This window comes from Falco punctatus (genome assembly GCF_963210335.1).
Source record: "Falco punctatus genome assembly, chromosome: 3".
NCBI lineage: Eukaryota > Metazoa > Chordata > Aves > Falconiformes > Falconidae > Falco > Falco punctatus.
The window spans coordinates 18,958,708-19,030,796 of NC_137582.1; positions in this window are offsets into that span (position 1 = coordinate 18,958,708).

Below are 72,089 nucleotides of genomic sequence, written 5' to 3' on the forward strand. Positions count from 1 at the left end.
TTAGCCAGCTCCCACCAGCTTCTGCATGGAGGACTTGAGGAGCTCTTTAGCTTGAACATTGCTTCCAGCTCTTCTCCTTTCCTCCTGGCTTGCACACCCCAACACATGTTCTCTTTCTTCTTCTCCTTCCAGCCACTGGATTTTCCTCTTATTTCCTTCTTTTACTGCATCCAACACCCAGAAAAATTCTTGCCTTCCACTCAGCCTCCTCAGGCTCCTGCCAGTCTATTGCCATGGCCCCACAGCCTTTTCTGCAGGCAGAAGCTCTACCCATGGCAGCAGGAGCTGGTGGGGCATGATGGTGCCTGAAATGATGCCTTGCTTAATCTTGCTGTTGCCACAACAGACATTTTGGACAAAATTGGCAGAGTTTAAAGTAATGGCACCAAGTTTCTGGTGCCTGCTCAGAACCTGGGAAGGGAAGTTTGTAAGGCAGAAAACCTCTGGCTGGCAACGGGCTGATTGTGGGTGAGCAGAAAAGTGATCGGCAAGGTTAGGGTGCATTTACATGCAATCCCAGGAATGAAGCTGGTGTGCATAATATTTTAAATATTTTCCCTTGCTCATATGGCTAACCTGGAACAGCAGTTTGTTTATTTAAGTGGCACTGAAGAAATCTACTTAGGACAGAGTATAGACTAGGGGTTCATCCACTGGCACAGATTCTTCTGATGCTACCACTAATCACAGTGCTGCTTGTGGTGAGCAAATCTTCTTGTTTCCCACGGATTAGTATCTGTCTCAGCTTTGTACTGCTCTGTGGTGTGTGGCAGGATGGTTTATGTGTGTGGGATGATGGCAAGTGCTGGCTGCTCATTAGCTTCCCTCACTTTCTTTGATCATAAAGGATGATGCAATGTGCTGAACTCCTCTAAGGCTGATTCAGCACTGCTTACATTGATTCAGCACCAGTTCTTCACTTCCTCAGCATTCTGTGTCACTGGGACATAAATATCTTGTTTTATGATCAATGAGTTGATGTATTGGGACACATTTGTCTGTCTAACTTCAAATGTTAATGTGCTGTCATTTAATGTCCTGTCGTTTAATGCACCTGACACAAGCATGATTTCAAGAAAAATTATTTGAGTCTTACATTTGGGGAATGGTGTACCTCAGCAACTTGCATAGGCGCTGTGCAACATTGCTTGAAAACGATGTTCAAGTCTCTTATCTGCAGCCTACAACTGTTGTTAAGAAATCAGAAGAGGTTCAGAAAACATTTCATAAGCCTCTGAGATTGGAAAAACCTGACCAGCAGTGCACTTTGAAGCAGCATCTCCTATTGCCACTGGGTTAGGTGGCCTGTTGGTGTCACTTAACATGTCTTAAGTTCTTACTTAAAGAAACTTGCTGAAGAAGATTGGGAAGGGAAGGTTAAGAAGATCACTTGAGACAGTGACTGAGGGGGTCTTATATGGCCCAGTGTTGGCACATGTCCTGGATAACAGTGCTTGTTAAGCCTGGGAGTGTATACTCTGTGTTTGTAGATCAAGTACACAAATCTGTGAGGGTGGTTGCCCAAATACGCTAACACTAAAGAAGATGAATGTCAGATGGATTAAACAGTAGTTGGGAAATTACAACTTTGGGTTTGTTTTTTTTTTAACAAAGAAGGAGTCACCTTGAAAAGAAATGAAGAGCAAACATTTATGATGTGGGGAGAGACCTTGCAGAGGAAACCACTGCAGCAGCAGTCATACCCTGGTTTGACACCACCGTGGGCCACTCAGCTGGTGTTGCCTTGCTGCCCCAGCCAGACAGCACTTTGCTTTGTTCTTTATTTGGTACTGAGGCAGAAGATGGGCTCCCTGACATCTCCTTTAACAGCAGCAGCTGAAAGAATAGGCATCTAGTTGATGCCAAATCATTCTGCAGGAAAAATCCCCAAATGGATTTCTCTGGGAATGTGAGGTGGGAACGATCCATTTCCCACTTAGGTCAATTTTAGCGTGGGACGAACAGCCTTCTGAAAGTGTCAAAATCTTCCTGCTGGGAAACATCGCTCTTTTTTAAATTAATGGCAATGGTCTTGCAAAGCCTCAGGTTATCCTCTTACCTCTCTCCCCACTACAGTCTGCTTTCTCTTCATTTGAGGGCTTACCCAGTGCATCCAGATAGCTACAGACCCATCGACTTTGCTTTCTGAAAGATCCCTGCAAACAGCCTCTGTCTGAGTGTTGTCTTTAAAAATACCTCCCTCTGTTATACAGAGAGGCATGATTGCAGATGGAACCTCCCAGCTTAAAATTGTTTTTTCTTTCTTTTCTTTACCTGTACTAGAGCACTTGAGATAGCTTAATTTATCTGAAAGTATAAGGGGGTTATATATGCATATACATTTTCACTTTTACCATATTATACATTTAAATGAACTGCGGAAATCTTGTTCAGTATTTATTTTCCACATCTATGTCAGACACAATGGTGCTTAGTAATAGAAAGCAATTACACACGATTTTAGGGGACAGAAAAATATGCATGTTATGGTATATTTTTGTATGTGTGCAGGGAAGTACAATGGAAGAGTAAACTCCAGAAACCTTAAATCATAGAGTATATGGAGACCATATGGAACTGATTTCTGGCATATTACACAGTAAAACAAACCCCCCTCCACAAGTAATGTTTTTCGGACAAATTATTTAGCTATAAAATGATTGTTGCAAGAAACCATGTTTGAAGCACAACAGCGTATACCAGGGACTTATTCAGATCTTGCTCTGACCATAGATTTGTAGCTAGGAGATCTTGTTTAGAAAGGGATTCTTTTTCCAGCTGATAAACCACTGCTGTGTTAGTGCAGTGAGTTCCTCAGCAAAGAAGGAGGTTAAAATGCCACGTTAATAGACCCATAACTCCTTTCCAAACTCTAATGTAGCTGCTCTAGAGTGCTTTGATTTCTGAGTATTAATATAAACCATCTTTAACCTAAGTATGTGTCCTGAACACAGATATACATGTGTATTGTTTCTTTATATTTGTTATTTAAAAAAATATATTTGATATATTTAATTTAACAAACAACAGAAAACTTCAGCCTCCCTGTAATAATTCCTTTGACAAGAAATTCAGAATTGGCTCTATGCAATTCTCTCAGGACTAAATGCAAGCTAGAAAAGGTGTGAGGAGCACTGTCACATCTCTGCTGCATGGGAAGGAAAGATGAGCACTAAAGCTGTGGAGCCCCCTCTTAACATTGCATCATGGGGTCATAGGGGGCATTACTACATGGGGGCACCATTTCTATGATTGAAGAGAATGAGATGCTCAAGGAAAACCACCTGAGAAGCAGCAGGAAGTGGGGGAAGGGAAGGGTAAACATAGTTTATAACCTCCTGATCTGGTCCATGTACTTACTCTCTCCTTGGATATACTAAATATATCAGAATTACCACTGTCATATTCCCAGCAGTGTTCACTTAGGGCATTGTTTTTGCTGATATGTGGGTAGTCCAGGAAAGATCAGGTCCAGTTAGTGAGTATGGTCAAGGGGCAGAAGTGGTCAGAAAGGCAAAGAACTTATTTCTGCTGGCTAAACTCCTATACATGAGAGAATGGGCAAAAAGAAAGAGCAACCAAAGAAAGCCAGATCATCTCTTCCTTATACCTTCTTCTCTGTGTTCTGGCAAAGCCTCAAGAGTGATAAATGAATACCATCACCTGCGAGCTCTGCTGTATACCAGGATAATACAGTTGTGATGGTAAGACATGGGGAACTAGTGAATCCCTACGCATTGTGTGCTGAGCTGTCTCATTGGAGCTACATGCTGTGTCACGCTGAACCTCTGTTTCATGTGGGATGAAAGACAGTTAGTCATAGGTGTCATCTCTTGCTTTGATCCTGATATGCAATAACACTCTCATTATCAGTTGGTTTTATTGGATGTAAGTTATTAGGTAACATTGCTCATGTTATGGTTATATTAATAGCACAGGCACGCAGTACCTCTGTAGTAGTGGATGTTTGTTGTCTTGTTTAGCTTAATCCTGGTGGATGAAAACAACAATCAGGATTTTATGATTACATGTTTTAATATGATGCCTAGAAAATGAATCAGATATTTGCACACATCATGTGAGTAGATTTGACTCAATGACAGAAGTTACTGCAAGTATTCATATGACAACATAACCTTTATTTCTGTGCTCAGTTGCTGTTATGCGGCTGAGATGGGCCCCAAATATTGACTCTACACAGAAATCTTCCTGAAGTTTTGGTACTTAGTATTCCTTGACACTGAGTCAAGGAGAAGCTAAGAAATTTTAATTCTCTTTTCAAAGTTTTCCAAAGGTGACTGTGCTGCCACCTAAGATTTTGGTGTATACGTGCCTCTATAATTTTCTTTTCTGAGGCTTAAAAAGAATAGGTGCTAAGATGCTGAAAACTTAAGCTGTTATTGAAACACATTGCTAAATATAGCAGATGGCCCTTTTCATGCATATCTTGTTTTCTCTAAAGCCTGCTCACAACTGGTGCTCACACATGGCTTTAGACAAAAACTACAGGGAGAAGTGAACTGCTGTTCCATGAAAACTTGGCTGGACGACAAAGATAATATGCTTACTGCCCTAGAGGTCCTTGTCAGACTGAGCCTTTGCCACCACAGTCTACAGGCATTTTTCTCCACACATGTTATTTGATAGGGAAATCACTGCAATACCTCCTGTTACACATACTGGTCTTCTGTCAAAGGGAGCCCAAGACAGTCAACAACAAGAGCTCCTACAATGACTGGAGCTGACTGGCTAGTGTTTGGACATACCAACTTTTACTTATTTTTGGCTTGGAAAAAATTTACCACTAAGCTTGGTTATGTGCAAGTTGCTTCAATGTCTGTATTGTATGAGTATTTTTGCTTGCAGAATAGTCACGCTGCAAGCTGGGTTGTCAGCTATTTTGACTGTTCTTCCTGGTGCAATATGCAATCTGGCAGATTATTCTATTTCTGATCCACAAGGGGTTTGTCAAATAGTTATTTTTGTGCAGCTAGGAGGAACTGGAGGAACTTCAGGGATTCATTAACAATATTGTTTATTTCAATATCCGGACCTCAAATTATGGACAAGATTTGCTGTAGTTTGCATTAATAAATCAAGCTGGTTATAGTTCCTCAGCCAGGAAATCCCTTGCTGCACAAAGGAGTGATGGGGAGGGGGTAGAAATCTCTCCAGTCATTTTGAGAACCTAGATGTGGAAAGCCTGTGTAACCTCTACACAATCTCCATGCAACCAGGGTACCCGTGGTTCTCCCTGGCTTGTACGTGGGCTGAAAGGAGGGCACGGCCTTGCAGCTCCCAGTGTATGAATGGAAAGGTCCAGCTGATATTCAACCTTTAATAGCAAATTCAGACCCTGTCAAAGGGCAATTTTGTGCCTCTTGTAAATACCACAGAATTTCCAGCACTTTGTGGCTCTTGAGTCTTTAAAATAATACCCAAATCACCTTAAATAGCAAGGCCACCTCCACAGGTACTCCTGCTCCTAAGAGGCACCACTGACCTCCTCTGTTTTATGCTCAGATATAAGGGTCTCTCCTGAACTAGTCATCTTTTCTAGTGCTGACTGGAAAACATTTCGCTTTTAACTGCAGAAAATTTTAACTTTTCACATATGCAAAAAAGGAAGAACCCAAACCAGAACCTTTTTTTTCCTCAAAAAAGGTTATTGCTTTATTATGGAAAACCTGAAATTCTCCATGGCAGATAGATATTTTCAGAGAAAAATGTTCATATAACTCATTTCTCTGTTGAAAAAAATTTGTGTTGACTTAGCTGCACATTGTTGACCATCTGTAATCCTCGAGTCTGTCTCTATCCTACCTCTGCAGTGGAGCAGCGCTTCCCAGGGTATATTTACTACTTTGTGTACTCAAAGAGATTACAGGATTTACAAAGCTAGCAATAAGCATCTTAAATTGATTGTTAACAGATTTACTGTTATAGCCGTTGGAAGCTGGGTCCACACATTTACCCATCCTGGTGTACAGTATGGCAGCAAAACATGGTAGCAAAAGACTGCACCTTAGGAATAGTTACAGCTCAAGACTGATTTAAACATAGCTGTCATTAAAGTGTTTTCCTGCAGTGGAAACCTCTACCTAATTGCGTATGAAACATAGCCCATCTTTCGGCCCTCTGAACTGCAAAGAACATTTTGAACGTTTGTGTCAAACCTCCCATAAAATCAAGGTCACTGTGTAGCAGATAGGACCCAGGAATCAGGTTGTGTATTTGACAAGGCACCGGGCTTCTGGGAGGTGTTCACGGTGGCCTTGGAGAAGCTAACATTACCCAAGGGGTCTACTTTTCTGGAAAGTAACGGCACGATGGCAAGAGCCTTGATTCAAAGTCTCACTCTGGGTTAATAAAACAACAACAACAAAAGAAACCAAGTCTTGCCTCATCACCATTGTCAGAGGACTGTTCTTAAATAAAAGGGCTCAATGAAAGGGCAGGGGATATAGAGTAAGTAGCACGTTATAGGAAAATCTTCAAAGCAAAGACTGACACAGTCTTGCAAGTAAGAAAGGCCCCAGAACAGCTCTTGTCTTTGGTGGTCTGGGATGAGGGTCCTTCCACTGATCTCTTTCCAGGGCTCGCCCTGCTAGTGCAGCTCTGCTCTGTGTTTTCTCTCCAAAGACACTGCTCAGGTTCAGCACAATATCACACCAGCTCAGGAGCTGCCGTGGGCTTCGCTGTGGAGAACATGACAGTCTGGGTGGAGAGGCAGGGTCCATTTCTTTTCCACTGACTCACAAGTAAAGACAGAGCCTCCTTCCACCTTGTTTACTTCCACAAAGGGCTGCTCAGCTGTCTCAGTTTTTAGTACAGGTGTGTGTGTGCATACATGTATACATTTATTCAGCACAGCTCTTGCACTACACATATACTGAAAACAGTCACTGTAACCACATTGTAATATTTTCACTTATAATGTGGTAAGAATGACTGTTTTAGCTGCCTCTCAAATCTTGTGCCTTCAAGAACCAGTTTCATGGTGGAACTGTAGGTGCCAAAAATGCCAATGAAGCCAGCTCTTTCTTTTTTCCTGTGACACCACAGAGTTTTGTTTCTCCAAGTGTCATTATGTGCTTAAAACCGCTGCATTCTTTACATACCACTAGTTGGCAAATTCATATTTAGAACACAGTGGGGCCAAGGATTCATTCTTCAGATGTATAAGTAGTGTTAGGGCTGTGCAATACCTATATACATACCTAAAGAGCACAAGTCTGATGGGGAGCGGCTGAGGGAGCTGGGGGTGTTCAGCCTGGAGAAAGGGAGGCTGAGGGGGGACCTTGTCGCTCTCTGCAGCTCCCTGACAGGGGGCTGTAGGCAGGGGGGGGTCGGTCTGTTCTCCCAGGGAACAAGTGACAGGACAAGAGGAAATGGCCTCAAGTTGCGCCAGGGGAGGTTTAGATTGGATATTAGGAAAAATCTTTTCACTGAAAGGGTGGTCAAGCATTGGAACAGGCTGTGCAGGGAAGTGGTGGAGTCACCGTCCCTGGAGGTATTTAACAGATGTGTAGATGTGGCACTTAGGGACATGGTTTAGTGCTGGACTTGGCAGTGCTGGGTTAATGGTTGGACTCATTAATCTTAAAGGTCTTTTCCAGCCTAAATGATTCTATGATTCTAAATAAGAATGTCATCAAAGAAAGACATGGCAAGGTAGGGTCTGGTTTGTTGTAGTTGGAACTCTTTTTCTGGTGCAGAAATCTATATTTAAAAGCTTTACTTCACATGTCCATTTTACAAAATTTGGCCTGTGCAGCTCTATAATGCCTTTTTATGTATTTGTATGACTGCCTTCAGGGATCTGCCTGTTTCATAGTACATTCTTTTCACATCTACAGCGTTCATTTAAAAACACAACAGATGATGTGTAACTCAAGATTGTTTCAAATGATGTGCGTTTCAGCATTAGGAATGAATGAAAGGCTGAATCAGCAGGCCTTAAAGAGTCAGCGGAATTTATTTGTTCAACAATATTTATTCTGCTATGTATGAAAGAGGGTAGGAGTGACCAAAGTCCTTCCTGGTCTCTGGTCCTGCCCCAAAGACTTTGTCAGGTATTCATTACTTCACAGACTGAAACCCCAGTGAGAACACATTTTTTTGGGGCTGTAAAGATTTGTTCTAGCTTCTTTTCCTCTCTCATGCATTTAAGTGTTTATTATACCTTGCAAAGTAGAACAACTAGAACTGAGAATAAATGTAGCATGTGGGAGCCATCCTGGGATCCAAGAGTGCAGATCCCTTTAGGCAGCACAAAGAAGCAAACTGATTTCTCCTGTTCCGTGTTTTGCCACTGATCCATACCAGTACTGGTACCCATAGGGTACTGAGGCTACAGCCCATCTCTTTTTATGGCTTGTTTTGGATGTTTGATGTCCTAGATGTTTGGTGCCCTAAGCATACTGTGAGAAAACCTACTACGTTGGGTGCTTGATGCACAGCTGGGAAGGGAATGACTAGTAGTCTAAGGACATTGAAATAACTCAGGATTAAGAGGCAAGCCAAAATGCTCCATGCTGCCAAGACAGAAGTGCTTTCAGTGTTGGAAACCTCAGTGCCAAGAAACTAAGATGTACCTAGGAAGAGTGGGCTGCTGAGTGAGTTTTTTTTATTTGTCTAACAGGACCAAATGTCTAAGCTCGTGTCAGAGCCAGTGGAGAGAAATAGGTGCTTGTAGTCTAAACACAAGTGCTGCTTCCAGAAGTGCATTTTCTTCCCATGGGCTACAGAGGGAATCTGGGCGTTGGGTCAGATGTAACACCTGCACTATCAGTAATTACACATGATGATGGACCTTATACCTTCTTTCCTTCTTTCCTTCTTTGCTCTGCAAGACTGATATCAAGGTTCTGGACCTCACTTTGAGGGATCTCACCCAGTTTATCCTTCCTACATTGCTTGATTTATTTCTTGGCTTCTTCAATTTCTCCACTTTTTCATCCTTGGAAGCTGTTTCTTTGCTGGAAGGAAATCTCAGTGGTTATGCACGTGGTAGCAGGTTCTCTAGAAATACCCACAAAGGAGCAGATCAAGCATTTGTGCCAGCCCTTCAGAAAAGTGCCAGCACAAAAGACAGCCACAAGTCACCTTGGTATTAACTTTCATAGGTCACTGCTGTTGTGAATTCTTGAGGTTTTTAGTCTTTTTCACTCTCATTTACAAGGAAGTGTTAACTTGCAGTCTCAGAGGAACACCGACAGTTGCCTTAATGTGCTGACTACAGTAATACATGGGAAGTTTAACAACAGATCCTTCTGCTTAGTGAAAACTGTCTCACAGCAAAATACATATAGGGATCACGTGCAGAAACTGCCAAAATTAAGAAGAGCAGGGAAAATGTAGTGGCATAGAAGTACTTCAGGGTGATAATAAAAAAATCCCAAAGCTTATTTAACCACTTTTGTCTAGCTTGTCTTATAATACTGCTTCTACTGATTCAGATTATGCAAATGTTCTTTTGGAAGCCAGTGCTGTTACTCCCAGCTACTTTGGTAGAAAGCACTGACCTCACAGAGTCAAGGAACTGGATGCCTAAACCAATGTTAAGTTCCTCAAAGCTCCAAGTCACTCATGAATCACACTGGTAATATTTCATAAACCACACAGGACAAGCTTTCCCAGTTTCCTTTAACCTTCAATTCAATGATATTGATACTGAAAGAGCTAGAATCTGGCTATTTCCCTGATCTGTGTGAAGATCCTGGCAAATTACAGGGACTCAAGGTAAGTTTCAGGGTTTATTCAATTGAAACAGGAGCCCATATCAGGAGCCCTCATGAATATTTGAAAGCTATTTGTGCAGACAACATGGGTTTTTTTACCTGCTTGCTGGCCCATTCCTTACTTAGTGAGACTGACTACAGCTCCCTAAAGTGGTACTGATTTATGTCCAGAAGAAATCTGGTTCAACACACTTCACTTGTTCAATGGACCAGGCAGGTGGGTTAATGGCACTTTTTAAGGCTGTTGAAAGCTCAGTTAAAAGCACATGGTGTGTGTAGGCATCAGATCTCACCAGCTGAGCTGGCTTTGCCTGGGGCAGTAATTGGAAGGGAGACATACAGGAAACTTTACGTGCTTCAAGACATGATATGGCTGTGAAACAGTAATTGACCCAAGGTGCATTCAGTGTTGCCCAGAAGGCGCTGCTCAGGGTAATTAAAAGGCGTGATCAAAGTAGCTGCAGCTCAAGTTGAATAACAAGGAAATAACTGTTGAGAACCTTTCGGACAATGCAGCAGTTGTGTGCTTGCACAGGAGTTGAATGGAGAAATAGTGTGCAAGAAGGAATTGCACTCTAGTGCTTACACAATGCGTCACTTAAAGCAAACTCCAGTGTCTTGGTAAGGATGATATAAAGTCAGCTCCATATTTGCAATGGGAGTTCATCTGCAACCTTGCTGAGGTTTTAATTTCCTTTTATTTTGGCAAAAGAAATTGATGAGGTTCTGCTCTGCTGCATAGGGCTGGACTGCAAAATTGAGGGAGTAATTTAGGAGGCCTGCATTATTGTGTTTAGCTTCAGCAATATTTATGGGGGTGAAAAAAATTGCAAAAGAAGTTACAGGAATTAAATGGCTGCCTTTTAATGAACTCGAGTGGTACCTGGTGCCAGTGGTCCTTAGACTCTTCATAACCTCAGTGTCAGCATTTCATGGAGGATGAAATCCAGGATTCTTTGCCTTGCTGCTTGGGCAGCACTTAAAAATCAGTGTAGGAACAGTTAGTTGTTCTTATAAGAGAAACTGAAATAATGACATTACATGGGTAACTATTATAATATGGAAAGAATGACAAGAAAAGCACAGAATGACATAGCTTAATGTTGTGAAGTACGAGCTTAACATGTTAAATGAAGAGGAAAAAATTTAAAAGCGAACTACTTCAAAAAATAAGAAAAAAGGCTTGCCTTACAAAGAAAAGCTATCAAAGAAAATGAGTCATCTAGGGACCAGGAAGGAGTTTGGGAAACAGATGTTCTTACATTTAGGACAGATGTTTTATGATAACAGTGCTTTGATAGCAGTTGCAACAAGAACCTACTCTAATTGAAAAATGTTGTGGTATTTCACAAGAGGAAAGAAGATAAAAAAAAGCACCAAGTTTCAGGCAGACATACGAAGATAGATTTTCACACTATTGTATTATAGTGACTACGAATCTGAAAGGGCACAAAACGGTGAAAGTCTTGTTCGGTGGAAATATAAACTAAGTGCTTGTAAAGTAATGAGTCAGACCCTCAGAAAAGGCTTTCAAAGGGTTATATGAGAGGTGAAAAACTAGGCTGTGGGTAAATAGGGTAGTGATAGTAATCATCGCCTGTGCTGTGGAAAGATTAAATGATAGGTGCTTGTTACCTATAAAATCACTTTAATGGGAACAAGAACAAGGAAACAGCGTTGCTCTGAGTGAGGCTGGCAGCATCCCTTCTGTCTCAGCCATTTGAAGTCAGTGGAAAGACTTTGAATCTGGCCCAGCTGCTTAGGAGATTGCATAGATGTTTGTGAATGTCAGAGAATAGAGGGAAATGTCATCATCTTTGATTATTCTTTTCTTGTTCTTGCTACCTGTTTACAAAGCAGATTTAACACCCATTAACATTGAAGTGTGTGTGTAGTGAGTGGTTCTCATCTCCCCTTTTAGCTCCTAGAAAGCTAATGCAGCAAAAAGGGGGAGAACTTTAACTAGCCCCAGTTTAATCAGGAAAGCATATACAGCCTTTGGAGAAAATCCCCTTGAGAGCTTCACTTGGCCCCAGGATAACTTCTCATCACAAACCTCTGAACTTTCAGCAGGACAAACTCTTAACTCACCTACAAAGTCAAACAGGAGATCAGTTTCTTCTCAGAGAGTGTATCTCGAAGAGTTTTTCTTTTAAGAAAGGAGGACAAATAGGTTGCCAGATTCTGTTACTAGGTCAACATCTCTGCTGTCTTCAAAGAGCCAGAGAGATTTCATAGTTTGGGTGGAACTGAAAATAAAGGCTCACAAGATTTTAAAGTAATTTTATACAAGTTTTCGTTTTATGGTTGCGTATGATAGAATATATAATCCATTTTATTTCAGACTACCACATTAGAACTAGTGGAATAAAGACAGTTTGCTTTATATTTCTGGAAGCAAAAACAACAGCCAAGAAAACAGCAGTGCACGTGACTTTTAAAGCTTCCTTTCCAGATGCTTATTTTTTCAGTGTCCATTCTTGTAACCAGAGACCCTGTAAATACAGTCTGGGGGCACTTTAAACTTGAGTGGCAAGGCTCATTTATGGATTATCTCTTACCTTTTTTTGAGGTCAGGAGAGCTATTTCTTTTGTGCTTGTCTGTCAACTACCAAGCAAAATGCTTGCGACCATCAATTCCAGTCAGTTAATTTTTTCTGAGGGTAATAGGGTATTTAGCAATACCTTTTGGCAATGGACACCAACATTCCTCCCAAAATGGGAACCCCCTGCTACTCTTCTTCCTCAAAGCCTGGCATGTCAAAGTGACATCTGACCTGGACTGAACCTCAGCCATAGGGTGTAGCTGAGTAGAAGTTATCCATGAGTTATCCTGCACAGTTGGTACTCAGGTCTGAATAATCCCTTCTTTCTCACGTGACATTTTTCCTATTGTGTTTTTTAGTTTTGTCCTCTGTGACTTTGATTTTTTTTTCCAACCTGGGGGCTAGTGGAGGCTTGTCACTAAAAGCTTTCTTCTTCATGTTTGGGTAGGTATGAGCACAGAGGAACTGAATGGATAGAGATCAGCTTTGCTCCCCAGACACGATGATCAAGACCAACAGACCCAAAATAGCCAAAAGTTTTAAAGCAGTTATAGCAATTTCCTGCTAATCCAGCAGCAGATCACATCTCCCATGGGGTTATCATAAACTTTCTAATGAACTTTACAGAGTATTCAAACATTTATCTTGTTCAGCTTTGACAATTAGGTCTGTTTTCCAGGAAGCAGCCCTCCAGATTTACATCTAACTAAAAGGCAGAATGTGGCATCTTAATTTTACAATATAACTTCCATTGGATGTCCTGTAAAAATATTGAGGAAAACCAAATGTATTATTCCGCAAGATCTGAAGAAATGTCCTATTAAATGAAATACCCTTTCCCATTGAAGCATTAGATTAAATGTACATATCTGAAGAGTTTTATACCCCTTGGCTGTTACAATGTGATGGCTCATTAAACAGAGTAAAGAAACAGGAGGCTATTGTAGAACAGAGAAATTAGACACTTATTAAAACCTGGAGTCTGAAGACATAATCTTTTTTTCCCTAGAAAATTTGTACCCTCTGTAAACAGTTTAAAGATTTTAGTTTTTTTTTAATAAAAAAATGTAGCTTTTCCTAATCATTTCCAGGAGCTCTCTGGGTTTTTTGGAACTGACTGATCTTATACAATTCCTGTTGGTGACTAATTTTTGTATGCTCATAAACCAAAATGTAGTGAGACCAGAGGTAGAAAGCTACTCATTCAAACTTGTCAGCACATGTCTCTAAATGAATTACTCCCCCTAACTTACCACGATTTTCTGTTGGTAGAATAGAAAACTTTGCGGAAGATGAAGGCCACTTCAGAGTTTGCTACCACAAGCATACATCTAGCTGATTCATATTTGGTGTAAAATGTAGCAGTTAGCAAACAGTAACTGAAAACAAAAGAAAGAGTTGAAGTATCCTATGTTTTGCGTCATGTCCAGGTCTTCAGAATATGGCTTACATTAGTCTAACAATCAAGAACATATTTTTTGAGTCTGGCAACTGTTTTTGCATTTTATTTCTTATTAAAAAAAAAAAAAAAAACAACGAAAAAAGAAAAAGGAAAGAAAGCCAGTCCTGTTGTCTGGGCTAAGAAACAGTTTGCCCAAGAAAGAATTCTCTTAACCAAAGAAACAAAGATGTGGAGATGTATGCTAGCCTCCAAAGCAAGTACCAGTCTCATTTATACTGATGAGAACCCACAATCATCTCTTGGGTCATCCAGAAATAAGAGGAAATCTTGGCAGAAATAAGAAAAGGTTGTTACACCCCTGAGCTACTAACTCACATGGGCTCTGATCTGGGTCCATGTGAATAGGAGGGGTGGAATCCTGCACCACTGAAGTCAGTGACAAAATTCCCACTGAATTAATTGGGTCAGGATTTTTCCTCCAGGGTCTTGCACAGAGCCCATTAAGTAGGTGGAAAACTACCCGGAGGAAAGACCCTACATTTTTTTCTATTTGTTTCTCTGATCTTGTTTCTTCGGCTTTCCCAGCAATAGGGTTATTCCCATATTAATAAGAAATACTCATGGACTTCTTTGTAGGACAGGAACTTCAGTAAGATTGCCAGCATGGATGCTAGATACTGTTGAATGTATTGATGACTTGTGAGAAGGCACAGGCTTGGAAACTGAAATAGCCCAGTGCATTTGCAAGCTACTATCCAGCATTGTTGGGGTTCATTATTTTGCCTCCATTGATCCACAGCTGGATTTGAAAACTAAAATGATTTAATGCAGTTTGGATTATCCTGTTATTGTTAAGCTCTACTAATGACCCCATCATTTAAACATAATATTAATGCTTTTTATTTGAAAGATTCTTTGGACTGTGAAAACGTTTCCCTCAATACAACACGGATGAAAACCAAAGCCATTTCAAGAATCAGAAACAAACTGGGGGAGCTTTGTGTGTTTAATTGAGGAAGAAGAGTATTTATGATAAAATAAACTAAGTTTTCCTCTGCCTATTGAGAAGAACGGGGCAGATTTTAAAGTAATAAATCCAAGGTATGTATCCACAAAGGGGACTGCATAACAAGGTGGTGTAATAAACAATTTTTGACAGAGGTCAGAAAGGTTACCAGGAGTTTGTGTGACTTGAGAATTTGGATAACAGGATTTAATTTTTACAGGATAAACTAGATACTGGCTGAGAAGAGGTAAGCATGTGCACAGAATTGTAAGGTAATGGAAAATCAATAAGATCTGAAAAGGGGTTACTTTGGAAAAGAAGTAGGGATCCTACAGTGTAGAAAGACAAGCTGTGGAGGTGCAACAGACCATGAAGTAAAGACAGGGTATTCCAAACCAGCAGGTTGTAGAGAAAAGAAGTAAATCTAAGGTTATGTCAATGACTGAATTAAAAATAAATATTATATTAGTGTTAATGGTCAGTGGCGTAAAGCTTGTATCATATTATTCTGGTTGAAAAACCTTTGGAAGCTAGAAGGTATAACAGCTGTCCTTAATTCAGGATAAATGTAAGAAACAAGTACACTCTATGGAATTAGATAGCTGCAATGATGGGAAACATCATCCAAAACTAAGGTATATGCAAAGCTAATCAGTAATCTAAGATGTCTGGAGGCTTTTCATTCTGAATTGAATTTAAACAAAGAACGCAGACTGTTGCTTCTATGGATTGATGAAGATGTGAGTAGACAAGCCAAAAATACAAAGATGTTAACAAAAAATTATCTGAAAACCAAGGGCATAACAAGGCTGAGCATTGGGATTGTAACTATGAGAAGAAGCCTAGCAAAAATTTTCCATGTGGTAGCTGGAAAATGCTTGGATCCAGGAATAAAGAAACATAATATCTTCTTCACAGATTGCTGGCCTGCCAAAAGAGATGCTGGACCCCACAGTTCATCCCCTCTTACATCAGAAACAACCTGGAGTCCCACAAACTGTCTAATGCTGGGGTCCCAAGCGGTAACAGCAGGTCAGCTGGACAAACTGAAGGCAATGTGGCAAAATAGCTCCATAGATCTGTCAGGGATTTCCACTTTCCTCTGCTGTCGGCATGCATAGGAGCTACGTGCCGTGAGAAAGACCCACTGGCCCCTGACCCAAGGACATGTGTCAAGCAGCTCTGGATATGGGCTGTGCATACATGATCAGGACCACAGTCTGCTTCCTGGTCTCATAAAGATGGAGAATCATTTGGAGCAGAACAATTTTCTGACAAGTTATATCTGGCCTCTGAGTACTCCCTGGACTGGAGCAGCTCAGAGTCAGAGGAGCTGTCCCTGCATCACTGTTGTCATGTTTACGGAAACCACTGCCAGCTTGAGCTTTCTGCTTTCCCTGTCAAAAATTAAGCTGCATGAGGCTTAGGCTTGGACCCAGACACTTGTGCATCTTGATTTTGTTCTTCTCTGTGGATTTTACATACAAGAAGTAAATCAAAATCAAAACCCCAAAATAGAAAGCTTTTTTGCTGAAACTGCAGACATTCCAGCACAGCAGGATATTCATTAGTCCACTTCTCTATTTAGATGCTCTGCAAACAAGGCTAACTAGACACTTGAATAATGTATTCATCTTAAATAAAAGGACATGGCTGTTTTCTACTTCAGGTTTTCTACTTTCAGGGCTTCTACACTGGCAGATGGCTTAGCTTCCTCTGTCTCTCCATAAACGTGCTAGCTCTTCTCTCTTTTGGAGCGAGCCAGCTGATTTCCTCTGGGATAAAACCCAGATTTGTTTTTTGGAGTAGGTCTTTTCAAAATACCTCCCTACAGAATATATGGACGAGATGGCTTAGTTTTGCTCCGGTAGCCCTAGGACCTTGTGTAGTCCTTCAGTGCTATCTCAGCAGGTCCTGCACTCCATACTCCCATGCTTTCTTCCAAAACATGTTTTCTTGGAATCATACTAAAATGTACTTCTCAGGTAGGCTCTTATATCAAGCACTAGGAACTGGATCCCCACAGTGCTGCATTAGTAGCATTATCTCAGAGCCCCATGTGTACACCTTGGCTGCAGGTGGATACAGCCCACTGTCCTGGAGGCACCAATGTGGGGCAGCCTGCATGCCAACCAGCTTCACCTGGTTTGGCCTGGAGATCCTCTGTGGGCTGTGGGCACTGCTGGGCTGCTTTGTTCTGTCTCCGGTCTTTTCTCTCCCTCCGGTGCTCTCTCAGTCCATTCTGAGCTTTCAGCTCTCACACCATTTCCATTTTCTTCATCCTCTGTCACCTGCCATTAGCACTTTTTCTCTGTATTTTTTTCCTTCTAGGTTTTCACCCATCCCAGACTGACAGTTTGGCTAGGACTTGGCTAGTGCCTGGTCCTTAAGGAGGATGTCAGAAGACCTGCATCACGTGGCTTGTAGATGAGCATTGCTTCCTTTGGCAGATGTCCTATGCCATATAGAGATAAACTTATTAACCTTCTTGCCTTTGTTTCATTGTTTTGTTAAGTTGTAGCATGCTACTTGTGTTTTTCTGATATATTTCGGACAATCTTTGAATCATTTGCCATGAAAATTTCCTGCTGGAAGATCCCAGTTCTTGACATTGACACCATATTCCTCCTTGGGTAGGAGGAACTGACTCCTCTGGAATTGCACTAGGTTTGTGACAAAATAGACAAGACCCAGCATCTTCTGGGAAACTGCTGGTCTGCGAAATGAACAGGGAAAGTGTCTTCCCCTAAATTAGCAGAGAAATATGACCTAAAGAACACACTGTTTTCTTAGACCCTGAACAACCCTGGCCCTCTGGGTGATTAGGTCAGTGAACTTTTACAAATCAAGCTTATTCAAAATCCTAGGCTAGTTTGTGAAACTGGAGATTTGCAAACACTCTAGTGCACTCAGGGTTGTACTAGCCACACTGTTGTTTTTAGCCCCCTGTTCAAAGGTTTATGGTTCCATAATGAACAGCTGAACAGCCTGTACAGCCCTTAGTTTAAGACTGGTTATGGCTTGGCATACTTAAAAAATCAGGAGTCACCAGGTACAGAGAATGGCCACAGAAAACCACTCTTCAATTTGTGTATCATTTCTTTGTACATCTTACTAAAAAGCATGGAAATTTGCTACGCAGAGTGTTAATTCATGTCTGTGTATTCACTAGGAATCCTAAGTTTTATGTACACATACTCAAATATCCATGATTTCAGTTCAGCCTCTAGGCATAAACTTTTTCACCAGGGCTGGGGGTGCAATGCCAGTTAACATGAAGTGGCATTGCTTTCCTGATCCTGAGAGGCTGTGCTGGTATAAATTGGTTAAGAATTTAGCATATTAAGCACTAGACTTTGTGGATTGTTTGTGCAACTTCAAAACTACCATAAACATACTAGGCACCAGTACCATGGGAATGCTGATAGCCGCATGCTTGAGGTTTTGGTGAGTACTTCTGGAAAACAGTGATAGAGGAGGGGCCAGAAAGCTAGCAATTAAGACAGTATTACAGAAAAGCCCATGAAGAATTGAATACAGTCAAAGGGATACAACAGTAAAACTGGGAGTATGTGCCTGCAATTGAATAAATAGGAAGAGAATCATGTTTAAAACTTTTTGTTTATAATCATGAAGTCTTTGTGTAATTCTACAATGTCAAGAGTAAACGCTTGCTATCTGTCTAAGAGAATAGCCTAAGTTCAGTTTGTAGGATAAACACTAAACAGTAGCATAAGTGAGCCAACAAGACCTTTTACATGTTGGAGACATCCAGTAGAAGACCACCCACAAAATCTACAAGTGCAGTCCATCCAAAAGAGGCTCCAGTGCTTCTTCTGTGGCTGTTACTTCTGAAATAATTAAAATTTGGAAGAGATGAAGATGATCAGTATCACCAAATGTGTTATTTCAGTGAGGAGCATCTTATGATGATTTAATTTCCTAGTCTTTTTCAGCAGTCTTCGCTGAAGTCTTCTCCCACTGAAAATTTTTTTCCCTACCATCTTGCCTCCATGAGTGTGGCCCTTCAAATCTGGCAAAGTCAGACTTGCAGCTCTACCATGGTAATATCAGAATCAGTAGCAACACTCTTTTCCAACTGGTAGAACTGCGTTATGCATTACCTAAGGCTGAGAAAATGGCATCATCTCACACTATATCCTTTTTCTTTCATCCATGGTAAATCCATTTTCACCTTCCCAGGAGGGTTTCTTCCTGGCTTTCAGTGCAGGAGGATGTGGTATTCCCTCTGACTTCCTTCAATGTTTATTATTACTGAGACATGCCATTTTTATTTCTGTTGAATATTATATTTAATATTGTTTAGTAAAATCTGTTTAAAGAACCTAGCTATTTGTAGATTCTACACACAGTTTCTCTAAAGCTTTCACCTGGAATGAATTAACCACAGGAAGCATATGGTTTGCAATGTAAAAGTAGCAAAAGGCATTTTGTCGTCATTGCTAACAAAGACAAATCTGTCTGGACAACCACTGGAATTTGAAATATGGGTCATCCCAGCTTCCTTTCCATACTAAATCCTATGAAACTCTTGCACTTCAAATGTAATATCATCAATAGAATACGTCAGCAATGCTGCTTTAAAATATCTCCTTTACTCTTTCATTAAGATGAGATCTGGCTGAGGAAATGTCTGTAGCCTTTCATGAACTGGTAAACTATTAAAGCTTCGTCTAAAGAGTGGAGAATGAAATGCAAACAACTGTAAATAGAGGTGAACAGGAAATTCTTTTTCCAGCTATTAAGAATGCATCTACCTCTTGCTAACATTAGGTTCTGCCAAAATAAAATTAATAGAAGTATTTGAATTTGGGCCTGGCAGTAAAATGTTGCTAATCTTAGACCAGTGGCTCTAAATGACCCTAGCTGAAGGAGTCAGGAACTGCTTAGGAAAGCACAATGCAGTTAGTAAAGCTCCATGCACTTTGTTTTCTCCTTTATTATTGCTGACTTTTTGAATGAGGTTGTCACATTGCATAGCATTTCTGCATCTGTTCCTTCATCTCTAGTGTTTTCCCCAACATGATCCTCAGGGACAGTGCACTAACTGCTACAGTTAGTGGCATCCATCCATCCATTTTCTGAATAACAATTTGAATAAGATCAACACCTGTGTAAGCAAGTAGAGGAAAAGAAAAGGCCAATTTGTTGTGTAGAAATCAAAATTAAATTAAAATACAATGTAAATTTATTATTTTTTTAGTAAAGCCAGGAATTTTTTCCTATGTGCTGCATAAACTGACCTTCTATTGAATTCAACTGCCTTTTACATACAAAAGGATACTGTGGAGTCCTGGAAGCTAATTTTGGAGCCATTCTGTGGCACCATCATAATTTTCAGCCAGTGATTACTAAATAGTAGTAGTTTTCCCTGCTTCTAGCAGATGACTGCTAATGCTCAGGATCAAGAAATGCTTGACAGTATTCCATTAAGAAACCGTAAGGAGCATTAGTTTCATTTCACCTTATATTAGTGCAAATCACACCTTTAGGGGCATCGCAGATATGGCTCTATGTTTTTAATGCATTTCACATGTTCACAGTCACAAATATATGAAAAAAAATGTCACAAATGAAAATATATAAACTTCTAGCAATGAAGGTACATGCATTTACATCCATGTACCAGCCAGACTTGCACTTTTGGTATTAATATGTAAATCATGTCACATGTATGTGAAAAATCAATGCCTTATTTATCTGGGTCTCTCTGCTGCTAGCTGCGTAGTCTGCACTCAGAATGCAGTGCATTTCCTCAGATCCTTTTATTCTGTGAATAGCTTTAGCTTGCCTATTTATAAAGGCAGCTGGATATTTACTGCTCCCCTGGTCTGAGGCCACAATAAGAACTGACTCCTCACATTCGAAGGTCCTACTCAGCCTGAAGCATCATCTAATTATGTGACTGGTGTAGTATTTCATGTGATTTCAGGTGAATGATGTGGACAAAGGCAAATCTCAAGTCCTATGACCAATAATGGGGTCTACTACCCTTGACCAAGTAGATTTGTACTGACAGTCCCAAGCAGTTATGAACACAGCAGAGATGTTCAAGACAGCTGCTCTGCCTAAACCAAAGAAGCCAGAGCCATCGTATTTGTGAAAGGACAGCAAGGAATGCAAAGGCTGCAAGGAGATAAATCCTTTTTTTTCTTTTTTTTTAGTTCAACTGGAGCATTTTTATGACATTTGACTTAAAGGTGGCAGATGGCAAGCTGTGGCTGTAGTAGCTAGATGGAGACACTTTTGGAGCCTGGGGGATAAAGCTGACAGTCAGCCAAGCTGGCGGGCGGTGCAGATAGCAGTGCTAGTCATCTCCCTCCCTCTCCCTGAGATGTTTGGCTTCGAGCCTGTCTTGCTGCAAGGGAGGTTTTCCACTGGGACTGGTCTACTGGTGCAACAGTTTTTCCTGTTTCCCAAGGGGGGGCCAGTTACATATAAAAGAAACTGGAGACCTGTCTTGTGTTTCATAGTTCCCCTAGCTCCAGATGAGTAGAAAACCCATTGCTAGTCCCTGCTAACTGACAACAGGATTGTGGATCAGCCTGCTGCTTGGTGACAAAGAAAATGACTGAAAACACCTCAAAAATTACATGTGGCCTGAGACCTGAAATTATATTAATTAGCTAATACCTTAGAATAAATAATCTCATGGCTTTTGTTCTTTTTTATTGAATGAGATTTTCCCACTATCCTAACATGTTTTAATTTTATTTTGCTTGGCAGTAAGTAGGCGGTCTTTAATATGTTAATGTTATTAATAATACTTGGCACACAGCTAACTCCTTCCATCAGACTCTCATGGCCCTTGGTGAATGAAAGCCTGAAATATTTCCCTGGAACGGCAGGCATTAGCTCAGTGCTGCACAGAGACATTGTGTGGGATCTGGGAACATAACCCTCATCACTGATTCCCATAACTTAAAGCAGGATTGCCAATTGGATTATATGTTCATGCAAAAGAGAAGTAGGGATGCCCTTTATACCCCTGTCTGCAGAGTGGTCACTGTGTGGTGGGTAATGATTTACTGCTTATTTGAGACTGTGGTAAATTTGTATCCTTCATCTGGCATGAGAGGGGAGGAGGAAAAAGAAGAGAAGCAGATAGAACACCTGGTAAACCAGCATTTTCTTGCTTGGAAATCATGCTCTGACCTTGAAACCAAGTCATTCCCAATTCCTTGAGAACATACCTCTGTCATGTACTAATAACTGCTTACATCCTTCTAACTAGGTCAGGAGAACACATGGGCACATGGACAGGTTACCTCATGCCACTTGATCATGCATGTGTCTCTTAGTCATGGTGACTGAGATCCTGTAGCTCGCTTCTGGAAGTAAAGCAGACCTGAGTCACTGCATCTTTGGGGTTTCAAAAGCTGCACCCAAGTCACTGAGGAAAGTGACTTCATGAGCTGAACAAGGAGCATAAGACTGATGTTTCTGCAGGTAGTCTGAGTTAAATACAATGCAATTTTTTACTATAAGACCACTTTTTTAATGAGACCTGTAATCATGCTTGGCCATTTTCCCCAAATAAACTTATTCCAAAGAAGAGTTAGAAAGCTCTTTTATCTGTATGGTGGACTACCCATTCACTGCATTAAACTTTTCCCAGGTCTGATGCTATCAAAAACTGGAACAAAACTACAATCCATCTATGTCCGTAGTTTGTTTAACCTCGTGGCTAAAACCACGTCTCTTCCATGACTTGTTTAAAATCAGCCAGTTGTCTCAATCTGTTTCTAAAAGTACAAGTGTCTACACCGAGCAAATAAATAGCAATGTAATTACGACTGACACATGCGTTTTGCATCACTGTCGCCACAGCATTTCCCCTCTTGGGCTTTGATGCAGGAGTTATTGAGCCAGACAAACACTTGCTCACACCCTCTGCATGTAGGTCAACACATGCACAGAACGGCTGTGTGTGGATGTGGTTGAGGAATTAAATTTAGCCTCTGGATTTACCTAGTGATTCGACAGCAGCTTAATTTTTCTGGGAATTAAATCTGGCTAATTAATGTATGATTTAGAAAGAAGGCTAGAGAGATTCATACCACAAGGTGGCTTCAAGACAGATATTGTACATACTTAGAGTCTAAATAAAATTGTATGTTTTTTAATGGAAATATAAAAAGACATAGCTATTTTAAATACCTGTTCTAGGAACTGGCAGATGTTTAAGTCCTTTCCATATAAACACCTTTATTTTTTGTTGCACCTGCAGAACAGCATCTTTAACCAGAACATGTGAGAGATCCTCAGATAGCCAGGCCTGTAAACGTGGCAAATGGCTGCTCTGAAATGACATTTTAGATATGTTTGATGCATTATCTCACTTATATCTTGTCAGCTGAGAAGGAAAACAATATCACCGACCTTTTGAATTCATCTTAAGTCAGCAAAAAGCTAGAGATACTTTTAGGTGTCCCCAATATGGGTATTACAGCTCTGTGGGTCTAGGGCTGCAACCAGTGTGTATCTAGTCAGCTAGGCTGACAGTTCAGACTGTGATTCATGTCCACCAAATATTGGCAACTAATTTAGGGTACGATGAATTGCACCAAGAACTCCATTGACTTCATTAGCTAGCTCTGCACTGACAGCAAAGGGAGGGTAGGATGACTTGCACATAAGCAGATACCTGGATATGGTCAGAAGAATCCCACCACTACAGTATGACTGCTAGTCTTGGCCTTCAGGTCATTTTTTCTTGAATTATTGTTGTTGGACACCAGTATTACTGCTTTAAATTACTCATTGTGAAAATATACAAATAAGGCTCCTAAGGTTTTGGAGACTTAAATACATGCTTAACTTTATTTAGACTGATTGAAGTCAAGGCTTTTCAGTCCTAAGTTTTACTGGAAATCAAAAATTATTTGGTGTTACAAATATTCCCACCCCCAAAACCCCCAGAACTGGCAGTTTTTATATGATTCTGTCCTATCCTTTTAGGGTTTGGTCCATGACGTTCAAAGGCACTGCATTACGCTAATCACCAACGAAACATCACTGAGTGAGATTTACAGTTCCTTCTTTTAAAAAGTTTTTTTTGAGATTTCATCCAAGGTTTCTCTGTGTGGTCTATTTATTCATAAAACTTAAGGGGAGTTTGTGGGAAAACATCTCTAAGTGGAAAAAGGATAGCTAAAAAAACAAGAGTTCATGATGGTGTCTGAAAATATCTCTTTTCCCTTATGGTCAGTATTTTCTTGTTCATCTCAGAGGCCAATCTCTCAAAGAACCCTCTGTGCTTGTGTCACTGGAGTATGTGGGGATCAGGACAGTCATCTGGCTTTGTTCCAGCAAGACCCTGCCTTGATGGAAACTACAAAAACAGTGCTGGCCTTGTTTTTTCTTTTTAATTATTAATTCATAGATAGGGATCTCTTTCATTCCTCACATAAATGCAAAGTGATGTAACTGAAGAGACTTAAAGACAATGAAGAGAATGCGAAGTTAAACAGAAAGGTTACATCATTCATTTGCTTAGAGAAAAGACACAGTTATGGGCTTGCCTTTGTTTCTATGAGATGGTTATAAAATGCAGCTGATGCCTAGTACTTCTTAAGTTTTCTTATTAATTTCCATTGATCCCAGTTAAAAAGCCAGTTAGTTTTCATAGTCATTTCACACAAATACTTATAAACATGTAATTTTAATGTGAAATGTTTACTTTTTATTTGAAATGAAAAGTGCAATGTTTTGGCATAGATAATCTTTCTAACCACTTCATTAAAGTGACAGTAACATCTCTGTGATTGGGTATATTGTTGTTCAAAGAAGGACTTTATGGGCCATATCGGTGTTACTGTCCAGAAGAATCATGAATATAAATCTTCAACAATCAAACATGTGTAAGACAAAAAACCCAAGTGCACAATGGTCTTTATTAGTAACGGCCATGCCTTACACAGATGTAATGAGACATGCAGCCTTTCCCCATTATTAGACAAGAAAATAATACCATTATTCACTAGAAAAAATGTGAAAATAAAGGCTTTATTTTACTAATTTTTGTCTGTAAAATTGCTGCAATGAGTATAACAAGGTGGCCAGCTGTTGTTAATAAGGCTGCAATGTTTAATGTAAAGCTAGCAGTGATATGTTAATGTGTGTTGTCATTCTTGCTCACCTTATCTGATGATTTTGACATTGTCTGGAAAAACAGGCAGAGGTAATTTACTTTCCAGTCCTGCCAAGAATTATGTATATGCAGTACAGAGGCTGAATGTCACCATCATTTCTCCACAGGCTTATCTTGGGCCTGACCCAATGTGTATTAAGCCTTGCTGATCTTTTAAAATTATTTTATTTTAATGGGATCTGAATAAAGCTTCTTGTTTAGGGAAAAATCATATAACATTTTAAAGTGTTTTAGAACTACTTTTTTAACTCAGGTGGTATTAAAACCCCAGAAACAGGTATTTAGTGTCTATGCTGGTGCTTACATAAAGGAAGCCAGAAAATTCTGTTATATATGAGGATAAGGCAGTGGTCAGGCAAGGATCAGGAAAATTCTCATTTCATAACATAGCCCCACAACAAAATTTTTATGGAATAGCAGGTGAAAAGCTTGCTTGACCAAAGCATTTTAAACATATTCTTGCATTTTAAGTATACTAAGTTTTACTGACATCAGTGAAGCATTTCTTCAATTTCAGTAGAAGGAAAGAAAGAGAAATATACAGTCTTTGGGCTAGATATAGCAACTATTTCATTTCTTGTGGGTGGTGGCCACTGATTGTCTTAACACCATCACTGGGCAATTGTATCGCATGTGCTGGCGCATAGCCTGTCACAGGTGGAAGAATGGTTTTGCTGGTCCTCTGCAGAGAGACAGTCTCCATAGATGATGTGCCAGATAGGATTTCTTTGAAGACACATATGGCAAGTGGATTTCTGTTCTAGGGGTGCTCTTTCTCCATTGCAAGACTGACCTAGTCATTATGTACAGACTGAGAGGCTAAAAACAGTTATGAAAATGATGATATGTAAAAGGGAAAAACAATAACTCTATGCCTTCTCTGACATTCAGGTCACATTAAATGCTGTGGAATGGCCAGGAAAACACATGTTGATAGCTGTATATTATTGCCTGTGTTTAAATGAATAAAATAAATGACCTGGATAGAAGGTCTATTGCTAAGCTGCAGTTTTTGTCACTAGATGGCAGAAAAAGATGAGTTATCTTGTATAATTAAACGTTTTTTCAACATATGAACAAAATGAACTAAATCTGTGTATTGTAGCTGACCAGAAACAATGCAAAACCCTCTTACTAAACTCTGCCTTGGTATTGCCATATTTACAAAACACATTCTAACACTCTGTTGGTAACATGGGATTATGGTGCCCTCTTTTAAACATGATTCCCAGCTACGATCGCTGAAACTAAAACAAAACAATGTAGAACCTTTAATGTATAAAGCAGAAGAGAATAGAGGAAGCATCCTTAATTACTATGTGTGGGAAAGCCCATTGCTTGTATTTACTTTACTGGTTAATATTGACATTGGGTAACTGAACGACCAGTGATTCCTTCCTTGCACATCCAGACACCCCACTGAGTTCAATGGGAACGTAAGTGTGGAAGACTGGGGCTCTATCCAAAGCATCCTCAAGTCAAGGGGAAGATTCCCATTGACTTCTCCAGGGCTGGGATTAGTCCTAGCGAGGAGCGGTCCTTTGAACAATAAGCATTCAGCACTGAGTAGCCAGCACAGGGTGCTGGGGGTTTGCAAAGCACTAAACAAATAAATGGCACACATTCCATTTCTCATTTGTCCCAGGGTTACACACACGTGCCATACTTGGAAAAGATCAGAGCTTTTCCCTGGGAGACCAGCCACACAGATTGAGAAAGCCACATTAGATAATCTCTGCTTATCCTTTCTATCAAGAGTTCAGCTGTGAAAGCTTCTTCACATGTGCAATGGATGCAAGTGCATTTTGGGGACAGGCTTTATTTTGTGCCCATCACTGGACTTCTGCTGCATGTTTGATGTTTCACATCACCCTGCCATGGTCAGTTCCCATTAGAGTGCACAGTATGGTAATGCCTGTCCTGACTGGCACACACACAAACCACCACTGAGCATCACAATGTTATGTGCCTGCTTCAGTAGTTCAAAGAGATGCATTTTCCACATATCCCTGGGAGATCTGTGTAGCACCAAGAGTTCATGGAAGCACTCTTGCTCCATGGACTGGTCTGTCTCATCTGGCTTCAGTTACAAGTGCCATCTAGATATTTTGTTAGTTTAGCTCGTAACAGACTTTTGTGCATACTCAAAGTTCCTGCTGGGACACTCAAATCTGGTGGATGGCTGCTTGTGTAGGTCAGGGAACTCTAGAGAAAAAGGAAGGAGACACTCGATGAAACTCGAGGTGCAACCAAAATATAGATAGTTTGTGCCGCACTGGCTGGCCAATGGCTGACCAGAATTAGGTTCACAGACAGGCCAAGGATCTAATGCACCTGGCTATTTTTTCATTTTGTATGGAATAAATGAGCCTTATTAGAGCCCCGAATAAATGAGGAGCTTTACAGCATCAGTCAGCATGTGCTATGACTATTTTTTTCTCTTATAATGGTACTTGTGACATTTGGGTTCAGGCTAATGCAAACAAAAAAAACTCACTTATGGTCTTTGACTAAGATAAGGGTGCAACTAGTACTTCAGTGAATGTGATGAGTGTCAGGCTATGGAACCCTGTAGAAGGTTGGTGTTTGCTATAGCAAGCAATCCCAATGCATGAACACAAGTCCAATTTTTTATAGTGCAGTGCTCTGGAGAGGACTTTAAAAAATACTGAATACATTCTTCTGAAAGAAAGCACCAGAAAAAAGCCATGAAGGGAAGAGAATCAACTTTTTAACTAGAATTTAGCAGTTTTTTTGGCCACAGCTAGGGTAAATAAAATTTTCTAGTTTCATACTGAAACATTATGGCTTAATACCTCTTACTACATTTTTGCCATCTGGCTTAACAGTTGCAATAATCAAGCAAATGAAATGTAACAGCAGACAATTGTCTTAGGTGTGAGAAGGGCACAACAGAAGCTCATAGCTGGTGGTGAAGACCTGGTTGTTCCTGGGAACCTGCACTGTCGTTAGGTAGGGATGTTGTGGGTATCTTTGAACTGGTATTACAGCATCTCTGTGGAAAGTGACAATTATTTCAGGGGTTATAATTCCTGTGATGCTTAAACCAAGCGGATACTAGCACAGAGAAAAATCAAGGTCTTACTCTTGCTTGCACCTGCTGTGTCCTAAAATACCAAAGCAGTTCCAAATTGACTCAGTTCCATCCCATACGCTTCTCTGTAGAGGTGTTTTTGCAGTGGGGTTAGTAGTAATGCTATGGCTCAGACAACCTGATATGCTGTCCGTAAATTAATCCTGATGTAGTTTTACAAAAGCGAAGAAAGATTTGGTAGAGAGGCTTTTGCCTGCTGTGGGGAAGAAAAAAAATAATTAATTTAACAGGAATGGCTACACTGTTCTTCAGAAACTGAGGAGGATTGAGCTGGAAGATCTGGATGCTGACATGATACTATGAACCAAATACAAGCTGAAAAACCTGTAGTGCATCTGCAGCGTGGCACTGCCTGTTGTCTCTGTATATGAGTTTCTTTGCTCTCTCTCAGTGTGGACTCATTTTGGAAATGACAGTCACAAACCATATCACGACTTTCTCCTAATTTCAAGAATACCTCTTGGCGCTCACCTTTTCCAAGCAGAATGGGACATACCTTACAAAGAATAGATCTAACAAAAACCTCCAGTCCTCCTCCAAACCAGAGCCTCATTGCTTGTTCTATTTTCTGCCATTCTCCTAAGCAGACAGCGGTCATGGTGCATGCTAGCTGGCAGCCACTGTGCTGCTTGAAGGTGGCCAGCACCAGCCCTAGAGCAAAATTTAGATTGTCCAGGTGACATTGCTTAGGTGGTTTCATCAATGAACATCATGCTTATGAAATTTGCCATTGTGGAAAATGTGCAATGGATCACTGCAGACCATATTAGTGAGTCTTGATAACTACCCGACCTGCCTGGCAGCGACCTGAAACCACTAATCCCTGGTTCACTGATAAAGAAATTTTTTTTCTATTTTTTTTTTCTCTGACCTACCATTTCAGGGAGACAGAAGTATGTAAAATGAAGATTTAAAGCCTCTTTTTTTATATTTGCAAAAGGTCTGTTAAAATGGAGTCATAATAAAAGGCACAAGTGAAAAGTCTTGTTTTATTTCCTGATCCCAGTGTTCTCCTGGTCTGTTCTTCCAGGGTGTTTGAAGCTGAAGTACAGCTTTATCCTCTGAAAACTTCAGGATAACAAACACAGCTTTACTGCTCTCTTAACACAGATGTTAACAATTAGTTTATACTTATTGGCATAATTGCTGTAGTGGCTGCAAGGAGTGGGTACATTATATGCTTTGTGGGACACTGTTTAAAAGATTTTGCAACCTTTTTAGTCATATTCAAGCTGCTCTGTCCAAAGGCCTGGAATCCCTGGTGGAAAGAATGTTTTCCTCTGCCAGTTCTCAGAAGCGTGTTACAGGGCAATACACTTTGCCTCTCCAGCTAGTTAAAGAAAGGATGACTTTTGTTCAGACTATTCAGAAATGGTGTGATTTTACTCTTGCCTGTTAGAAAGCCATGCAGGTAAAGGAGTATTCTGCTTCTCTGTGGGCTGTCTGTTACACTTCTGATTGATAGTCAAATGCTGGCAATTCAAAGTGATATCTTGTCTAAATAATTTATTGATTTATAAAGCAGGAGGAAATTTCACCACTAACTATTCCAGAGGGTGTAGAAATAATGGGAGGATCAGGCTATAGTCACAACAGTCATTTAGATAAATTGCTTTTGTTTTAAAACAAACTCCAATAACTGAGAGACAAAGTAACTAAGAGCTAGAAAAAGGGATACGTTTTGCAGACATTTCATGGCAGGACTGACTTGTGTCAGGCTTCATAAGCTAAGCAGGGTTGAGCCTAGCCTGTGTCTACAGTGAGATCTCCTTGAAAACATACACACATAAGAAACATATACACAACCAAAAGCACTGCTATTGATGCAGTGAATTATGTTTTTCTCGCTGAATCCTAGTGGATCCCCAGCTCAGGCCTAGTAAGCTGTGAGGGGCACATCTGATGAAGCCATATGGTACTTCTGAACTTTTAAAGCTCTGCAGTCCCTTTCACACACTCCCACCTTCTTTGGCCTCATATTATCATAGGCACTTGCAGTCTGCTCCCACCTAATCCTTCTTCTCTCCTCTAGACTTTTACTTTGAAGCTCCTACATCACCTCTCATTGTGTACAATCTAATTTTCCTGAGAAATCAGCTTTTGTGTCCAGCAAACCCAGGGTATACACTCTGCCAACAGGTCCAGATAATTTTATTTTCAAATACAGATATACTCTGCTGTTTCATGCGTTTTTGCTCCTGGCTGAGATGTTTCCAAATACTCACATAGCTGATTTTTTTCCCTGTTTCAAACTCTTGCTCAGATCAGATTGTTACCAAAATGCAGCCACGAGCAGGCTGTTAGTGGCCATCACGCTGCCTGATGCTCACCGTGGTTTCTTTACCCTCTCCCAACTGTCCATGTCCGTTGTCTGCCTTTAGGTTAAATCTGTTAACACTTTAGGGCAGGATCTATCTTTTAGTTCTTTATTTGTGCTGGCAATAGGGTGGGAAGAATCCCCATTCTGGAACTGGGTATTGGCAGGAACTCAGAAACTGAATCAACTGAATCCAAACCCACAAGAATTAAAATGGCCTGTAAGAGCAATAGGATGTAAGTGGCCCACGCATCCATTTAACTTGGGAATGAAACGAAATTCTTACAATCTGGACAGAGAGACTCTGGAAGAGCTTCCAGCCCAAGAAACGAGGAAAAAAGGAGGAAGATGTGTATTTTTATAAAGGTGATTCTGATGCTTGCAATAAAAGTGTCTGACCTCAACAGTCTCCACCAGATATATGTTCCTGCTCCTTGATTTGTACAGGTCATAGGCATCTAAAAAAAAAATAAAATAAAAAAATCACATATAGTAGTTTCCCAAAATCACATTTCTTATTTTCCTTCTCTTGCTTGCAGACAGTGGCTGTGTCTGAAGGCAGACCTGAGCTGCTGCACTGGAGCTCGGGGTGCTAAGGGCTCTGATGTGAGAGCTGTGTGTGAGGTAATAAGCCTTGCTGAGAGGCAGGATATATTATCCAGGGCACAGACTCCGCATGAAGTTAGCTGTAAAGCTTCCAGACTGGGTTTGGTTTACATCTGACCAACTTCGATCACAGACAGGGTAGTTCATGTCTGTCTTCACCCATTCCCCTATCCAGATTGGCAATGCACACACAGCATCCCTTTCTGCTGTGCTGCCAATGGAGCATTTGTTTTTACGAATAATGGTATACATCAGGTCCAATCTCTCCATCAGTTCATATTACAGAGCTTGGAAACCAACCAGATCCTGCTCTATTGTCTGACTGAGGGCCTGTATATAAAAGGGCTGCCTTAGGAGAGGGACTTGCTGCAGGACCATGTTTTCTGGCTAATGGAAACCATCAAAGTGAAAACGCTCATAAGCTTATTTCTGTTGAAAAGAACAAATTGCTCTTAATGTTTTTCAGCTTTTGATCAACTTATGAGGCATTTTTCAAATTAACCCCGTATGGTAGGGATTCGGTGTGCAGAGCTCTTGCTCTCTGGTGTGTCGTCTGAACGCAGCAGGCATGGGACAATCAGGAGTCACAGGTGAACAGCACTGAGACTTTCCAGATGTTTTTGTATATATTGCCTCCTCAGAAATGAAGAAGCAACATAAATTCACAGCTTAGCAGAGGATCGTTAGAATGGCACTTACATATATTGGATACATTATGAACATTGAGTATGGCAGAGCAGTTGAAAATACAGCGCAGAGTTATTTCTGGTCCTTTGGTGGCTCTGAGAAAGAACATTAATCCTTATTAATAGTTTTGTTTAATTAGGACATTTCTTTTGCCTGGCAGGTAAAGAACTACAAATAGAAAATCATCTTAGGGAAAAATTTAATTATTGTCTTCTTTCTGGAGAAGAAAGAGATTACTAAACTTATAAAGTAGAGAAAGTCTACACCACAGAGGCATTGTAATGTGAAATACGTATCGCAGTCAAAAGTATTTGCTCCTGATTTACTCTGGCCAGTAAGGAAATACTTAATTTTCATTATCTCATGAAAGATGAATGAATTCTATGCCTGAAAGAAAAGGAAAAATGTGCGTACTTGGAATGAATGCAGCAGAGGAAAACCACTCATTCCCTGTCTTAATAGTCTCACCAGTGTCTGCCTTTGCTGTACAGCATCTGTTACTCCTACATGTGTTGTTCTGGAGACACCGATTTTCCTACAAAAAGCCTGCTGAACAATGAATGCCATATCTTCCCTGGATTAACCTGTTTGCCAATTTGCTAGTGATCAGTGGGAGCTTAGTCACAACTGAGTGTTATGTACCTTGGCTGAAAGGAAAATCACAGCTATGTAAGGACCAATTCAGGAAGAAGTCCTCCACACTACCATTCAGGAATGGTTTCATGCCTGTCAATACCCCCTGTGTAGAAGTCCTGGGGGTATGTCCTAATTGCCTTTGCAGGAATTGCTGCACTACAAACAGGAGACAATATTGTGTCATAGCTTTAATAGATCACACATGGTGGACTCCTTCACTTGTACGGAGCCTTTTTTGGATCTTTGTGCAGGGAAACATGAGAAGCCAAGAGTGGACAAAACCCCTAGATCTAGGGACATAACTAGCTGCATTTGTACTTCCTCTGTAACTTATCTTAATTCATTTAAAAGAGGCTTCAGAGGGATCTCACTTAAGAATATACGATTAGCCTAGTTTATTTCTGATTCTATTTTTAATACCACATCAATACCTTATTATAACTTTTCCTAGCTGTGTAATATTTTCATTCAGAAATATCCAGAATACTGGCCTCAGCTATTGCTATTTTCTTTGGACTATTTTGTATTAATTACTGATTTATAAACTTCTCATTCTTTCTGTGCATGTATCTAGAAAAGAGAATTACTCTGCATTATTATGTACACAACCCATGGCAAAATACCCACCAGTGTTTTAAGGAATATCTGATCATTTAGTAGGAATGATTCTGTTGCACAGTTTTAGGGAGAGAATATAAAGGACTGAGATGCTCTCCCTGGAACTGCGAAGATTCAAAACAGTCAATGAGGAGGAAAATTAATTTCTCCTCATTAAACAGAGCCATATGAGCATCACATTTTCCAAGACACAGAGCCTGTAACTGAGGAAGCTAAAATGCTCAGATTGTGTTGGATGGAACAGGAATTTATACCATGTTACTCCAGGAAATTACGAGTGGTTTTTGTTTTTGTAAGGGGAAAACAAAGGCTTAGCCATTGTACTTCAAACAAGAACATGGCAGCCTGGTAGTCATTAACATCAGTGCTTATGGGTTAAACTTAATCATCCAGTTATGGATCATTACATTTTTTTCCATATGATGTCTAAGCTAATATAATGCTTGAGTGTCAACAATGACATGATAGGAAGAGTTAGATGAAGAATTGGATATTATCCAGCTCTGAAGGGATATGATCAGTAAGCTAACTGATGAATGAAGCCTATGAAGCCTTCAAAGGGTAATGAAAATTCACACTCATTGCTGCATAAATGCTATGAGATCGAACGAACTCTGCAGAGGAGCTCTCATAATTCCTATGTTGGATGATCTTATTACATAGTGTCAGTGCAGTAAAAATTTCTTTCAGGTGCTGCCACCTTTACCTGTTAGCATGCATTGACCATTACTGATGTTGGAGCACAGGCAGTTCCAGAATACTCATTTTGAACAACAGTTTCTGGAAGAGAGAATGTGAACGGTGGTACTGCCACAGGAACCTAATGATGAAGAGTGTCACATACTCACCGTACTGCAAATGAAACAGATAATTAGAAGAAAAGATGAAAGAAAAAGGGAGATCATCTCTCTAGGAGTGAGAGGGAGAACGGTGTGGTTCTTAGTGAACTACATCGTATCCAGAAAAATTACTTGCTTTGTTTTCCTTAACCACTCTGTTTCCAGCGGGGCCAGAACCCCAGCCCCCTCAGCAAATAGTATCATTTTTCTCTTGGGTTGACATATTAACCCCCTGCATGATGTACAGTGGAGTACACAGGCAGACAGCACAGCCGGAGTATAGATCAGCTAAAAGAACAAAAGCAGCAGGAGCAACAACTACAGTTACAGCTGAAGCAGCTTCTCCAAGAGAGCAGAAAAACCCTCAGCTGTTTCTGCTCCCTGTGCTAGGTCTGAGCAGCCCAGGCTTCCAGCGTGTGACTTCCCCATTACCATAGGAGGGAAGGGAGGAGCTTTATTTTTAAGAAAGGGTTAGGTAATGGCAGACTTGAAAACTTTCTGAAGGCCATTCAGATGCATTCCTTTCCTAGTCATGTTCACTGGCACAGACCATCAAGACAAAGCCCTGCTTTCCGAAGGGCTCTCAGCTTCACATCGTGAGGCTTTTTGCATTGTTCTGAAAATACCCATTTTGGACCAGCACAACCTTGTAAAAAAGGCTATCATGATTTACTCTTGGCAGCTGTGGAATGTCTGCACTTTCAGACACATGCCTTAGGATGAGAGGGATAGAAGGCAAGGAAGCGATTGCAGTGTTAACAGTTTTCTCACATTGCCTGGTACACACGACATCCCAGCCACAGGCAGTAATTACCATGAGGAACTTCTTGGGGATAGAAGAGAATGCAAGACTCAAGAGAGACCCCTGGGAAAGGTCTTCTTGAGAGTGGGGTCAGGAACAGCCCATGCTTACGAGTTCATGATAAATATTAATTTACTCAAAGCCAGAGAGGTGATCACATATCTAGCCAGAAATATAGACCACTGTCATGGCACATGTGATGCTGCCTGAAGCTGGAAGTGCTCTCATTAGCCAGAGAGACACCCTTTGCTCTGCTTTTCAATAATGGCCATAACGTGTAAAAACAGCCCCAGTCCAAGCCTGGCTTTAGAGGCCTTGTGCGCTCCACCTGTGTGTCCAAGCCTGGCCTTGTGCACTCCACCTGCATGCAGACTTTTTCTCTTCTCCCTGGGTTAGGGGATGTCTTTTAGCATGAACATGGATACAAGACACATCCAAATCCCTGATCAAATCCATGTGAGTTTTCACTTGCTTATCAGTGTGCAATGTTCTTGGGTTCTGCAGATCTCACCCTGCAACATTCACTTTTCCCTTTGCGATCCAGTGATACACTTGAAATGTCCTAAAAAGAAACAGAAAGCATGCACTTGTTCAGAGCTTTAATGCATCCAAGTTGCATCACAGCACTCTCCAAACTATCAAGCTGCAACAAGGTCTTTTACCACCACATACCATCATACTCTTCATGCCAGTCCCTCTGCCGCCTTCTCCTAGTCTCACCTCATCCAGGGCCTGCTCTCTCCTCTCATGCTTCTTCTGTTCTCCCTTCCTTGGCTGCTCTCTCTTCATCAGCTGCCCAACCCCTTAACAGAACAGCCACAGCTGCACCTTATCTACATTGGCCAACCCACCACCCCTGAAGCCAGCCCACAGCTGTATATTATCAATGTTAATTAACCCAGCTTCATTCCTCTAAAAAATTGGAATTCCAGCAGTGCCAAACCTTGCACTGCTCAAGGAGCAAGGTGAAGAGTGGTGCACAGCAACATTTACAGGTAATGAACGTGTTGCGTGTTTAACAGTGGAGGGGATGTTAAATTCATAGCACTCCCTCTGTAAAGGCCTTTGTCTCTCTGCTCTTTATAATAGAAATAGATCCTAGATATGTGGCCTACAATTTTATGTTCTGGGAATCACCAGAAACATATTTTCTCTCAGCAAACATGAACTTGCAAGCTTCAGAAATGCAGTTAGCCAAGAGCTGCTGGAGACTCCAGAGTCAATACCATACTTTCCTTGATTTTTGACTGATTGAATCACTCACTCTTCACTCACCATATCTTACTGACTAACCCTAGTGTCATGAAAGCAAGATGCTGATTTCCAAACTAACCGTGGATTTGTGATGTTCTTGCTGAATGAGAAACCTACTCGAAGTCCAATCAACATCCAGTCGTTAACCTAGGGTAAGATGCTGTTGGGTCTTTATACCAGGCTATAATGACTCCACGAGCAGCCTGCCTTACCATCTGAATTTGTCAGCTGCCGCTGAAGCCTGTTTAGAGCAAGTTAGGACTGACATGGCATGCAGTTTATGTTTCAGCTCTGTCCTGGATTGCAATTAGTATCAGTATTCCCATCAAAAACTTGTATTTACGCTACTAAGGTGGACCAGCCAGGAGCAGGCAGAGGTCCCAGGGTTAATACATCACTTCCCCCAATTCTGGACTCAGTCAACACAGTGAATCAATCCAGAAACAAGAGAATTCAAGGGCAAGGGCAGCCCAGCAAATACTGAAGGAGACTGCAAGACGGAGGGTTGATTTAGCTCTCTTCTTTTTATTTCAAACTTCTTTAATTTCAGACATTAAGATGTCAGAGGCCTGAAACAGTCCTTGTGAATATGTATGTTTTTAAATGCTATTCCTTAGGGGTATTTTCCCCTACCAAAACAATATTGTGCTTTAGTAAAAACTTTATTAAGTTACTTCAAAAGTTCCTGCTTGTGGCAAGAGGTTACAGAAGAAAACCATAGAATCTGAAAAAAACAGCCAAATAACCAGAAGATGGTTGTCATACCTGAGAGCATCTGTAGTGGTGGTTCTCCTGCCTGTGCTAACAGAGCAGTTAGGAGCAGAAGGATAATATGGTATGGTCACATACACAATAATTTCCGCTGTTATCTGTTCCCTTCAGAAGACAGTATCTGTGAAATAGTCTTTCTGTCTGTCCATATGTCTGTCTATTGATTAGGAAAGGAAGAGATCAAAGATTTCAGAAAAGTTCTCTAGATATTTTATTGAATTGTCTTTGATCCTACGATATTGATATATGGAAGTATTTCACAGCCAGCTAAATCCGTACCTACTCTTCCTTTCTTCTATCTAATAATGTAAATCTACTTTATCTTTTCTCTGGTTTTGTTTTTTGGTTTTTTTTTTTTTTTTTTTTTTTTAACTTCTATCCCTCAATGCTGATAAACCACTCCTTTTCCCATCTTGCTTTCCCATTGTTTCTCCCTATCATTCCTACCCTCCACTTGAACTGTCAACACACCTCCTGTTATTCTTACCCTGAAAACTTAATTTTCACTAGGGGGAAATGTGGTGTTTTTAAATCAAGACAGAAGACTTAGTATACTAAGATGAGGTAAAATCTTGGGGAAGAAAGTTTAATTCTGATAGATGTTGGCAGATCTGATTAAAGCCTAGGGCAGCCCCAGGGTTTACTTTGACCCACTAACCTCTGTGAAAGCTATCAACTACTTAGTCTTCATTAGGACTAAGCACTGTGGTAGCTAATTCAAGTTTAAAATATATCTTTTTTCCTAGGGAAGATACAACCTTACCTGTCTGACTTGCTGATTTATAACTCATTTGCCATCAAAGACTCTGCTGCCTGCCTGCCTACAGGGGATCACCCTTATTATTGTGCTCAATGAGGATTAGGTAAAAAAGGATTAAATATAAACTCTGTGCACGTTTCAAGTAACTTGTGTTTTCTTTGTTATTAATAGACTGAAGCAAGTGTTTGGATGTGAGCATAGCTGAGATCTTGGGTTTTGTTTCAGTCACTTTTGTGTCTCCGGTTTTTCTGTTTGCATTTCAGTGAGAGATGTACAGCACATGCAGAGAAAAGTTCACATTAAGTAGAGTCTTTGGCAAAAAGACTGAGGGAGTCATGATCAATGCAATACTGAATTTATGTTTTTAATCACTGGACCATAAGCAATCCAAACCCTTTAGCAATCTGTCTTCCTTACAGAACGTTTTTGGGGTTTTTGATGTTTAATGTCCTGGGAAGCTAACATTTGCTACGCTGAAAGACAAGACATATTTAACACACCAGAAAGCAATGGATTTTTAAATATAATTTGTAAATTAAAATAATCCTGATGAACTGTAATAAAAAAGCCTTTGACCAGTTCCCAGGGCAGGAGTAGGACCTGATGTCCAGCCTTCCCCAAATACAGTAGCTAAAGATGTCTTCAGGGAAAAGAATGAGCTTAAGTCTTGGTTATCATTTAAATCTCAGTTTAGCCTAAATTTTCATTTAGGCTAAATCATTTCAGAGGGATTAAGGAGGTCACTGGCAGTCTTCTGTCCCTTTGCCAGGGATGAGCATCATGGCCTGCCAGGAGCAAGGTAAACATGTAGCATTTCTTCTTTGTGATTTATCAAATCCTGGGTCTCACCTTTGATTTTGTGTGGGAAATATCCAGCAACTTTGCTCAGTAATACTAATAACAGGTGAAGCTGGTATCAGTCAGGGCCAGTGACAGATGTTATTTGCTGCTGGACCATTTAGGAAACAGCAGCCCATTCAATACAGTGTATTATTATAATTTGTGATCTAATTTTCTAGTTTTTCTACTTTCCCATAGTGGCATTTCTACAACTTGGAGTACAGGTCAGCTGTTAGACTCACCAGTAGGACATTGCCTTGTGTTTATATATCCAGGGAGAAAAAAAATAAATGTTATTCTCTGGGACTGGAAGGAAGCGGAGCTGGTTTTGTGACCTTTCAGCTTCTTCATTCTTTTTAAGTACGGAGGTTGGATAAGTGGAGTTGTCAGAAGAATTCCTCACCCCCAAAAGAAGTGTGAGTTTGGGAACATAAGCCAACAGTGTTTGGCTGTTTATTTATCAGAAAGCTGCCTGTTTGTAAATCCACTGACCACTGGAGACTTCTCCTCTTGCACCATGTGTTGGAGCAAGCAGCTTTCCCACGAAATTTTCCCCTTTGGGTATGAATGGCAAGGTAATCACTTATGTGGTAACAGTCAGCACGTTGGCTGCAAACTTGCTTCTCCTACAATAGGATATTTGCAGGTTGTAGATTTCTTAATGATAAACCTTTGTGTCATCTATAGAATCATAGAATCATTTAGATTGGGAAAGACCTTTAAAGTCATCCAGTCCAACCAATAGCCCAGGACTGCCAAGTCCAGCACTAAACCATGTCCCTAAGCACCGCATCTACGTGCTTTTTAAACACTTCCAGGGATGGTGATTCCACTGCTTCCCTGGGCAGCCTGTTCCAATGCTTGACTACCCTTTCAGTGAAGAAATTTTTCCTAATATCCAATCTAAACCTCCCCTGGCACAACTTGAGGCCGTTTCCTCTTGTCCTGTCGCTTGTTCCCTGGGAGAAGAGACCGACCCCCCCCTGCCTACAGCCCACTGTCAGGTGGCTGCAGAGAGTGACAAGGTCCCCCCTCAGCCTCCTTTTCTCCAGGCTGAACATCCCCAGTTCCCTCACCTGTTCCTCATGGGACTTGTGCTCCAGACCCTTTACATACACAATTATATAGGTTATGTATAGTTTTATTTGAAATGCCTGCAATAAGGTGGGAAGGATCTTTGATAGGCTGTCTTGTACAGATGATTTACATGTGTGGTTCATGATATCTTGGCAATTGGGAGAATAAATAAGTTTTATGGGGCCTGCGAAGGGTAAGAAAACTTTGCTGTCACTGGGCTAAATTTGGTCTACAGAAGTTATACTCCCATGGATATTTGTTCAGGGATCTGCTAACAGAGAAAAGTGGAAACCAGGTGATTTAGTCCATTCCCCTACGCTCAGGTAGGAGGAATTGTATCAGCATAGTTTCTGACAGATATCTACCAAACTCACAGCATGTGCTGCACTCAGAACAATGGCTTACAGTGTTTTGGAATGTACTGTGTCTTTTTATTTATCGGTGAGTCATAAAGGTAGGTAAGAACTGTTTTCAAAACCTTAATTTCTCATAGCAAGAAATTTTGGCACTGAACAGACAAATCCAAGAAAAATGACTGTAAAATGCGATGACAGAAAACTTGACGTGGTCTGTGCTAGTATTTGCATGAAAAGAGAAGTGTGACTCCACTGAGTGGAGTATTTGCTTTGTCCCATAGACCAGTGGCTCAGAGTAGTGACTAACCTGCTGAGCTGGGTATGCATAGGCTTGGAACATGCCCCAGCCTTATGACAACTTCTTAGTCAGCCACCAGAGTTCCTAATTAACTTGGAAAAGGCACAGTAGAAGGGAAAAGCACAACTTCTTATCTCAGGGGCTCCTGTCTTTGCTGGTGTGATTTCTCTAAACAAGAAGATTCCTTCTTTTCCCCGTTGCAGCAGCCAAACCCGGGTACTCCTGGCTGCGATCAGCTGCATGGTTCTTGTCTGATGCTGGAGCCTGTATGGTCTAATAATCATTAAGTGCTCAAGAGACCTGACAATTATTTCCAGCTTGTGGAGTGACTTTGTAGCATCTATTTTACCTCTCTGTGTATCAAGTGAAGGGGAATTGACTTCTGTTATGAAACTCTTTTGATTGCCTACTATAAAGTGTAGATAAAATTCAGTGTCATTACATACAGACTCTCAATTAAAGTAAGTAGGATTTTCGCAGATTGAACCCTTCTTAAACAATAATTTTCAACTTGTGCCTGAAAAATATCCTTCATTTCTTTCTCACTGTTTAGAAAAGGGTAAAACCTTCCTGTTCCCTAGAACAGGAAAACAAACAAAACTTCCAGTGTGATTGATTGGAAAAACTCAATTAGCTGTCATGGCTATAATTACTACATAAACACAGTCCTGGGGTAGAGACCAAGTGTGCTGGAGACCCCTTCATGAGGCCCCAGTAAACTGGGGTAACCTCCATCGCCTACTCAGTGAGTGATAAATGGCAAAGTGCTAACGTATGGGTGTCTCTTTCTGTGAGGTCTGCAGGCCCTGCTACACAGTGTGGGCTCCTTATGAAGGGGTTTAATTCACTGCTCACAAAATCCCAATGGGCAAAAATGGAAAAAAGTTCGGAGCCATTGCTGCAGTCGGTTCTTATTGTTCCCTGAGAAAATCCTTTTTTGTGTTTTGGATCTCAGCTCTCTTCTTGAAACAGACTTTGTTTCCTCAGCATGTTAAAAAGCACAAGTTAAGCTCCTAAGAACAAATACTATTTTTGAAGGTAGCTGGTTGCTTTTATACTGTTCAAACACTAAGTCAAAAAGCAGCTTTGGAAGCTAGCCATTCATTTGTTGTTTCCTTCCTTCCTTCCTTCCTTTACTTCTTTTTTTCTTTCTTTCTTTCCTTCCTTCTGTCTTTCCTTTTTTCTTTCATTCTTTCTTTCATCCTTTTAGTCCATATTTCTTTTTCTACTTTTTTCTTTCACTCATTCTCTTGGTTCTTCTTCCCTCCCCCTCTGCCTCCCTCCCTTCTTCCTCCCTTCCTTCTTTCCTTCTGCATTTAAACTTTCCACAAATCCCTTTCTTCCTTGAATACCCTACATCTCCACAGTAACGAGGCTAGCAGTGAGGCAGCCATAACTGTGGCTGCCACCCTACCCCTTTCCACCAAGTGTTATCCATTCACTGATTTTATCAGCCTTAGATCAGGCTCTAAATGGGACAAGGTGCTTAAAAGCAATTGCAAGATCCATGACAGAGAGTTTCAATACTATTTCAGGACAATATTCTCCAGTGAGGTACAGTTTTTCCTGGTGTATGTTAGCATAGCACTGTCGCATGATAAAGGGTGGTGAGATGTGCTAGGACATGCCTGTAGGAGAGGGGCTGCCACGCTGATTTGCAGATAGCACCCAGTGAAGTCTTCTGAGCCTGCAAGCATGCTGAGATCAGAGTGGCGGCTGACCCACCATCTGCTCTGCAAGCATTTGCAGGACACTGTCGTTAGTTGAGTTTGATGCCGAGGGTGTGGGATTTCTCAGGTCGGCAGCTGTGTGATGCACCACAAATAATTCAACAAACACACAGTGCAGAAGATTACCCTGACTGATGTAGCAGAGGAGTAACTTCCTTGTAACTCAGACGTAACTTACTGTAGCGTATCAGAAAACATTGAAAATAAAGCACAGCTGCTCTCAAGCCATAGCTGTTTCCAAGGCTACATGAAGCCACAGTTGATTAGAATTTGTTTATTTTTCAGTTCAGAGTCTCCAAATGCAGGTTAACTTTGAATTTCCAGATGTGTAATGTGGTACAAAATGCCATGTGTTTTCATCTTTTAGCATGCAGCTGTGTAGTGAGCACAGACCTGACGTTAGGAATCTTGGTCACTGATGCAATTGTTAACTGGTGACAAATGACACCATTTAACTACCTGACAACCAACTGGCCCACGCACTGGTGAGTTCACTAGTAAAGGGTCATCGTCCTTTATGATTTAGAAAGCTAGAAAGAGTCACAGCATCTCCAAATTGACCTCTGGAGTTCAAATCTCACTCACCCTGAAAAAAAAACAACCTTGCTTTTGCTCTGTGCCTGGCCAATGTGACATTTTAATGTCAATATGCCTGAAGGTCCTAGCAAGATCTGTAACAGCAGTCACGTGTGAGCTGTTCAGCATGCCTACTTTGTGCGTTGTCTTGGGATGCTGGCGTCCTGCTGTGTGCTGGTGTACTGTACGGACAGGCAAGGATGCTGGGGAGGGAATGGTGCCTGTCCCCACCTGGGTTTCCCAGGGGGTTAGGGTGCAGCTGGAGCCATGGAACTGAGAGGCTCTCCTAAGAGCCATAACTAAGGCAAAGCCAGGCTAGATGAAGACAGTTTACATGACTCTTTACGGCTGGTCCCTCACCTCTTCCAGTGAGTACTTTGCAAATTGAATTTTAAGATGCTCTGGACATACTAAACAACAGGCTGGCTGTGGTGGTACCAGTCCCCTCCCAGGATGGTCACTGCATTCCTCAGCTGGCTCAAATCAAATCACAGACTTTTTTTGATAATGCATGGATTTATAACCAAATATCTTTGCCACAAGTGCAGGGTTCCATCTCATTCCTTCCTGCAGATACTTTTTCCACTCCAGAATCCCCCCTAAATTTCCAATTCAGATGCCACATTTGCAGCTGGACAATCACTCTGCATTTAAGCAGAGAAAGGATCATAATAGTTGTATGTTATTAACAGAGGGAATTCACATCCCATTGCAAATACCGAGGGCAGGAGGGAATTAATGCAGCCTTTCCAGCTTTCATAAAGAACAAACAGCTTGCACGTCCAAAAACCTGTCCGTGTCTACAGCTGCTCTAGTAACATATATTCCTTTTCCTTGCAAACTCTGAGAACACAACAGTTGTTTGGGTGATGGGGGAAAGAGTATTTGTTTTTCCTGCTTATTTAGTTTATTTGCACTATGGTCACTAGTTAAAGTAAATCGAAACAGGAAGGGCAGGGGAGTTCCTCTTTCTTATTCCCTGTTTTAAACTCCAGTGCGGGTCAACTTTTTTAACTCATGATTTTTTGGCGTGAAGAGTTTAAGGCCAGACTTTGAAGATCAGATTCTTCTTCCTCTGAAACTGATGCAAGTGATGACTTTAGGTAAGGTATTAGTAATGCACTATGTTGAAAGAGAATCAGTCACTAGGGCCAGTGTGGTCTAGTAATTTTAGGTGTCTCCATTTTCCATACTCAACTCATAACATTTAAAAGTGGCCCAGCTTTCAGTGGGCAGCAGCATATGTGCTGCAGTCTCCATTTCTGAAGTCTGTACTTGAGGATTAATGCTGATAAATTGGAGAAGGTTCCTGTGAAGAGCTGCAAGAATTATGCAAGGAATGGGAAGTGTGCCACAAACCAGACTCAGGGATCTCCTTATGCATGGTGGGTTGAAGAGAATGCCTCTGAATGACAACATAGAGAAAATAAATTTCATTCAAGAGGACTCTACTCTTGGGAATCAAGTTAAAAACACTGGGAAAACTCAGCAAGGTGAAGTCTCCCTGATGTTTTAAAGATGAACCAGAACTATCTGGTGTTTTTCCATAGGATATGTGGTAGTACATTCATACCTATGGGATCTGAAGGAAATAAATTGGGGAAGTTACATGAGAGGTTAGACTATGCGCATAGCTGGTTACCAGAGTGCAATGTAAGTTCATACCGTTCTTATCCTGTTGTAACTGGTTCATCTGTTTTTATCTTTTTAAGCTTAAAAACTGAAGAATCAGAGTCTGTTGAGTTAGAGTTGTGATTACATCAGTGCAAAACTAAGAGAATTACTCCAGTATCTATGCTATGGTTTATTATTTACATAGGTAAGAGTCTTTGAGTGCTGCCTTGCCGAACTGAGAATGCTGAGTGGAAAAACCACATAAAAGCAATAGGAGCGGTTTGTGACTTGGAGGGAAAAACGCAATTAGCAATTTTCCAGGCTGGATTCCCCCAGTGGAATCACTAATGTTGCAAACAAGCATTTATCCAAATCCAACTAAAACACCTTGGCAGTTTCAGAGGGTAAACAAAATTTTTATCACCCTTAGAAAAATGGATGTTATTTAAGTAACAATTAGCAATTTTTTTATACTCTGTCATGGGACAGCAGGAAGCAGAACAGAGCTACGTTAATTTTGCACGAATGATCAGAATGAAGAACATCGTGTGACTTTATAAGCACAGTGGGGAGGCTCCACTAGATTCCTCATATTAGGCTAATAACAAAAGCTACACATTTTTTTACTAGCAGGTGTCCTTGACCTTAGTCAGCTTTAATTTGTAAACATCCTTTCTACAGCTGTGTGAGCTTTGAAGTGCCCAACTTCTCATCACTATCCAAGAGTTGACTTCAGAGCTTTCCTCTGTTCATCTTTGGACTCCTCCAGGAGCCTGACAGTGCCAGTCAAATTCTACATTCTTGATTTGACACCCTCATTGTTGGACTTGTGCTGCCTAAAGGAGGAATGATTGATTATTCAGGGTCTTCAGATTGGTAGAGAGCATAGATAAGATAAGATACTTACATTGTTACACTGTGTAGTGTGAAAATTGTTTCCAAACTGGAAATCCTTTCTGTATATAGAGACTCTGACCCATGATCTTCATCACAGTCTGTGAGGGACAATTCATGGCTGTCTCGTTTTTCATGTCTTTTAAACCACAGAGGGCAGCACTAATGTATTCCAAATTATCCTGCTTACTCTGAACCACTTTTATTCTCAAATTCAGTTCTGATTTAAGAGTGGGAAGGTATTACCATTGTGCCTGATAAGGAAAATATATTCCATCAGCTGGCAACTAGATTGTTGGGAGAATATAGCATTAACATCTTCTTGATACATATACTAAGTTCGGGAGAAAAGAACACATAGCTTTTCTTCTACAGTGCAGGTATTACATTGAAAGTGATACGCATCCAAGTCAGGCAGATGATGGACCCATATTTCCTGCATCAGCCTTTGGTCTTTTTCACTTCCTTTAGAATTAAGGCTATAGACACAACAATGAGAACTTCATCACTAACTTGAGTGACACCAGTGTAGTCTGCCCATGAGGGGAATGAATTTTGAAGGACTTACTTTGTTATACAACATAGCTTGGGTTGTTCAAGACTGGATCATCACAAACACAGGCAAAGACGAAGAAGTAAAAATGGGTTTACCAAGGCAATGGGCTTCTAACAAGTATAATTTTTTACCGACTACACATTGTAGCAGGTCACAAAGTGGTTACTGAAGTGAAAATAAGCTTCTAATTTATACAGTTGTTGTGTTGTCTAACTTTGTAAGCAAAAAACCAGATTCTGCCTCCAGGACCCTGTTGCTGTAGGGCTGGTGGATCCTCTCCTTCCACCACAATGTAAGCTCTTTGTTGGGGCACTTTTGGGTTTTGAATAATTGTTGATTTTGAAATGTGAGTGGCCCTCCAATCTCACTTTATTTTGCCAGTCTAAGGAAAGGGAAACTGCTTATAGCCACTGAAGTCAAAACATGGAATTAATAGGATTGCTTTTATTGCCCGTCTCAGGATGCTGTCCCACCATGTGAAGGCACTTGAACTCCAAATTGTCTTCAAGAAGCATAAACTCAGCGGAAATCAATATTGCATTGGATACACTAAGTGAACAGCTTCACCGTGTGCTGATTTCCTCTCTCATGTTTCTAACCTGTCTTGGTGATAATAAAATCTTCATTTATTTTTCTAGCAATTGATCAGAAAAAAATAAATAAATAGCTTGGACTGTCTAAGTATGCCAGATTAGACAATAACTATAATATAAGAATTTATGTCAGATCATGACAGGAATAGATTTGGCCTGGTTTACCAGAATTTGCTGATAAAATCATGGGTGGTTATCAAATCACCTGGTGGAAACTGTCACCAGCAAATTCATCTATTACCAGTGCTGTACCCAAACCACATTTTACACATTTACCTTGGCAGACATTTCCTCTTTCTTCCTCCTTACGTAGCCAGTTGCAGCTCTAGAGGTCTGGGTTGTGACCTGGAAATCACTGCTTGTGCTGATCCTGTCCCCAGATCTGCTTTCTGGCCCCTGGTCTCAGGACTGGTTGACAACTGTTGGGCTGCACAGCTCTGACTTGAATCTCAGCATCGCTCTGATGGAAAATAAAGAAATCTACTAAAGAATTTTATACTGGGAGTTCTGGGAAAGGAAAATTTAGAGTTAAGACCTGTGGGATCAGTTTTTGAAATGGATAAATCAGCCTTAATTTTTTCCTGGTTGTGTTATTTCAGAATCTTGGATGCTAATTCAACACACAAGAAACTGAATTTGTGCACACCCACTTATATCCCAAATCAGTTAAATCTGCAAAATGCCTATAGACATGTATTTCTGTGCAGCAAGTCAAGTGTGAATCTAAATGATATAATGCATTTTTCATGATGAAGTTCATAAACAGATCTAAGAGCAAAACTCTCTTGTGGGATTGTCTGGTATGTAGATGTGAAGTTGTAGTGGTCTGTTAAACATTTGAGATCAAAAATGTTTAAATGTAATTGTTCTGTTGCATTTATCTGTCCAAATTTTGAATAATTCTTTAATGTATTTCAGATGCAATGTCAGAAAATTTGGAGAAGGATATTAACATGAAGAACTGAGAGATTTTTACAAGATACAGTAAAAGAAAGAAAAGCTGTAGGCTGCTACAGTGTTATGAAGGTTCACCCGTCAGTTCATGAAGTTCTGTGGGAAAGTGAGTCTGTAAGGACGAAGACCATGTATCTCTAAGCCCATGTTCCAGAAAATACATGTTTGTATTTTAGTAATTCTGACAGAAACCATGACATCATCCCTGCTGGGCAAAGCAATATTTGTAACCTCTTCACACAGACTGTCCCTGGAGGTTCCATTTTCCACATTGTTCAATTTGCACAAAATAGATGATACCAATTTCATCTTTTTTTCCTTCTGGGATCAGATGGTGCTTTTCCCTATGAGACAGCCATTTCTGTGAAAAGCAATTAGCAAATGGATATTGAAATTTTTTCAAATTTTTTCATGAGCCTTGAATATAGTCACTGATAATTAGGGCGGTTCTCCACTACAATGTGTTTGATAAAATTGTGTATTCTGTTTCACGATGTTCATCACTCAGCTGGGCTGAATTTGGTTCTCACTTTCCACCGAACAAGCTCCCTGAAGTTTTGTCCATACTGCAGCCCCATTTGCCCTTGGTTCTATGTGACTGGAAATTTGTACTCAGGTGAAGCACAGTATGTTATATATACAGCTATATGTTTTTAAGACACATTAAAGACTTTTAGCTATTTTAGCCACCTTCCATTCTGCGGATCCTATTTGTGACTGATTGCCCTCAGATGAGTTGAATACAAGCTGCTAGAACTGCTCTGAGCGCCTGTCCCGCAGGATCCCTGATCTGTCCTGGATCTTCCTCATGCTTTCTCCACTGTACATCAGCCCAGGTGTGGCTAGGCAGTGGAAGCACAATACAGATTCTCCTTTGATGGTGGTACATGAAACCTGCATGTGCAGTTCAACTTGTACCATGTCTGATCATGAGCACCATGTTGCTTTATTACATGGGCTCTAACATGTGCAGAAATACGGTATATAAATATAAAAAGAGTGCTCAGCTCCTAGACAAATCCTTAGATGGTGTATCATGGCTGATTATCGTAAGCCGTGCGTTTACATCATCCTGACAAAATGTTCTTTCTTACTATGCTGGAATGAAAGGATACATCCAGCCTTCACATATGGGGTGCATATGCTGTAAAAAGGGCAATTTTGCTGAATCGGCTTCGTTGAGCAAATTACTAAGGCATGACGCTGATTATCTAAATGGGAATGCTAGCCTGAAAATTAATAATGTAACTTTACAGGCTCATTTGCTGCCCAGGTGAATTTCACTAGAGGGGCTTCAAGCAGTGAAAGTGCACGTGCATGTGATATATAAAATGCACCTGTTGAAATAATGTTTCTTTTCCTGCATGTTATATTACAGAGGCATAGACTAATTTCACTTTTAAAAATCCTACTCCAATTTAAATACCTCTCCCCCCCACCCCTCTCTCCTGTTGATCTTAATAAAAATATTTTCATTGAGCAAACTGATTATTAGGGGAACAAATAAACTGCCCGTAGTCAGGAGTACATATATAGCACTTTTCATCCATACGTCTCAAAGCAATTTGCAGTAAAAGGGCATGTATCCCAATCTGCACATGGTGAAACCAGAAATTCAGAGACCCAAGAAGAACGGAATCACAGAAGACTTAAAATATAGTGCTGCTTTTTTTCAAGCATTGCTTTTATATAGTAGGTGTAATGTCTGTGCACAAATGCTATCATGTGAATGAAGTCCTTTTAATGTGTGATATGTATGGCCAGTGCTGGGAGGAGTAAGAGAAACAGGAAAGAGTGAATGGTTTTTGCTTAAGTTTTGATTTCTGTGAGACAATCCATTCCTTCCTCCTTCAGTTCCTCTTTATGACTGTCACACAAGACTGGTAAGAACAAATGGATTGCTGTCAGCGGTCCGTAGAAATGAAAGGGTAGTGGAACAAATTATTTTTCCACTTGATTTTTGAAAATAATTAATGCTAAAATTTTATTGCAGTATATACTTCTGTCAGTCTTTTATGGAAATTGTAATGCATCACGTATGATTTGAATGACAGATATCGGTCCATTGCATTAATGTTTTCATTGGTTTCTCCTCAAGGCTGATACTTGCCATTTCTGACAGTTGCAGGGTCACCTCTGCATGCAGAAAAGGCCCCATCTCATTGCCTATCCCAGGCTGGTAGAACAGCAGGCACGTGTTAGCGGATCCGGTTGTGGGCGGGCAGGTGGAGAGCAACAGGAAGTCACTGCTTGTTCTTGCACAGCCATTTGCTTCAGTTGCAAAGCTCTGTTAAATAAACAGCCTGTGCACCAAGTAGGAATTTCACTTGTACAAGGAGGCTTTTCTTTGAAACTTTCCAGGTGGGAATGTTTTCTAGTACAAGGCTCTTATTTAATGTTCACACTGCCCAAAGGCCACAGTCAGCACCTCTGTGCAAACTTCAGAAGACATAATCCCTGCCTTAAACACCTCATGGTCTGAGCATGCAGCCGTGCCTGATGTGGAGTGGAGTGAGCCTAACGGATGCCACCAAGGTGACAGGTGCCTGTCTTGCTAGGTCCAGTCACTTCCCTTATTAATTCAATGAATTTATTTATTTATTTTGGGTCTCTGGTGTCTGGCAGGCAAAAGGCAGGAGGCTGGAAACACCAAGAATGGGGACATGGAGCAGGAGAACATTGCCAGTCAGAGACAGAAAATGAGGGCCAACATGGGAGAGGAGGTTGGAACAGAAACAATTCTGCCAAGAAAATAAAGTTCCTATCAGTTTTCTAGTTTCCACCACTTCTTTTCAGAGGCAATGACATCCAATGGAGTAGAGAACAAAGATGGCAGATGTCTCTCTTCAGTCTTGTTTCGAATTCTTACTGATGATAACTTTTCTGCTTCCTCCTTTTTGGTGGTCTGAGATCTAAGGTCTTTTGGGAAGGCTGTGAAGAGCTAAGAGGGAGTCCAGAAGGACAAGATGGTTACAGTCCTATAGCACTGCAGGAATGAGGATCACAGAATAGCTGAGGTTGGAAGGGACCTCTGGAGATCATCTAGTCCAACCCCTGATAAAGCAGGTTCACCTAGAGCAGGTTGCACGGAGTCATGTCCAGGGAAGGAGACCCCACAGCCTCTCTGGGCAGCCTGTTCCAGTGCTCTCTCGCCCTCAGGGTAAAGAAATTCTTCCTCATATTCAGGAGGAACTTCTTGTGTTTCAGTTTGTGCCCATTGCCCCTTGTCCTGTCACTGGGCACCACTGAAAAGAGCCTGGTCCTATCCTCCTGACACGCACCCTTAACATATGTATAGACATTGATAAGTTCTCCTCTCAGTCTTCTCCAGGCTAAACAGGCCCAGCTCTCTCAGCCTTTTCTCATCAGGGAGATGCTCCAGCCCCCTCATCATCTTCACAGCCCCCCGCTGGACCCTCCCCAGTAGTTCCCTGTCCCTCTGAACCGGAGAGCCCAGACCTGGGCACAGCACTCCAGACGCAGCCCCACCATGGCAGAGCAGATGGAGAGGATCACCTCCCTCGACCTGCTGGCCACGCTTCTCCTAATGAACCCCAGGGTGCCATTGGCCTTCTTGGCCCTGGGGGCACGTTGCTGGTCCATGGGCAACCTGCTGTCCTCCAGCACTCCCAAGTCCTTCTCCACAGAGCTGCCTTCCAGCAGGCCAGCCCCAGCCTGTGCTGGTGTGTGGGGTTGTCCCTCCCCAGGTGCAGGACCCTACATTTGCCTTTGCTGAACTTCATGAGGTTCCTCCCTCCCAGCCCTCCAGCCCGTCCAGGTCTGGCTGAATGGCAGCGCAGCCTCTGGTGTGTCACCCACTCCTCCCAGTTTTGTATTGTCACCAAACTTGCTGAGGGTACGCCCTGTCCCTCCTTCCAGGTTGTTGATGAGTAAGTTGAACAGGACTGGACCCAGCACGGATCCCTGGGGAACACCACGAGCTACAGGCCTCCAGCCAGGCTCTGTGCTGCTGATCACAACCCTCTGAGCTCTGCCATTCAGCCAGTTCTCAGTCCACCTCACTGTCTGCTCCTCTAGTCCACACTTCCTGAGTTTACATACAAGGATTTTTATGGGCAACAGTGTCAAAAGCTTTGCTGAGGTCAAGATAGACAGCATCCACTGCTCTCCCCTTATCTACTTGTAAAGACCTCATGTCCCTGGGCTAGTAGGATTAATTGTTAAATTTCCAGACTCTGGGAGATGTAAACATCTTTATGTTTACCCATTAAATCACATTATGACCCATTGCTTTATTAGCTAATCAGAAATTATTTCTTCTGCCTATAGTTTATTGTCTAGTGGAAGATGTCCCTGCCCATGGAAGGGGGGTTGGAACAAGATGGTTTTTAAGGTCTCTTCCAACCCAAACCATTCTATGATTCTATGATATTTCTCCTGCACATCTTCCATGAGGAATGTTATGCAGAGGTTTGGGCATGAGACAAAACACAAAGAGACAAAGGAAGCTGAGATGGCAATGTGCCTCAGAGACCAAGTTGACCCTGGAGGCCACTGCCCAGCCCCGACTCCTCTGCTGAAGAGACAATGCATCTGTAGATAGAGTCTCCAGAACTTCTTGAGCACCGGCTCATGCAGCTGGTTAGGGGACAGCCACAGACACCTGGATGTAGGGCAGGCTGCCAGCCCAGCCCAGCATTAGCTCACCATCTTTACACTGACACCTATGAGACCTGGTTAAGGTAGCCCATACCAGTATTCCTGGATGATGGTCATGCCTTGGGGGTGGTCTTTGCCTACCTACGTACCTCCACTGCGCAGCTGTACAATAAGAAGCAGAGCACAGCTTGGTATCATCTGCTCCAGACCATAGCCAGAGTAAGTGGGATTCAACCTGAGAAAGCTGCTCACCTCTTGGCTTTCCTTTTTTTTCTTTTCTCTCTCCTCAGGTAGGGATTTTACTGGAGGCAAGTAAGAGGTGATAGAAAATAGTGAGGGCAGTCCAGTGGCTCATATAAGGAGCTCCTTCATTACTGCACTGCTGAAAAATGTTACTGAAGTGGTCGGCTCCAGGGGGTATATAAGGATAAAGATCTTAGCTGGAAGTCTGCTTCCTTACCAGTTCCCAGAAATTAACAGAATTTAGGCAATAATCAAGTACATTCAGTACCGTATGTCAGAGCATATCATAACACACAGAAAAGGGGGCCTTGTTATACTACACGCTGCAGCGTCTGAGGCACTTCAGTTCAACACCTCTCCTTGCTTATTCAGATCACATCAGAGAAAGAGCAAAACGCTGCATCAGCTGGGGGCCAAAAGTTACTGGCAGCGGTTTCTGTGCAGTTCTTTCATGTGGGGAGGGTGTGGTGACCTGCTGGTGAAAGCACCCTGACAAACCTTGAAGACATGAGTTCAGCCTCAGACACAGATACCGTTTATCCCTCTCCCCTTCCCCTTGCATCTTCCCCAAGCATAAAAGAGCACCTGAGCACTGAGGGGTAAGGTGGTGGCTGCCTGGGTGGTGCCCGTCATCTTTCTCTCTGCAGCGTTGCCTTCTGAAACGGGCTCGTGTTTCCTGATGGGCTGTCTGGGCTCTGTTAGACTTTGACTCTCACGTTGTGCAGCACATTTTTTACAAGCGCTGTTGCAGTCTCCTATAGTCAGGACCATCTGTAACTTCTCTGATATTTTTTAAGCTATCAGAGGAGCTGTTTTGTCAGGAAACTCCAAGCACCCAGGGGAAAATGGAGCTATAATTAGGCTCTTTGCTGGCAGCAGCTCTGGATGTTGGGATCACATCTGGGTTATGCCACAGTGGGACAGTGTTGGCTGGTTTTGTGGGGATTATATACTCTTAATTTCTGCAAATGTACCTCCATGTTGCACAACCAGCATAAACACCCCAAAATCTGTGTGGAACTGATTTATGGTACATCACTGACAGACTGAATATATTGTGGCTGGGAAGAAGAGGCTGAAGGTAGTAATGGTCAGAAGACATATGGATGATCCTTAGACTTTATTTGGCATATAAAGTTTCTAGAGTGAAAACAGATTTTACTTCAAGGGTGATTTGTGTTCTCAGTGGAAACATCACCTACATAAATTCTGCTAAATAATTCTCCTCCAGGACAAGATCCCTGGTCCCGAGTCCAAGTTGCTTGTGCTCAGACTGCTCAGGGCATTTGATTCTTCCAAGTACCATTCCTTCTGCTTTGCACTTCATGCTGGGTCCCTGGAGGCTCCATGTGGTGGTGTCCTCTAAGGCAAATTTACGATTTTCCTTTTTTCCTTTTCATTTTATTTTTCCCCTACCAATGCAAAGTTTCCATGACAATGAGAACTGTGCTGCAGCTTGTCAGAAATATGCTGTGGGATGTAAACAAGGGGTTACACTGCATGCCCTGAGATGTGGCGTGAAGGTGCACAGCCAGCTGAAGAGCACTGCAAGCCTTTGTAAGGCACAGGGAAATGGACCTCCTGCAGCCTTATCCGTTGTAGGAAATTGGTTCAGAGGGGTCCTTAGTTTGAACTGTCTCCAGATCTACGAGTTGCATGCTTTTTTCTAGCTGGTTCACTGGAAAAGAGAACCAGGGAGTAAACCACCATTTAGGCGGTTTGTATGATTGGCAGTTTGGGGTCCAAAAAAGAACTGGGGAGCTCTTACTTGAAGAGCCATGTAGGATGATATGGGTACATTTATCCTGTGTGCCAGGCAATGATTCAGATATCCTGCAGGTGAGAGCTGGCTTGAGCTGCCATGTTCACTGTGCAGCGTTGCCTGGGCATCCCTGTGAAAGCGGTATGTGAGTGGCAGCATCTCTTACCTCTGTCTTGCTGCTGTGCCTGCCTGGTTTCTGTGCTCAGTGGTAGCTCTGGGTATATATGATCACAGGCACTCCCTCAGCTTAACTAGTCGTTCAGACTCAATATAGAGATGTAAACCCAGATATATTGGGCCAGAGCAAAGAGCAGTCTAGCCCAGTATTTTGTCTTGGATTGTGCCAAATGGGTGCAGCTATGAAACTATAGAAGATATGGCAAAAATTGATTCTCAAATGTCCTCCCAGTCTTCAACAATTTACAGCCCATCATTCTGCCAAACCAGAGGCACCATCTGTATATTTAATTGCCTTTGATAGATTTCTTTTCTATGAATCTCTCCAGTCTCCTTGTAAAGATATGTGATCTTTTGGCACCTGTGACATCCACGGTGAGGAGCTCTGCAGATTAAACAGCTTCTGGTGCACAGAAAAATGTTCTTCATTTGTTCTGAACCTGCTTCCAGCTAATTTTATTTTATATCCTCTATGTCTCCTGTGTATTCAACAGGCAGTGTATATTCAATATGCTTTCATCCTACCCCTGATTTTCTAGAGTCCCATCAAATCCCCTTCTGGCTGCCTTTTTCCAGGATGAAGACTGTCACCTGTCTTAGGCACTATTTGTACAGAAGCTGTCCTGTGCAGCTTGAATACCTTTTAATATCTTTTGTCCTTTTCTGAACCTTTTCCAGTCTATTTTATCTTTCTGTGTCTAGGATGTCAGGAGACCACATGACACAACTTTCAGGACACATGCATAGACACATGCAGCGGCAGGGTGTTTTCCTTTTTCGTAGAATTCTTAAAACTTATTTTTCTGTATAAAAGAACATGGCACTGAGATAATATTTTCATGGTTATGGGAAGTGATCATCCACCGGTGAGGCTGCATCTCAAATCCTGTGTCCAGTTTTAGGCCCTCAATACAAGAAAGACACTGAGGTGTTGGAACGTGTCCAGGGATGGGCAACAGAGCTGGGGAAGGGGCTGGAGCACAAGTCTGATGAGAAGCAGCTGAGGGAACTGGAGAAAAGGAGGCTGAGGGGGGACCTTGTTGTCCAACACACTTCAAGTTATACCAGGGGAGGTTTAGATTAGACATTAGGGAAAAAAATTCACTGAAAAGGTGGTCAAACATTGGAACAGGCTGCCCAGGGAAGTAGTGGAATCACCATCCATGGAAGTGTTTAAAAGCCACGTAGATGTGGTGCTTAGGGACATGGTTTAGTGCTGGACTTAGCAGTCCCGGGTTAATGGTTGGACTGGATGACTTTAAAGGTCTTTTCCAACCTAAATGATTCTATGATTCTATGGAACTACCCAGTTGCAAGAAATCTGCTGTCTGCTCTCAAGAATTGGAAGAATCCTGCCCCCCGCTCAAATTAGTTTAAAATGTCCATTGGAAAATATTATTTTGACACAGAAAATGTGAGATAATTTGCTAGTAACTTCACATTTCTTGTATAATAGAACCAGACGTCTCAGGTAGAAAAGAAAATGACCAACACTAGTCACCAGTGTAAAACTACAAATTGCTGGAGTGTAGATACCTTGCAACTGAGGTTAATCAAACAGCAATTAGTCAAAACAGGTTTCCCTGATCATGTTTCTCTCATCTTTTTCTAGGCGTATAAACTTTTGAAATGATTTGACTTGAAAAGGGGTGGTCTCTGTAGTGTTAAGATGTCAACTTATCACACATGGTTTTCCAACAAAGGCTCTTTATTTTAAACAGATGTACAGAAAGTGCAAAGAATAAACTCACAGACACTGGTTATAGAAGTGGGCAAAATACTGGTATGGCTCCTCTGAGTAGCTTCAGAACTGTTTGTCAGAAATCCTGAACACGAAAGCTCCATTTCTGTTATTTCTGCCTTTCACACTCTTACCACGACAGGTCAGATGAAGATGCTTGATGTTGGGGCATATTTCCCTGTATTTTGCTGAAACCCATTTCTTGGTGATGGGAATGCTCTACACATTTGATGACAAGATGTAGAGGAATGAAGCTGGGTTAATTAACATTGATAACATACAGCTGTGGGCTGGCTTCAGGGGTGGTGGGGTGGCTGATAAGTGGTTGAGAGCCAATGAAGAGAGCAGCTGAGGAGGAAGCAGAGAAGGGAAGAAGCAAGGGAAGAGAGAGCAGCTCTGGATGAGGTGAGATGAGGAGAAGGCAGTAGAGGGACCAGCACGAAGAATGCACTGGTATGAGATAGTAAAAGACCTTGTTGCAGCCGGCTAGTTTGGAGAGCACCGCGACAAGAAACTGATCTTCAGGGGTGGCCATGCAGATCAATTTGTGTCATGGATGAAGACAGAAATCCTTTGGAGGGTAACCATGATCCAGTGGTGTTTATTTGTCCTCAGAAGGGCAGAGGTACCAGGGCTAGATTTAACTCAGCTCGCTGAAGACTGTGTATAAGCCTGTGGTGGTGCAAGCCTCACTGGTAGCTGCACAAGCTGTGTCAGGGTGTTTGCCAGGAGGCAGTTTGCCAGGTTGCTTGTTGAATGCCAGTGCATGGGGCTACCAGCTGTCCTTGAACCTCAGGTTTGCCATGGGGACACCCCTGCAAGTGGGGACCTCTGGGGTAGACCTACTCCAACACACTCAGTGGAGTGCCTGTTTTGCCCGTGATCTGTGCCAGCTGGTGACAGAGCAGGAAGCTGAGTAGCCGTATTAACAAGGATGCTCAACCTGAAGCAATAAAGCCCTGCTGAGAAATAAGGTATAATAACTCAGAGCCAGCATTAAGATAATGTGGCTATAGGGCTTCTGGGCTGCAGCTGGCTTGCATCCGGCTGGCTCGCAGTACGCACAGCACACACAGCTGCTGCCACTCTTTGCACACCGCTTGTATAAAAGATCCTCCAAAAAGCTCAGAATTAGCTAAAGCTCATCGTTAAGAGCTCTAATCACAGCTAGTTATGGTCTGGCTTTGAAAGAGCCCTGCTAGTTTCAGCTCGGAATCTCTGGGCACTAAAGACTCCATCTTTTCAGATATTTTCAACCTTTCCCAAGGGGCGGGGTCCAGTTATCTTTCATCCACAGGACAAAGTTCTGCTGAGGAGTTTTGAGTCAGCTCTATATGTGGGTTAAGTCCATGGGTATGTGCTTCATGCTATCAGTTTGTGTAATAGGAGCTTTGCTGTGTTCCCTGGTAGATGTTATCTCCACTGCAGGAACAGGTAAACTGAGGCAGGAGTGGGTAACTAGCATGGTGAATCAGTATGAGAAAGGGGAATTTATCTTGGATAACTCCAACTTTTCTCTTATCTTTCAGGCTGTTTATTGAGCGTGAGAAAGAATAAGGCTGTTCAATGGACCGTTTGAACTAATCCTGAAAGTCTACTTTAGTCAGGTACGGTATCATTAATACTACTATTGACACACATTAATACCTTGAGAGTCCTCCCAGGTTGTGCTTGCTTATTAAACACAAAGTTCAAAGCAATTCCTATTGCAAGAGACCTCACAATCGAGGCCCCAGCTCTGCATTACAGCCTGCATGGAAGGAGGTACTGCCTGCCCAGGTAGCTGCACATACCTGGGAACTGGGCACACGTGGACTCTGAGAGAGGGACTGGTTTGTGGCTATAGCCCCATCAGGAAGATTTTGAAAAACAGGTGTTGAGAAGCAGCAAATGCAGTCTGTACAGAGAAATAGGTAGGAAATATGGGTAAATGAGGACCATCTACACCTCTGACACAGCTACAGCAACCTGCTTTGTGGCTCCTCACTGCTTCTGAGCAGTTTGGAAGCATTCTAGGTGGCAAATTTATCAATTGCTCTTTTATATATAAGCTAATGTAATTTATAAAGTATCATAAGGTTTCTGGGTGTTTTGCAAAAAGAATTGGTAGGCTTAAACAGTTTAAATAAGCTTTTTATTTCAAGATATCTCCAGCCTTTGTGGTTCTCTACAGAAAGCTTGTGTTGAGAGCTCAGAAAGTCTGGCAGCATCTAAAATTATCAGATGGATTTGAAATATTGGCTTATAAAGTTTTGGCTGTGGTTACATGGCAAGTCACTGGCCAAGCCAGGAACTGGCCTCTGGTGTAAGCCGCAAATTGCCCATCTAGAAAATCTGGGACACGTTCTGCAAAGAGCAACTGCCATTTTATTTCCCTGCTTAGAAGGTGATTGATTAGAGGAAAAGGGACTTGGAGGGCTGTAGACTCGGTTTCTTCTTCCCCTCTCCTCCCTTAGTATTGCCCAGCTCCAAGTGCCTTTTCCTATTTTCATTATGTGATTGCACTGGCCGGCTTCTCCCTGCTGCTGGGAGCAGGGTCACGTCACCGCAGCCCAGGGCCAGCACTGCTGTCGCTTTGCCTATCTGAGGGACCGTTACCCCTGGGCAGCTGCTCAGACCACCAAGTCCAGGCTTTCGTGTGTGTGTCCAGCCCCGCTTCTCCAGCCCATGCAAACTTTTAATGAGGCAGAGCTGAAGAAGACGGCACCCAGGTGACAGTGATGGTGACATGCCAAGGGCAGATTGTCCTGCTAGTGAGTGCCAGCTAGGTGTGTCACACCTTGCTGGAGATCAGCTAACACCCAGCCAGCAGCTTGGTCAGACAGCTTCTCCCCAGGCGAATGCTTACAGCTGAGAGGGATCGTGTTGACCACGTTTGTAATTGATTCAGTACCGTTGTGTGACAAAACACAATAGCTTTGTATGAGGCTTTAATATAAATCTCTTGCACTAGCAGAGCCTAGTAATTGAATCAATATACAAGCGAGGCTGGAGAAGCACTATGAAAAAGTTTGGTTCCAGGTTAAATGTGAAACAGATGTTCCCCGACCCTCTCCCCTTCCCGCCCAGCTGCCTCTCCTTTTGTCCCTGCCAACTGCAGACATGAAGTGCTCCTAGTTAAAATGAGAAAGAAAAAGAAAAAAGGGAAAAATAAAAAGCCATTGCATGATTCTTTGGCAGCATTAATGACGAGTTGTCGGTAGTTGAGAGTAAGGCATCCCATTTGTCAGGGAAAATGGCATTGACTCTGAAAGGGCCGGGAGGGGGTGGGTATGGCTGGGTGTGAGGTGATGAAGGAGGCAGGCAGAGCCCCCTGGGAGCTGTTCCTCTCATCCAAGGTTTGCAGAAGGGTTTGGGGAACCAGTGGTGGCTGTGTCCAGCACCACAGCAGCAACATGCAGAGACCAGGCTCTACAACTCCTGCAGACCTTCCCAGGGACCCAGGACAGCACTAGGACATGAAAGAGAAGCCACCGTGGAGTCTTCTGGCATGAAGATCTCCTGTTGTGGCTCTACCAGAAAGCACTAGAGGTGCAGGGGGACTGAGCTCACTGCACAGAAGAGGGACTCTGGCATGAGTCCAGTGCTGCTGCTGCCCAGGATGGGGGCAGGATGCATCAAGGAAGGTGGTAGTTATCAGCGATGGCTCCCCTTTTGGGAAGGTGTGAGCAGATGAAACTGCCCTCCCTGCCAGCATCCACAGGTGTGAGCAGGAAACCTGTGCATCACATTTTGGGTATCCAAGAAGGACATTGCTTTGAACTAGGAAGTGCTCACTGGGTTTTTGTAACATCTCCAACAGCACAGGAGGAGCCAGTGTAAAAGTGATGGTTGGATAATCTCCTATTCCCTGTTTCTGAGCGATACAGTCAGTCTTGGTAAAGTGGTGTCAATACCTGCTAGATATTCCCCAGACTGCTTTACTTGGCCAGATGAGGCTCATTTGCTCTTAGATTTCTCCTTGTCCGAGTAGGTCTCAGCAATATTTATTTTCCCTGGTTCCTTCTGTAGCCCAGGATCAATCTGTGCCACCATTGTCATGGAGGTGAAATGTCAAAGCCCTGCCAGCCCTTGTGTCCAAGGATTAGGGCTGACCCACTGCCCCCTTAGTTCCCTCTGGTGTTTCTTTTTTCCAGTCAGGGCAAATTCTCCATCTATGGTAGTGAAAGCACATGAACACACACCTCTTTGGAGTGAGATCCAGCTAGCAGCTGCTCTTTACCCTTCTTAAACTTGCTTTACTCTGCTTAGACCTACACACGACTCATGGCCTGGAGTAATGCACATGAAACCAGTCTGTCCTCAGTTACCATCCAGGGATCAGGGTAGGTCTGCTTTGCCCTTAAGGCAAGTTATTTTCCTTGTCACAATCTCTTGCTCATAGAGAATGATACCACTCTACAGCAGTGGGATATTGACTCTGGGTATTATACCTGTGATTAGAGTAAGGTGAAATGCCAGTATTTAGGAATTTAATGGGGTAGGGCAGTGGGAGCAAAAAGCCAGCATAACACTAGTGAGTGGTGAATTACTTTATATATAAGCAGATTGAATGGAACGAGATCATCACCCAAACTTTCTCTCCCTGGAAGGTGAGCAATTCTCATTTCACATTATAGAAGAAGGAAAAGACATAACACTGTTACTTAAGTAAGCAACACATTTCACCACTTTTTGTTGGATGATTTGTGTACTGAAACATGAATGGTTCATACTGGTGTTAGACTGATCACAATCAAAACTCCTTTAAAAATATGTCTTGTGTCTTCCATGTGCACTCTGGCTGAAAACATGGGACCTGGGAAGAGCACCCTAAATCATTTATCACTGCTGTTCTTATTTTGCTTGTTTGAATGCAGTTTCAGACCCTTATGTCTCCCCAAGGAAGTTTATTCCAATGTTTTCCCCATTGTATTCATGGACAGTTTATAATCATTTGCTATTCTGCCACCACTGATGTTTATCTTAAATAAATTTGTGGGTTTGGTTATTTATTTATTTATTTGCTCTCTGTGATATTTTTACAAGGAACTGTCACATCTTTTCTAAACCTGCATTTGGTGAAGGTAAAACGAAAGGCTTCATGTGCTTCTGTATCGTAATATGAACTCATCTTTCCTGAAAACAGAAGTTTATCTGAGCAGAGAACTCCATTTAAGCTCTCACCAATGCCATACAAAATGTTAATGAGTCTCTGAACCTGATGGTAATGCTTTGTCTCTTGTAGACGGCTGTATTTTTCTTCCACATTTGCTTTTCCTATTGCATTTTATAAAAAAACATGTTATTCTGATAGTTCATAGTTTTCTTAGGAATTAACAGAACATCAGGGTCTCTTTTGTATCTTTTTCACTTATAATCCCTCCAGATTATGACATCAGTGTCAGACTATGTGTATGAGACCTTGCAGTAACATCTACCTGTTATGTAATTTCTCTGAGTCTAGGGCACAAGTGCATCCAGTGAGATATTCTAGGCACCTTCTGTATTGAAGACAGATTCCCAGCTTTTTGTCTATGGAAAATTTTGTTAGTATTCTCCCACTTATTTTAGGTATGGATCTGATCTAATATGTCCAAGGCTGGTCCTTCAAGAATACTACTAACAACATTCCTTTTCAGAACAACCCATGTTTTATCAGTCATCACCATCTTGAAATTTTTTTATTAAATTCCTTGTTTGAAATAAAGTTCCCTACATGGCAAGGTATATATTTTCCTTCTAAAATTTATATCTGTATTTTCTTCACCTAGAAAATCAACCATTTTATTGAAGAAAATAATCAGATTTGTTTTTAACATTCAGCGTTTCATAGAACCATGTTGTATGTCACCCTTTCTTTCAGTCACTTAGCTCCTTTTCTTCATGATTTTTCTACTATAAGTGCAATTTACCATTGAAGTCAGACTACCAAATCTATAGTTGCTTAGATCATATTTCTTTTATTTCTTGAACACTAGCAAGAGGTTTCCTACTCTCCAGTCATATGTTAGTGTCCTTGATTTCATCAATCTGTTAAATATCCTTGATGCTGGACCTGCATTTTGTGTGATTATTTTCCTGTGTTCCTCCATGGAGACTATTTGCCCTCTCCACACCCAACTGGAGTTTATCAAGATGTTTGAAGTTAGTGTCTGTCCTTGATACAGTTCTTTCCTTTTCCATCCACATGCTCTGAATAGTCATTCTGACTTTGTCATCATACTCTGTATCATCAATCATGTTGAAAATTGAGGTAAACTGACATTTACAGCAGGGCTGCTAAGATTATCTTCCATTTCAATCTCTATCCATACTGCTACACTGTTTCTTGTTTTTCTTCCCTTATTTTTAATTCTGGTTTTTATTTGGATGGATAATGGAGCTTTCATTATTTATTTTAATATCTCTGGAAATTCTGGTTTGACTTCTGTTCTGGCAAAAGGTGTTGTGCTTGTGGAGCTTTGACTCTGTCATTCTGCACACAAAAACAAGTGTGAATCAGTTAAGAAGAGATCTGAAATAATAAACTGCAGTTTCTAAAAACCAAGGACACAAAAGTATCCAGCTCTAAGAATGTCACAAACAATAAAAACAAGCATGTCTCAAATCAGAGTATATAATCATCCCGTGAAAATCACACATCTACTAAGACACTAAATAAATAGGTTTCCAGGATTCTGGGCATAATGATATACATCTGGAATTCACTCAGCAAGATCAGAAAGCTGCATAAAATGCTCTGCAGAGAGAAGAGAGGAAGTCCACCACAGTCCCATTTTGCAATAGCATCACAGTTGCAGTATCTGTGAACAGAGTGCTTCCCCATATGATCAGTAAAAAGCTGATTTTACATCCCCAAATACATCTGTAAATAACATATTTAAATAACTGGCCTCACCAGTGCTGAGTGCATGGAGACAATCATTGCCCTTGTCCTGCTGGCCACACGATTGCTGATACAAGCCAGGATGCTGTTGGCCTTCTTGGCCACCAGGTTCCTCCCTTTAGGGTGTAGCATCAAACAAAACCTCTCATTCAGGTGTCTAAAATTTAAACCCTAAAATCCTGATCAGTACCTGTTACCATTTTTTCAGACATCCTCAAAGAATACCATATAATTTCTTAGTAAACATACTAATAAACATTAGTTAATGCATACAAAACCTGCTGCGAACACCATTGATGTATGTGGCATTTGGAATACTCTGAATATTTTTCAGACAAAAGCTGTTAATTAGAAACCCAGCTGCTGTTCCTAAGACAGATGTCTCATGAAGTTCGATTTAATACTTACACGACTCTGCTTTAGCACACAGTACCCCATGTTTTTTTCCTCAGAGATGATTTTTTAGCCTGAGCCATGCTGCCTTAATATTTTCTGTGTGTCACCTGGGCTCTACAGAGCTAAGGAAAACAGCATCCCTCCACAATGTTCAAGACCTTATCAGAGATGTAGACATCTCTGTGTCCAGCCACCTCCTAGTCCCTCCCTGGCACCAGGCAGGCTGTCAGCATTTGTAGAAGCAGAAGTCTCTACTGCACATCAAGACTAACCTGTTCTTCCCAACAAGCCCATGTCTTGATCTTGTACGCTGTGTTTTTAACCTTGACATTCTTCAACAGCCTCTGCCTCATCCTCTGGTTTGTGTGGGAGGGCAGCAGACACCTCGGTGTCACGCGTGTGAGTTACAAGCATTGCTCAAAGGTTTCATGTTTCCGGGCTGACATAGGAAGACACTCCAGAAATTGACCTGGATTTCAAAATAAATGGGAGAAGTTTCCCGCAGAGCAATTTCTGGAGGTCTTACCACCTGAAAAAAGCATGCTACTGGGTTTGTCCACATTTTCAACACAACCTGATTGCTTGCCTTAACTTTCAACCTGCTAACAAAGCACAGCAAATGAGCCTTATATGATTCACATGGTGCTTTTCTAAGCATCTGTTTTAAATCACCTATCGGAGATTCTGAGACAGTCCAAAGTTGGCAAGGTGGCAGCCAGAATCCCATCTCACTAATTAATTGGCTTAGAGCACATGGGTGGATGTGAAATCATTCGCATGCAGCGTTTCTCAGAGCTTTTGTGCCTGTCTGCTTTCCAGGCTTGAGCTCAATGGATTTACAGGAAAAGCAAATGCAGCAGCTAACACTCACTCAGGGCAGCACGCCACGGTGGTACCGGTCTGCAGGGAGAATCTTGGCTGGGACACTGGGTTGTCCTGAGCTAGTGGAAAACTAATCATTGCCAAGAGATGTGGAAAGCAGTGTTTTTATCAACTCCGAGCAGGCAGAGAAGGAGTAATTGAGAGATTTTTGTAGCTGAGGCACTTCCCGTGGAAAGCTGGTGTTCCTGCTTCAGACTGTTAACATTGCCACCAAACCGGGACGAGGAAACCCCCTTGGTGTCAGGCTCAGAACTGACTTAGGAACCACAGGAATCCCAGTCCTGGGTCTTCTTTCACTTGACCTGCAGCCACTGCAGCACTAGGATTACCTCATAACACTTCAGGAAATTTTGGAGCTTTTTCCTGTGAAATGTCTCACTGTTACCATCTCCACAATTCAAGCTAGATAGCAACTAAGGTGCCTTCCTATACATACACTCTGATAACTTCCACCAGATGACCATAGGCATTTTCAAATTCTTATTGCTATGTGCATGGATCTGAGCAAAAATGATAAATATATTTATTTTCAATGGCATGAAACAGCAACTGGGAAAAATATTTAAATTAATAGTGTTTGTATAATATTCAAACCTCTGCTGCTCTTTCAGGAAATGAGAGCACCTGTATAAACATTTGATCTGTAGAAGTTAAAGGTCATGTTACCACTACGTAGTCCATGGCCTCTGAAGGTTAAAATATCCTTTTACAAAAAAAATATCCTTGCCTTGAAGAGCTTGGGCAGGTATTCCCTTGGCTGCTGTTGCAACCTTTGGCCTCAGTCCTACAAATACTTACACACATGCTTAATTTTAAGCATGCAAGTATCTCTACTGTACAGCTCTGAGAGGTGTGATGAGGCTCCACTTATTAGTGTTGTTGGGTGCTCTGATGTTAAGATGTTGAACACTCAATGCTTGCCAGTTGCCTGGTTATTGGGGTTGCTGTAGACCCAGAACAAGACAAGGCAATCCAGACTCTCTGTAACTTGAAGAAACCTCCCAATTAGTTCTGTGATGGAGCTTCAAAACTATTGACTCTTTCAGCAACCAGTTCCCACAGGAGCTTTACCCTAATGTGCCTTCTCAGGCTGTCAGCTCTTTAATTGAAACACAAAGTACTGTACTCAATGAAGTAGCTATTTTATGATTAGGTACTGCGTTCTTACTTTATATTTGGTATTTCTGTGTTCTCTCTTTGTAAGTTACTCTTGAGGTGTTTGTTTTAGCTTCTAGCCGCACAGAAGCAGCTTTGCAACAGCTCTACTAATATTCTTGGAGTGGTGTTTTTCAGATGCCAGAGTGATTTAAGAGTCCAGTTTCTAAGTCGCCTGGGTGCTAATGCATCTAATTTGAACCTTCAAACCGTATTTGAAGTCAGATGCTTTGAGAATATCTTTGGATGTGATTGACCTCTTGGTGAGTATTTTTTTCCTCTCAAATAATGTTTTGCAATCCTTCTGGTTACATTTCAGATGCTTTATACCATCTTGTTTGTACCTTCTTCTATAATTTGTATTTCCTCTTACACGTGACAATAATACGACTATGACAGCTTACCAGAGTTCCTGGAATCAAAATGTTTGTGATACCTATGCTGAAGTTCACACCATTGCACTCAATATAAGTTGAACTTTCCAAAGGAAAGCAGAGGCCCTCAGCAATAAAACTTTTCTCCTGGTACAGAGCGGCTTCATGGTGTTAACCAAGCTATGCAGCTGAGTGTAGGTCAGAAACAATGTAGTTCATTTTAGTGGAGAGATAAAACTCACAGATAAGGTCATTCTCCCGATATTTGTAAGACCCCACTCTGATGCCTGAGACCTCATATCACCCTTATGTCATCTGTGCTTCAAAAGGGTGTACCAACCATCTGTAGTGGGTTTCAGATGGGTGCCCACACTGGGGCTGTCTCCAGTAGAGTCATATGCCATCAACAGATTTCTGCTTTGACCGTATTTAAGTAATTTATCAGAACAAAAGAAACTTTTCTGGTAAAATGCCTGGGTATGGTTTCTCACTTTTTGGTTCCTAGGTGGATTGAATTTTTAAAGGTCATGTTGGCTGATTGTTTTAGTGCTGGCTGGGGTCCAAGTGTCTCCGTTGCTGAAGCAGCTGGGCTATCAGTGCTGGATGCTGCAGTTGCACTGGTGGAGAGCGGAGGTAAGGTGACAGGCTTAAATGCTTAGTAAGATGCTGCTAGGTGGGAAGGAGATGAAGGGCAGCTGCTCTTAACATTGCTGGTAAGCTGCCTCTGGCTGCTGCTGTCCTCCCCTCCCTCTGCCATTAACATCTGCATAATTTCTAAAGGACTGATACTTCAGTATAAAATGTGCTAGTGGCGTGAACTCATCCTGGGGCTCTTTGCATCTGTTACTGCACATTCAGGAATGATCTTGCTATCTCTTTTGTGGTGTCTCTCATTGCCAGAAAAAAACAAACCAACAACAAAACATCCCAAACCCAGACTACTCTGGCTGACTGCAAACATCTGCCTTTTTTAGTGTCTCACTGAGGCAGTTGACCTTCATAGCTTCACATTGAGCTTATTGGTGCAGTGAGGATCATGCTGGTTCCTCCTTTGATATCTGGAAGGGGTAAAATCAATTTCTTTGCCCTCTGGGGCATAGTTACATTATTTGCATGGAGATTCCCTTCAGCAAGTGGAAGAGTATGTCTCCAAAGAAGCAATCCGTTCCAGTATTAGCTGAATTTTCTAGTTTGTAAGAGTCTGGCAGTGAAGATTTCCTGTAATGCTATGATTTGCATCTCAAAAGATGCCAGATTTAACTGCCACATGCATATCTCAGTTTGAAAGGCACAGGATCTCCTGATCACAATGTGTAAAAGAGAGAACTATGATTTCTTGTCCTCTTTGTGTATGTGTTCCTTGCATTTTTCTGAGGTTCAGGCATGAGCTGACAAGATACACATTCTTAGAAGACAACTTTCCTTTCCTGGATGTCGTGGTTCAAAAAAACCAAACCCATCTAGTTCAAGTCTATAAACCCAGGAGTTGTTTAGGTTTGCTAGTGTTTTAACTGTCTTACAGATTTTTTTACTTTCTTTTAGCTAGACAGACTTAAAGAATGGAAGTTAAGCTGATCATTTATTGAGGCTGTGAGAAAAAAGAATAGTTGCGAGAGACACTGATGTAATATATATATATATATGAGAAAATGTTAAGGGGGGGAAAGATACATTTTTAACCTTGAAATTTATTATGACTGACAACAAATACCTGAACTTCTGAAACTTGAGAAACCTTGGTCAGCCTTAAGAATTACAGAATTAATAGGTCTGCTGGTATTTCTCATCTTCTGCAGAATTTAATCTGATCTTTTGAAGACCTTGCTTACAGAAGTAAAAAAAAAAAAAAACCAAACATTGTAGAAGCCTTGAGCACCAGTTTTCAACAGTGAAGAGACAGAAAAGGAGAAAAATAAGTACAAGATTATACTTGCAACTTTCTGTATGTTAACATTTGTCTCAGTGGTGACAGATCTTGCCTTCCTTTTGTAAATTCTGCTCAGATGCCAACATAAAGGAGTAGAGAAGCTGCTCTATGCATATACATGTTGTCCCTGCAGGACCAAAAAAGGCAGCAATGAGTTGGGAAGCAGATATTTATGGATATAGAAGGTTAGCTGGAAAGTCAATAACTCAAGCCCACTGTTAGGGATGTGTTTGTGCCCAGTTGGTTGGCCAAGGCCATGCCTGACTGACACAATTTAATCCTAAAGACTAAGGATGTTTAAAGTATGTAAGTATGCATAAATGACATCTGATCCTCCTGGTGTTTCCAGACCATTGGATTGAGAACAATAAGGCAGATCAAGCTGTTAGGCATTATGGAAACCTGCTGCTTTTTTCAAGTCATAGTACTATCTCCCTGTCATTTGGTGGACAGGACCACAGGGAGTCATTATTGTCATGTAGTGATTGAGAGGGAAAACCTGCTCTTCATTAAAGTGATGTGGAATGAATTTTGTGGGCAATGATATATTTGTCATTGGTAACTCCAGCAGCTTCTCTCTCGTTTAGTGACAATGGTGCCTTAAATAGCTCTAAGCCACAAAGCCCTCGAGAGCCAACCCACACCAGCACCTGCTGCTCCAGCACATCTTTCCAGGTACACCAAGTCCTACTCATGAATAGCTGGGCACTACTGCACTTTATTTTCCTGTTTGTGTTGTCTGGGTGCTATTTTCTCATATAGGTAAGGCTGAAGTTTCTTCCATGTTACATATGTGAAAGCATGGTCACTGAGCTAGAAATGCTGGTGGAGAAGGGACAGCACACCTCATTGACTTGGGCTTTCTGCTTTTGCCAAGGGGCCCAATTTTCCAGAAATGTTAAGCATAACTTCCCTTGTAAACTGAGCCTCTCTGGAGCTCCTCACCCTAGAAACTCCACATGCACTGCTGCTTTTGAAAATAAAACCCCGCCTTTGGCTCAGTGCTTTTGAACCTTGCATATCTGACATTGAAAATTAAGCACCTGATGTTAACTACCATGTAAGATTGCTGTGATCTGGAAATCCAAGTAATCCTGGACACACCAGGACATGCAGTTGGCCAAATGCCACATCTGTGCAGAGGCTGAGCCTCTACACTTCCACATCTTTCCCAGAAAACCAGGCACACATTTCCATGGCTCGTAGAGCTCACTTTGAGGTGCAGTGTGATAGCAGATCTGGGCTTGCACATGAGACAACTCCAAAAGGTGCAAAGAAAGTGGAAGCTGGGTTTAGATGAAAAGCTTCCAAATTATCCCATGAAGCATTTGTCATATCCCAGATGGCTGGAGCCATTCATTTGGCTCAGTAGCATATTGAAACCTATTTAGCAAAGGACAATGACAGGCTAACAACAATAATAATAAAGCTGATGAAAAGCATGTGCTCTATGAAAAAGTGACAATTGATTAAAGTACATAATTTTGCAGATGTCTGAGAAAGTTAAAATTGTTAACATAGTTTTAATGTGAGTAAGGAGTAATACTTCCAGTTGAGTGTTCCACATGGATGTAGCTGGAGAAACATTTCTTCATTCCCAGAAAAACAGATTCTTCTCTGCTGCATCTCCAATGTGGCTCCATTCAAGGCAGAGAAACCAACTCACCTGCAGTGCTGAACAGGCAGTCAGAAGTTAACAGCAGATAAATCACTGTTGGTAAATATCAGCTTGTGCTCTCAATTGCTGGCTGCAGATGATTTTCCTAATCCCCCTTCCATTCACATCAGGGAGAGCAGATTTGGTCCTTTTACCTCCAATGGGACCACAGTTTATTGGGAGCGGAGGGCACTCACCACTTCTCAGTAGGGCCTCCCTCCTTCATCACAGCAGGACCATTGTCTGCATTGCTTTGTCCAGGAAGCATAAAACGCTCAGCTAACCTTACTGGCAATGCTTGCAGGATGAGCTGTATGGCTCTAGGGTTTGTTAGAGCTGCACTGAGATGTTGCAAAACATGCCACTTTGAAAAATGTTTTCCTAAATATGCAATTAAAGTGATGACAGCTTCCTAGAGGTTGCAGTATTGCATATTTTACAACGTTACAATGCCTTTGTGCTGTGTACCAGTCTTTCACGTGCAGCTAAACAAACTGCAAAGGAAGAGGTTTAAGTATTCATTTGAGAGTAGGTCATTAGAAGTACATCCATATTTATGATCAAGATGTATAAGACTGCATTGTTTCTGGCTGCATGGCTATTATTCATCTGTAATTGCAAAAATACAGCCTGCCAGTTTTGCTTTTCAGTTACAAACCTTCATGAAGCAACTAATCTGATTTACCTTTTAAACAGCTGAGAATTCTGGAGTTGTTTTAAATGCTTTCTGTTAAACACTTTTCTGTTTGAAACATTGTTTCATGGCAGTGACAGTTTATGTAGATCACTGACAGAATACAAGTTTTGAGTTGTTTTTTCAAATACCAAATTATACTCGGTGTACTGTCCAGGAGATGCTCTTTAAAATCTGCTGACTGAATGCATAAGTAAGTGTCCACTATGAATAGAAAACATCTCTCATTTTCTGGAACCTGATAATCTATATATTAGCCGATACACTTAGTTGAGCCAAGAAGTACCAATAGAAATGTTAATTTAATTCCTAAATTTATAATCTATTTTCTTCATAACCATAGACTATGCTATTTCTGAGTCCTGGAGAGCTCTAACAAGTCAAGTGTGAAGCCTTATAGCCGCTAATTTTGGCATCAGGAGTATGTATTCTCCCGCAGACGAGAATCAACAGGTTTGTGTTTTATGAGAATTCAGATTGATTGAACTTTGTGCTTTAAATGTCAGAAATAAATCTGAAAGGAACTGATAAGTGTAATCTAAAAGCCTTATCTTTGCGCTCAACTCTCTCCTTCGCATTAAGTGATTAGATATAATGAAGCTATATACCCCCTAGAGCCACCTCCTGCCATTCATCCAGAGGGCTACAGAACCTGGATCACGTACAGTCTATCTGCTGCTTATTTCATGTGCCACGTACCACAGAAGTGGAGAAATAAGTTGCATGCATCCATATACATATGCGCATATAGGTTATTGATGTGTATATATATGTATTAATGTTAATAGCCATTACACTTAAATACTATTCCAAATAATACTCATGTAATAAAACTGGTATTGTTTTTTAATATTAACTAGAGGACAGCTTTATGACACACTGAGATGTAGAGCATGTAGTGCCTTTTAAAATGCGTGGCTGCAACTAATTGCTGTATGTGTGTGTGGTGTCTAATCTGCAGAGGTGACAAAGATAGAACTATCAAGAAAATTACTGGAAACTTCAGGTGGAGTAAACAGTTTCTAGTCAGAAATTATGACTCTTCCTGGCAGATTAGAAACATCCCAGTGTTTCATTTGGAAGTACTGAAAAACAGAGCAGAGGGTTATTCCTATGTAGACTGTTTTGTGGCTGCTAATATTTTAGGGGATACATTAAACCTTTAAAAGCATCTAGTGTGGATTCTGTAATTAAAAGGAAATGGCAGCCAGCTCCCCAAAACATATGGTCTAAGGCTGTTTCATCTGCCATGTACTTGAAGAAGATTTTCTTTGGGCCACTGAACTTGTGTGACAACCACTGATACTTGGAGTTAGTCAGAAAATGTGACCATATCCTGGAAGAAGTGGGAGATGGCTGGATTCAAGTGCCATCAAAGAAATAGCCACTGTCTGCACTCCTTAGGAAATCCTGCAAGATACACTTGCAAGGGTAAGGTTTCAATCTCCTTCTGTTCTGTTTGTGAGCAACTGTGCTGTTGGAAGTTTTACAAACCATAAATAAAATCCAGAAAAAGAAGTAAACCACATGCAAAATCACAGCTGTCCCACATTTCCTCTGAGACAGAGATTCCCAGGAGAGGGACTTCTGCAACAATGTGGGCTCATAGAATAGATATTTCCATAGAGAGAGGGAAAATCTACCAGTTCTCCTCTGCCAAGTTTGAGCAGTTAATGTTTGGAAGGTCCCACAGGGTGTGCAATAAATAAGATTGAGAAAGAGACCCTTTAGGCTAGAGCCAAAGGAATTCCTCGTATTGGAAAAAAGTTGCATGGAAAGTCCCTTCAGTGATGGGACTGGGAAGACTAATCTTTAGTGTAGAACTGTGACTGAATTGCACTGTGATGGTAAAATCCTTCCCTTTTATTCAAGTTCAAACAAGTTCCCAGCTGGAGTCCATCAAATTGGAAAGCAGATACAGTTCAGAAGAAGGTGAGGATTTATGGGACTTTCAATTTTCTTTCCTGAAATTTCTAAAGACTTTTTTTTTTCCCCAATGAACTAGTTTCCTGCCTTTTGTTAGATGATGAAGATTGAAACAAAAATGCACAACAGAAAAATAATGGGTGAAGGGTAAACTGGAAAAAAGGTAATCTCAAGGTAAGCTACATCTGCTGGTTTTCTTTTTTCCAGGCTTCCAGACTAGTGTTGGGAAGAGTTTTGAATTTGCTCATTCTGCCAGTGTGCTCACTTGCATATCTTTGAAAACAGATTTACAGAGGCATAGAAGTACTTAGAAGAGATACTTCTTGAAACAGGAATAAACAAGTGTTTCCTCCATGGTATTGCATGCATGTGCACACACAACATACGGTTCCTGAGTCATGTGTAGATTAAATAGTGTCAGTCCATTTGGGAGATTATCTGCCACTTTGATACTATTTAGGTGCTTGTCTCTATGTTTGTGCTTACAGAAAATGCACAGCACTGACAAATGACGTGTTCTGTTTATCTGCATGGCTTGACACAAGATAACCAAGAGGATGGGTTTCCTTGTTTTGTTGTGGTAATAGAAAGGAAAAAAAACCCTAAGAAAAGCCTGACTTAATGCAGAGACTAAACCACAAAAGAGCAGTCTGGAAGGTCATGTAATGGCTCAGAGCAGTGTCAGCTACAGTGGGGTGTGTGTTCTTATAAAGAGGGGTGTGTACCTGCGTGTACAAACAGATAAAGGCATGTGTAACCATCTGTCTGCAACTAGGGACTATGTATTGGATACCAGGAATGAGATTTCGTTGCCTTATCATAGGCATTTAGTCTAATCTGAAATACTCTGGCACATCTTGACATCCAGATGCGATTGGCAGATGTGACAGAAGACTCTTTGAA